General features: G+C 35.0%; 1 protein-coding gene across 1 annotated transcript; it reads right to left on the bottom strand.

Annotated features, from left to right (window-relative positions):
• Window positions 1-39,542: 39,542 nt before the first annotated feature.
• Window positions 39,543-40,495, bottom strand: LOC131051084 (uncharacterized). The gene has a single exon (XM_057985454.2). It carries the CDS (start codon window positions 40,172-40,174, stop codon window positions 39,818-39,820), a length of 357 nt encoding a protein of 118 aa, XP_057841437.2. The 5' UTR covers window positions 40,175-40,495; the 3' UTR covers window positions 39,543-39,817.
• Between the last annotated feature and the right edge of the window lie 31,594 nt (window positions 40,496-72,089).

Below are 72,089 nucleotides of genomic sequence, written 5' to 3'. Positions count from 1 at the left end.
CTTTTTTTTTCAACCTGCGAGGTGTCAATTGAAAACAATGATGGACTCACTACCGATTCCCTATCAGATTCCTCTTTCTTCTCCTCTGATGATTTAACCTTTATAGCTTCCTCACTTGCACCGGTGGCTTCGCCACTTGGTGCAGTCTCTGTAATTGTCAGTTCCTCCCTAGTAACTATAACCTCATCATGTACATTTGTATCCGAAGGACTATTGTTCTCAACATTAGTATCTTGTACATTATCATTCTTTACACTCTCTGTATTTGTCGGTATCTCAACATTTGTCTGTACATTTGTATCTATTGGGGGCTTAATTTCCACTATCTTAATGTTTTTTAAAATTGAGGGTGAAGTACCCATAATACCTTTACCCTTCCCTTCAATCGAGATGTCTGCAGTATTTGTTTTATGACCATACTTATTACATTCAGAACATTGACCGGGAGCAGAATCAGGGTTCTGATTTGCTCTATTTCTACATTGCCTAGCCATGTGACCAACTTTATTACAAACAAAGCATCTACCATTAAATTTATAAGCATTAAACTGCCTTACCGGTGCCTTATGGTTTTGATCTTCATTTGCAGTATTAGAACTCTGTCCTTGTTCAAATCCAAGTCCACTAGAATCACCATTTTGCCTTTGTATCTTCAATAACTCATCTAGTTGTGTTAAACTAATCTTGAATTTTTCTTTATACTCACTTGCAATAGTCAAATCATCTCTTAGAATTATCATTTGTTTCTCAAGCTCTTGTTCATTACTCTGGGATTGTACTAAATCAGTTCTCAACATATCATTCTCATGAACCAACCTACCACATTCTTCAAATTTGTTCTTTAGAGATACAACAAGATTTTCTTCCTTTTTCTTCTGGTCTTCAATCTCCTTAGTCATTCTCATAGTTATAGCTTGCATTTCATTTCTCACGACCATGTTCTCCTGACTCAACTTCTGACATTGTTCCTTAAGTGCATCTTTCTCTTCATCATCCCAATTTTGCAAAAGTTCCTTCCTCCTAGCTTGAACAAATGACAACCTCTCTTGTAGGACAAGAATGAATTCCTTAGCAAAATTCAATTCATCTTGTAACTTCAATTTTTTCATCCTTTGAGCATCATAATCTTCAAATGTCATCTCAAGTTGCTTTTCCAAACCCATATCCATGGATTCCAGATTCAAGATCTTTCTCAAGCTATTAAACTTCCTTCGAGGTATAATGCTCTGATACCAATTGTTGGAATCCAAGAACACTGAGGGGGGGGGGGGGGGGGGGGGTGAATCAATGTTCTACCAGAATGATCAATTTTAATCTTATTAAAGCATGCATACACCAACCAGTATACCGGTATATATAGAATTGAAATAAGTAAAGCTACCAATAAGCCAATCACATAAATGAATACCATAACACACAGAATTATACATGGAAAACCTCAAAGAGGAAAAAACACGGTGGGATTTGTAACCCACAATATCAATCCACTAGCCATATGAAGAGATATTACAAAATATAGGGGCCTGCACTTGCAGGAAGGCTTACATCCTAGAGCACACTGCGCAATCATAAAAGGAGCCTCACTGACTACATACAAATCCAGACTACAATCCAGAGAAATGATTGATCTGAAAAGATAGCATCTTCTATGTCTGAATATAATTCCGGTTAAACTCTATCTATTCTGCTCTGAAACCCTAAACCCTTACCGGAATAACCCTTACATAAATAGCCTCACATACATGATCTCTCAGATATATTTCACATCACATAACATTATCATATTCTCTTATCCATCCATGTTATGTCATATTTCAAAATGATCTAACCAACTAACCTATATACCCTTTACAATTTATCATGCCTTATGTCGGCTTACAAAGATAATTACAATATGAATATACATGTCGGCTAGATAACATGAATACATGAATATCAAAAACAATTGTCGATGCCGGATCCAAAATATGTCGGCCTCCAATACCGATAACCTGATTCTAAACCATGTCGGTTTGCATTACCGGTAACCAAAGAATTCCTTCCAACTTGTCAGTGTCGGTGCCGATATTGATACCGATGAAGTGTCTATCGGTACACAACTGAACCAAAATATGAAGCCGGAACAAATTGCCATGTTGCCATCAATGACATCATAGTGAAACCAACCAATTGAGTGTAAATTGCCAACAGAATCCTCTAGTTCCCCAACCGGTACCCGCACCAGTAGACAAACAAGAAGTACAGTTGCTAAAGGGAAACCTTCTAAAATTCAATTAAAAAGGAAGGGTAAAGAAATCAAGCCCCCTGCACCTAAAGCACCAGTAGTCACTGGTAAGAGGAAGAAGGAGCAAGAAAAGAGAGTTGTTGATGAAGAAGAAACTGAGTCAGAAGAAGAAAAGAAAGAGATGAGAGCCAGTGGAAATAAATCTAAGGTTGTTGGAGCATCTACAGTCAAATCTGTGAAACAACCGATAACTAAACTTACTCCCTTTGAACAATTATTGTTACACGTTAAGGAGTATGGTATTTCGGTTGATGTAAAGAAACTTTATGACAAGTTTGGTGAAGATGAACAAAGGCAAATTGAAGATGCAGTTTTTTTGTCAATGAATAAGTTCAATAAATCCCTGATTGAGTTGCAAGGGCAGATACCAAATTCTTTGTACAATAAGTTAGAAGCAAGATGGCAAGCTGAATTAAAACAAGACGGGAAGATTATTGAATTTGTTCTTGTAAGTTTACAAATAGAAGCCTCAAAGGAGGATTTGAAAAATATTCTTCTGAATTCAAAACCATTCTTTAGATCAAAGAAAAGGTTCACAAGATTGCTTGCTGGAGAATCCTAGTTTGTACAAGATGAAACTGAGCAAATTTTGAAGAAATTTTTGGGACTTATTCCTAAAGATGAGGAACCAAAGAGGTTGAAGGGAGAAGAACTCCTTGACAATGTGAACATTAATTATTATACCAGATGAAATTGTGTTTGTTGATACAAACACTAAACAATAACCAATCATTATCAATGATGAAGAGACAGTGTTACCAGAAGACATTTCCACCGGTAAGGGTAACGATAAGGATGAAAAGAAGGAAGATATTGGAGTAGATGCACAAGCTGATGATGTGCAAATCTCAGAGCCCCTGACAAAGAAAGAGTTTCTGAAAGATATTGATGTTGAGTAATCTACAAAGCAACCGGTAAATACAGGAGAAATACAGAAGGAAAGTGTACACATAGATGTTGACCAACTGGAGAATACAAAGGCTGAGGAAACTAAAGAGCCATCGGTAAGTATAGAAGAGAAGAAGGAAGAAGAATCAAAATAGAAAGTGACACTCTGTTCACTTACATCCAAGAGGTTTGTTGATGATGATGAGGAAGATGATACTATATCTATACAAGGACCGATTAACATGGACATGTTGAGTCCAACTGAGTTGATGGAGATTGCATCTACCATGCAATCTAAGGCACAAAATAAAATAATGAAGGCTCAGAGAAAATAAGCATAAACAATTCAGACTGGTGTTGATATTCTATCCAGTATATTACCAGAGACTGATATGGACAATCTTCCTAATCCTATTGACAAATTGGAACAACTGGTCACAACAACTAGAGATCAAATGAAAAGCTTGGAGGAATCTGCAATTAAGAATGTGGAAAAGGAATATGAGAAGAGAAGAATCAAACAATTGATGGTCATTGATAAAGACAAAGTAGGTCTTACTGTCAACATGGACCTAATCAAAGAAGCCTTACAAACCACAAGTAAAATCTTTTCCACAGTTGCAAACTTTTCATTGTTTTGTGATGATCTTGAGAAGAAAAGGCAGGGCTCAACAAGAGCTTAAAGTTTTGAGTGGAAAATTTAATCCCTAGAATGATTTTGCAATCAATTTTGGTAGATCAGTTGTTGCACTATAGCAAAAGATTGAGGTTTATGAAGTTGAATAGGTTAAAAGGACAACTTCACTGCAGGAGTTGCAGACTTTATTAGTCCCTAAGATTGAAATTTTGCAAAGAGGCTACAAGGAGACTAAAGCAATTTTGGCTACACCGGAGATGAGCACACTTGATGCCATGGAGGAGCTTGCATCTTAGATCCAAACACATACTAAGATCACAGGGACACTTTTGGAGACTTGGCACAATGATTTGACACTTTTGAAGTCTAGTTTTGGAGATGTATTTCATAAGATAACATTGTAAAACATTTTGAACTCTTATATTTGGTAATGCAAATTTTGTTATATATTGCATTTATCTTTTCATGTATTTACTTACCTTTGTCATTGTTGTCAAAGGGGGAGTAGTAGTATGAGTTTAAATTTTGTAAAGGGATGTAGTATAATTTTTGTAATAGCATGCATTTGCTAAGGAGGAGTCATGTTATGTATTTGAGTCATGAGTCATAATTTTTGTAATGTGACACTTAGACAAAAAATTTCCTAAGTGTTGCCATCAATGCCAAAGGAGGGGATTATTGGCTTGATGATGATGTTATGATATAATAGGTTGATTGATGACTTTTTTGTGTTGTCATTGATGGAAACCATGTTTTGATAGTCATATAAGTCATTTAGTCCAATCGATAAAGCCTAACCGGTAGTGGAAGTAGTTAAATAGTGAACTGATAAACAAGATAGCAAATTGGTAAACAATGACAGAGCTATGTTCAAGTGACCGGTACAGAGGATTGGTGAAGAGTTAAGTGTTGCAGTTTGGTATGCATGTTTATGACATTAATATGAGTCTATGACTATAGCATTAGCAGATTCGATGGAATGAGTGAGTTATGATGTTCTGAGTAGTCAGTCATGAAGAACATAGATTCGATAGAGCATAATTACTTAGATCGGTAAACCGGTAGATATAATGTTATGTTTTTGTTTTGTGTTATTTTTTGCCGACGTAAGGAAATCGTGATGATTAAGATTGACTAGATACAATGTACCTAGGAAATTGTTCTAAGGGTATTTGCCAACTTAGCAAAGTTGTTTATAAAAAGGTGAATATTGTGTGATGATGTATCAGATATGAGATCTATAGTGTGAATTTGATTGTGCAATGAAAGGTGAAGCTCTGTATTAATGTTTAGTCGGTGTTAGAACTAGAACTGAAGTGGATCTAATCAGGAACAAAGGTGCTATATGCAGATCAGTCACTTGTTGTTCCCTAACAGTTGCAACAAGAAAAAATCCTCTTGCAAGGTCACTCCTAACAGGGTGCGGTAGGATCGTCACAGGTCCGAAGGTTTAAATCCTTTAACAGGGTGACACATTAGCTTGTGTTTTGAAATCCCATAGCTGGGTAGCTCCTAATAGGGTTGGTTCTATTAGGCCTTATTGTAATATCTCTTAATCAGGCTAAGACACTCTTAACCGGGTGTGCTCCTAACAGAGCAGTTGTATGACCTTAACTGATCAGATCTCTATTTTGCATATAGTTGATCTTGTGGGTACTAATTCCCACCATGGTTTATCCCATTTGAGTTTCCACGTGAAAAACATTGTGTTATGGTTTGCATGTTTTATTTGGTGTTAGCTTATGTGGTTATTTTCCTTGCAAGCTTGTTAAGTTTCAAGTTGATTAAAGTGGTGATCAGATTTATACTTTTTTTACTTGCATTGATTCACCCCTCCCCCCTCTCAGTTCCTTATAAGTTTATCATCGTCATCAAAATTCACTTTTTCTCTCTCTCTTTCTTTTCATAGGTTTCCAAGTAGGTATTCCTTTTTTCCTATTTCCCAGTTTTAATTTCGATTTAATTTGCAATATTGGTTAAATGGATTATTAGTGCGATTTGGGGATGTGTTATTGAATGAATTTACTATTTTAAATCCATTATTTAATTTATGTTTTTTTTTAAGATTGAGTTTAACCAAAATCGAGTATAGGGAATTAGTATTTTAATTCCTTGATTTTTCTTAATTCTCGTTTGAAATTATTGTATGAACCCTTGTGCTTGAATCAGTTGTTTTCTTTGGAGTCATTTAATGCTCATATGTGCAAAATCATTGTTTTGGGTCTTGAATTTGTAATTTGATTCCTTTTCAACTCCCATTTTCTTCTAGAGGCTTGTTTTGGAATTATTTCTTCTTAATTATGTATTTTTGGATCTGATTGGTATTATTTTTACTAATTTATTATTCATGTGACCATTCTTCATTTGTCTTGTGAAGTGGAACAGTTGCATTAGGTTTATGACTCAGTTTCAAGACTTGACCTTGTGATTGGTCTATGTATGGAAGTCCTATTTGCAAAATTTGCTATCTATGCATGTGTATGGATCCTTTATGTTTCCATTTGGTTATTTCATGCTTCACAATATTTTTGTTGAGCCATAGCGTATAGGATATGAAGGTCCATTAAGGGAGACTGGCTCACTATGGGGATCACAGCCTTAAGTAGTTGACAGGGTAACTCATAGGTGAGTAGATTAATAAGTGATAACATTAATAAAAAAATTGGATGGGTTTTATTTGGGTTTTGCACACACTAATAAGATAATTTTATGCCCCACTCATGGTCTTGTGTGCTTGTATAGGCAAAGGGTGAGTTTGGGAAGGCCTGACCACTTGTTGAGTTGTTGAGCTAGCATGATTGCGCAATACCTTGTCCCCACGAAAGGATTGTATGGTTTCACATGAGCTGTCTATGGGGGTCGAGTTTTGGAATTAGGAGAGGACTCAAGTTTCTAGAATAACCCATGAGAGGCTATGTGATGACAATCTCACCTTATGTATCCTAGTATCCTATTAAGCCAATTGATTGTGGAAGCCTCTAGGAGTTCTTTTGGAGATTTTGGTTGATATTCTTATTTGGGAAATCTTTTATGAGTTCTTTTGAAATTTTTGTTTGTTATCTACCTCTAAGAGTTCTATAATTATGTATTTATTTTTTGGTTATCTTTGGTTATTATCTTTATCTTCTTGTCTTATGAAGTGGTGTTTATGTGTCTTGGTTGTGAGTTTATTTAGTCCTTTATCCCTAGCCTTCTTGATTTTTAATGAGGTCCTTGTGTCTATCTCCTAGCACGGGGCGTGGGCCTATGGGTTCCACATGGTTGGGTGGCATTGCTTTTCCACCCTTTGGGAATATTTTGGTGGACTTGTCCGTCTGCGGTTGTAAAATTTAATGTAACTGTATATTTGTATTAGTAACTGTAAAAGATTTTGATATTATTCCAAGTAGAAAGTATTGTAATAGATTTATTTGTATCAATGAATGTCATGCAAGTGAATGAGTTTTGTGTATTGTATATGTATTTTTATTTCTTGATGAGGGTTATCATAGGAATCTTTCTTTAGGTGTTTCAAAATGGACTTAGTATATATTTTTGTGTGATGGGTTATATGGTTAACATATGATAGTGAGTGTTGCTTAGTAGTGACGTTAGGGAACCCTTAGAGGAATGTAATGTGATGTGATTAAGTCTTACACTAAGTATTTTTTGGTTTATTATATGTTACATAATGTGTTTACTTAGTGTTGTATTGAGTTAATGATGGTTGATATGTTATGTTCCTTTAGAAAAAAGAAAATTGCTATGTGTTTGAGATATTAGTTATTGTTACTCTAGGGTTCTGTGGCGGAGCGTTACATAATGAATGATCTTGTGTATATATATGTGTGGTTGTATGAGTTGAAGTATGGATTGTGTATGAAATGATGTGAAGTGGATGTGAATGATGTGCAAGAATATTTCATGTAATAGAAGTGCAAAAATCAGTTTGTGAGAAGCTTTGATGATGATATCTTCAATATGATAGTATTTTGAGATAGTGGTTGATGTTAGATGTGTTTGCCGTGATATAGGTCACTTGAAACAACAATTTAAGGAAAATATCATGATCAAGAGATCTTGTTCATTTCAATTTATCTATTCCATATACCTGTCGGAAGACAGTGTGTTATTTTTGGTAGCTTGTGCAGTCCTTTGTATCTTGATTTGCGCTAGTGAATCTCAGTAACACAAGCCCTCTACATATTTCCTTAAGTTTGTGTGCCTTATTCTTGCAAGTCCAATCAAGTGCAATGAGCTCCTTGGCCTTCAACCTAAAATATTGTGATGATGATGATGATGATGATGGTGGTGGTGGTGGTGGTGGTGGTGATGATGATGATGATGATGATGATGATGATGATGATGATGAATGAATGAAATGTATGAGGTATGTGATTAGTATATTACCTATTTAATATTGATTTCTTGATAGAATTTTTTTTACATAATTAATTCATTATGTTTTGAATTCTAATGCCATTACATAATTAATTCATGATTCACCTTTTTAATATGGAGATGGAGATAGAGAGAGTGACTATTTATGTGACATTTTTTTAACTTTGTGTTTATTTATGGAATTTGGATTGTTTATTAGCTATGTGATGGATGTTGATTTAAAATACATATGTGATGGATTACATGTTTATGATGATACATGTGACATTTTTGGAACTTTGTGTTTATTTATAGAATGTGGATTGTTTATTGCCTATGTGATGGATGGTGATTTATGATACATATGTGATGGATTACATGTTTATGATGACACATATGTGATGCTAATTATGATTCTCAATTACATATATGATGATACATCATGTGATGCTTATGATGCTTATGATACATATGTATTTATTGTTTATCAACTTACAAATGTAGTAATGCTTATAATGCTCAATTGATGGTGTTGATTTCATGTATAGTCCTTGTGTGATGTTGTCGCCCTTGGTGGGAACAGGTCGTTGACTACAGACATCGTCAACCATTTAGTTGAGGATCCTGCATAGTCTACATAAAGTAAAGGTAAGGAATTAAAAAAATTACAATGATTTTGATGACAACATCTTTTTATTATTTAATGCTCTTTTTGTCTACAAAGTTCATGTTGTTCATGTTGTGTACTATGTAATTTTTAGCTAACATAAGATAATTGAATTACATGTGCAGGAACCTGAACCCCTTTGATGAGGATCCTGCACAGTCTCATGGATGGACAGGTATAACTAGTCAATACACCCTATTTTCCCTTCCTTGACTGCATCACAATGCATGCTTTTATTTTTTTACCTGTGTATTTCTTCCCCATACTCACATTCCTTCATCCAATTTCCTCTCTTACTAAATAAATCTACATTTTTTTAACTTATTTGGATTGATGCCTTCATTCACATTGTTCCACCTTATTAGCTTCTATTTCCATCAATGCAGGCCCATCTTTTATATCTCTCTCCATGCATATTTTATCCCGATTTAAATTCTTCTACTACCATTCCTCTGCTATCAATTTTTCATTTCCTCCTTCCTTCACACTTTGTTGTTACAAACTCTCTACCATCTGCTTTTCAATTCCAAAACCTTTGACATTTTTTGTTGGTAAAATGTGTGCCTTTAATTCCATATAGAATATGCCTCCTTTATCCTTTGACAGGTGTGCATACTCTATTTTGATTCTCTCATTCTAGCACGGGTAGGCAGAATTCTCTTGCATCAATTCCTTGATGCCTACTCCTCACATTAAGAACTAATCTTCATTATTTGTTATTCCCGATCAACTTGGCATCACCAGAATTATAGCCCCTATTGATTTAGTGAAGTAGGACATACATCTTCTTCTAGACATGGTGAATTGGGATTCTTATCTTGTAGACATATCATCCTTGTCCAAGTGGAGTCTTAAATTGCATATTTGGAGGATTATCTTGAGGAAAATCATCTCCTTTTTAATTCCACATCATTGTTGTTATCCCACCATTACCATCACTTCTATACATAGCTACTTGGGATTCATATCATCAAACATATCATCCTTGTTTGTGGAGTCTTAAATTGTAGATTTGAAGGAATATTTCAAGGGCATTCATCTTTGCTTTCATAATAGCCATATCAATATTGTCATTTCATCTTCATCACCCATGGATATTGTTCTACATTAGTCTCCACAAGTTTTTTAAATTGAAATTATCTTTTTGACATAAGGGCATTTAAGTAGTTTTCAGTGGAACACGTGATTTGCATTTGGATTGCCAAATCTTCTAGTTAATGGGAATGGATTCTCCAATCACTAGTGGATCTATTTCTTCCTAAGGTGAGAAATGTTGTTCGTAGGTACTGGATCTTGATATGTCTTTAAGTGTTTATAAATTTCACAAGAGCTACTTCTTTATGAGGGGATTTGTATCGTCATTTTCTCTCTTAAATTGGGGGACATCTATTATACTTGTGTGACATAAGTAGTTCTTGTGGGGTTACATTGAGACATTCTATCCTTCTATCTCTAGTGTACTTATTTCATTTTCTCTCTTTTAGAGACGATTTTTTTTTCCATGTAGGTTTCCTCTTTTCTTTGATCATGAGAGATTTCATTTGTTTTTACATGGGCACCTCATTAGGCTTGTAGTCGAGACTCATTGATGCATCTATTCATGTATTCATGCATCCATAATTGTATTCATCATTAGGATTTGAGATTCTCATTAATTTGATTTGTCTGAATAGCACTACACTTGCTTGATCAGATCCTTTTAAGCTCCTATCTGCCTTTACTCAAACTGCAAACTCGTCATCTAGTTTGGAAACCACACACTCAACTGTTTTCTGCCAAATCTTGCCAACTCTTAAACAAAACAACTTCATCGACCTTAAATACAAATCAATTAGGTCGGTAACACAACAAAAACCTAATTCTCTCATTGAGATCACAAACAAGTCGATACAAGTATGACCATTGGATTTCATAGCAATCTCTACACATCAATTAAGAAAACCTCAACCACTTCATTGAGCTTAGTAACTCATCACGCGCTTTGCATTAGATGCAATACATTTTTCTCATTCCCAAGACAAATAAACATGCCAAAATATTTTGAACTTGTCTTCATACAATGACCATACGTGTCAACATCATTACCGCTCAACATCAGATCATAAACCAACATAAACAATTCAACAACCTTAATCAGTTAGGGTTTAACAAAAATAACTAGTAGGGTTTAACCTTTTACACCGGTTACCGGTTCAACTCACAAACTTACATACCGGTTTACAATGTCCTTCACAAAGCTCTTCCTACCGGTTACAAGACAATATCAACAATATCAGTAATATCATTACCAGATAATTGACATCAATGACAACATAACATATCATTAATGCAATCTTCATGCAAATGCCAACAATCTCCCCCTTTAGCATTGATGGCAATATAAATATCAACACCATTGATTGTTGATGTGATTGTGAATAGGAATCCTGGTTTACATTACCAAGTATTCACATGCTCTCTCTGTCTTCAATCTGTTACTGGTTTTCCTTCCCATAATCACATAATTCTTCTCCCCCTTTGACAGCTATGCCAAATTGAAAGTAAAACATGTAATGTCAAATTTCACTATGCATCAACAACATACCGCAACTTGATGCTCTCCTTGTGGAATACATCCACTACTACAACAATCCTTGTAAAATTCTACAAGTAGTTCAGGGACTGATGCAATCAACATCATGCTCAACTAACCTCATGAAGGGGTACCACCCCTAGTTGACTTCTAAGATACTCAAATGTATTCTTAGGTAGAGGTTTGATAAAAATGTCTGCAAGCCGCTCCTTGGTAGAAACATGCTCTAAGATAACATTTTTGCTCTGCAATTTTTCCCTCAATAAATGATACTTCAATTCAATGTGCTTGGTTCGTGCGTGCAAAACAAGATTCTTGGAAATATTTCTGGCACTTGTATTATCACATAAAATCTTTATAGGTTATGAAATCTTCATCTTAAAACCTTCCAAAATGTGTCTCATCCAAATAGCCTATGTGCAATTCATATAAGTTGCAACATACTCAGCTTCAGCAATAGATTGTGAAGTACAACTTTGCTTTTTACTACTCCATGAAACAAGCCTTCCTCCAAGAAAAATGCTCCAACGCTTGTGCTTTTCCGGTCATCAACATTTCATGCCCAATTAACATCTGTGTATACCTTCAAATCAAAGTTTCCTCCATATGGATACCATAATCCATAGTCAAGAGTACCTTTCAGGTATCTAAAAATTCTCTTGGTTGCTATCAGATGTGTTTCCTTAGGATTCTTCTAGAATCTAGCAACTATGCCAACCGCATGGGCTATGTTCGGTCTTCTATGAACAACATAGTGCAATTTGCCAATCATTGACCTGTATTCCTTCTCATCAACATACTTAGATTCATCTTCCTTAGACAACTTGCAACCTGTAATCATTGGTGTCCCAACTAGTTTACAATCACTCATGCCAAATGTCTTCAAAACATCTTTCACATACTTAGACTGTGTAATGAAAATACCATTCTTCATTTGTTGTATCTGCAAGCCTATGAAAAATTTAATCTCCCCTACTAAAGACATTTCAAACTCATTTTTCATTTCATCTGCAAAACCATTGCTCATGACATCATTACCTCCAAATATGATATCATCAACAAATACTTCACTGACTAGTATTTCATCTCCTTCAAACTTGAGATATATGTTACTATCATCACGGATTCTCAAAAAGCCTATCTTCATCAGATGTGTATGAAGCCTTTCATACCATGCTCTAGGTGCCTTCTTTAATCCATATAAAGCCTTATGCAATCTGCATACCATGTCTTTCTCATCAGTCAAACCATAACCATCTGGCTTCTCTATGTATACTTCTTCTTCCAATATCCCTTTCAAAAATGCAAACTTAACATCCATTTGATATACCTTGAACTTCTTATGGGCTACAAATGCAAGTAAGGTTCTAACACCTTCCAGTCTTGCTACTGGTGCAAAAGTTTCACCATAATCTTCTCCTTCTTCTTGTGCATAACCCTTGCAAACCAATCTTGTCTTGTTGCGAACTACAACACCATCTTCATTCAACTTGTTCCTGTATACCCATTTAGAACCTATAACATTCTTATTTACCGGTTGGGGTACTAGGGTCCAAGTGTTTTTCTTCTCAATTTGATCCAATTCCTCCTCCATAGCTTTAACCCAATGATCATCACCAAATGCTTCTTTAGCAGTTCTTGGCTCAATGGTGGAGATCATGCAAGAATTATCTCTGATTCTTCTTTTGGTTAGTACTCCAGCATCCTTATCTCCAATAATTTGTTCAAGATTGTGATTCAGTCTCACATATCTAGGAATAACATGATCATTATCTTCAGGTTCAGCTTCTTCGTTATCATCATTTTCTTCTGAATTTATCTGTTCTAGTTGAACAAGTGCATCAGAATTTGCTTTGCCGGTTTTAGATTTCATAGTTTCTAGTTCCAAAAACAAAATGCAAGGATCTTCATCCTTTTTCTCTGAACTAGTTCCTTCTGAGACTTCAGGAAATTCATCCACTCGAACATCAACACTCTCAACAATTCTTTGTGTCCGGTTGTTAAAATATTTGTAGGCCTTACTCTTGGTGGAATAGCCAAGAAATATACCTTCATCAATTTTAGCCTCAAATTTGCTAATGTAATCACCTCTCTTAATAAAACATTTGTTTCCAAATATCTTAAAATAGCTAACATCAGGTGATCTTCCATACCAATATTCATAAGAAGTCATTTCCTTACCTCTCTTTATCAGAACCCGGTTCATTGTGTAGATAGTTGTGCTGACAGCTTCTCTCCAAAAGGTTTTCGATACACCTCCTTCTATCAACATTGTCCTAGCAGCTTCAACAACTGACCGGTTGTTTCTTTTTGTGATACCATTCTACTGTGGTATCCTTGGTGCAAAAAGTTGTCATTTGATACCATTCTCTTCACAATACCTAATGAATTCCTCATAAGTAAATTCACCGCCTTGATCTGTCCTCAGACATTTTATCTTCTTACCGCTCTCTTTCTCAGTTGAGGCCCTGAATGCCTTGAACTTACCAAAAGCTTCATTCTTGTCTTTCAGCAATGTGGCCCACATCATCCTTGAGCAATCATTAGTGAGAATCATGAAATATCTATCACCTTGAATGCTTTTCGATCTTATTGGTCCACAAAGATATGTATGAACCCAATCTAACAAGTGCTCCACTGAAAAGGATTTTCTTTTGAAAGTTGAAGAAGTCATCTTTCCTAACCGACATTCTTTGCAAAGAGCATTAACCGGTTTGTCTAACTGAGGCAAACCTCTCACTGTCTTGGACTTACTCACTTTAGTAATGTTATCAAAGTTTATATGACAAAATCTCATATGCCAAAGCCATCTATCATCTATTTTTGCAATAAAACAGTTGCTAACTTTAGAATTAAGGTGAAACAAGTTACCTTTAGTTTTTTTCCTGGTTGCAATCAATTCACCTTTGTTGTTAGAGATTTTGCACATACCATTTTTAAACTCCAGTGGGTATCCTTTGTCATTGATTTGTGCCACACTCAAAAGATTGTGCTTTAGTCCTTCAACCCAGTAGACATCATCTGCACTGCTCTTCCCATTAAGAGAAATAACTACTTTACCTTTAACCATGCAGGGTGAATCATTTCCAAATCTAACAACATCGCCATCAAATTCCTTCAAGGAAAGAAATTTTCTCTGATCACAGATCATATGATGTGAACAACCACTATCAATGATCCAATCATTAGAGTTATCCATCCTGGATACTAATGCCTTTTGGTCTGATATCTCTTCCTTAATAGCTACAAATACAATATCTTCACTAGCATCACTATCAGATTCTTCATCAGTGATACCACTATCAATAGCAATAAGGCAATCTCTATTGCCTTTTCCCTTATACTTCTTGAATTTATCTCTCTTGTGTTCATTTTCACCATTAGGACAATTAGCCACTATGTGACCAATCTTGTTGCATGCAAAACATTTTAAAGGTAATTTACCTCTATAATTACCAATACATCTAGGCAACCATTTTGCAAACAATGCTTCAAGCTCCACTAAATTGTCTTCATCATCAGCATCTCTGTTGGATCTAGATTCATAACCATGACTAGTATTTCTACTTTTTCTCACATATGGGTTAGAAATAGAAGCTCTAAATACAGACTTAGATTTCTGTACACTACCATCATAACCGTTTAATTCAAAAGCAGTAAGCTTGCCAATGATGGAGTCAAGAATTACCTTAGTTTTGTCAATGGACTTCAGCTCCTGAATAGATGCAACTCGGATAGCGTAGACCGGTAGCAAGGTTCTCAGTACCTTACTGATCACTGTGGCATCCTCCACTTTCCCTCCTGCACTCTTAATTTCACCGACTATCTCTTTTATCCTTTGACCATACTACTGGATATTCTCACTTTTAGTCATCCTCATGTCATCAAACTTTCCTCTTAGACTCTCCTCTTTAGAAATATTGACATGTTCATCGCCGCTATAAATCTCTTCAAGTTTTTTCCATACCTCATACGTAGTTTCAAGACCATGAACATCTACATATTCAACATCAAACAAGGAACTAATAATAGCCTTCAATGCTTGGTGATTTTCTTGTTGTTATTTCTTCTGATCATCAGTCAGAATCCCAATGGGTGCAATATACTTAGTATCTACATGATCCCAATGCTAACTTCTCAGACTCTTGATGTAAATTTTCATTTTGTCGCTCCATATCCTATAGTTTTCTCTGTTGAACTTCGGACCTTCCTTCTTCATCATGATCTAGCAGATCTTTTCCTCAAGTTGTTAGGCTTAGACCTTAGAGGACCTGAGACGCTCTGATACCAATTGATGGTATGATGAAATAATAAGTATCTGATAGATTACTGAGAGGGGGGGTGAATCAATAAATTGAAAAACTGATACAAACTTTCCCAATCTTAATCTCAATCACACAAAGTAAACTTATCAAATGAAATACCACTGTAGATACTCATAATAAAACCCGGTTGACTGTTACAGCAACTTAACAGTAAACAACATTAAACTTGTAAACATCCAAATGCTTTATCATATGTCAACATATTCCATTTCTCAAAGCTTTCGGTTATCATACCTTATCAGAATAGTTAAGTAGTTAATCAAATCAACCATAAGATCATAACCACAAAAACATCCACCACATGACACAAGTATTTTTGACTTGGAAACCCAAATAGGTAGAAACCATGGTGAGATGGGACTCACAAGAATATATTTGAACTCTTCTGAAGTTTGCTTTGTTAGGAGCCAAGCCTGTTAAAGCTTTTACAAAAGTCATGTTAAGAACTGATCATGTTAGGAATCGCCCGGTTAAGGGATTGACTACAAATGCCTTGTAAGAAAAAAATACCCTGTAAGGAGTAACCTTAGTAGAGAATTTGAAAATCCAATCTAATGGATCACCTTGTTAGAGGATTTAATAAGTAACCAAGCTTGTTAGAGCTTACCCAGTTAGGGGATTTCAATTTTGATGTAATTGTTAGAAAACAACAAGAGTTTGTTTGATCTGTCTGAATAGCACTACACTTGCTTGATCAATCCTTTTAAGCTCCTATCTGCCTTTACTCAAATTGCAGACTCATTATCCGATTTGGCAACCACACACTCAACTGATTTCTGCCAACTCTTACCAACTCTTAGCCAAAACAACTTCATCGACCTTAAATACAAATCAATTAGGTCGATAACACAACAAAAACCTAATTCTCTCATCAAGATTACAAACAATTTGGTACAAGTATGACCGTTGGATTTCATAGCAATCTCTACACATCAATTAAGAAAACCTCAATCTCTCCTTGATTACCACTTCATTGAGCTCAGTAACTCATCACGCACTTTGCATTAGATGCAATACATTTTTCTCATTCTTAAGACAAACAAACGTGCCAAAACATTTTGAACTTGTATTCATACAATGACCATACATGTCACCATCATTACCGCTCAACATCAGATCATAAACCAACATAACCAATTCAACAACCTTAATCGGTTAGGGTTTAAAAAAAACAACTGGTAGGGTTTACCGGTTACATTACATAGATAGGGTTTAACCTTTTACACCAGTTACCGGTTCAACTCACAAACTTACATACCAGTTTACAATGTCCTTCACAAAGCTCTTCCTACCGGTTACAAGACAATATCAACAAATACAGAAATATCATTACCAGATAATTGACATCAATGACAACATAACATATCATTAATGCAATCTTCATGCAAATGCCAACAATGTACTACTTAATTCCCATTGATGATTTTGTTTTGATCCTCTCCTAACTCATCTTCATGTAAAAAGAAACATAGAAAAAATTTCAAGGTTAACTTGGCCTCCTGTCTATAATATATTCATATAAAAGTATCTCTTATAAAATATGTAGATTTGGGACATGTTTGAATATATCAGATCATCATTAATATTGCATATGATATAGCCTCTTCTAATCATAGATTTAGCATAGAACAAATCAAGTAGCCACCTCTTAAAAATACAATTCTTCATAGGCAAGCATGAATGATCATAGTGTAATTACTATCTTTCCCTATCTATATTTCATTTTTCTACTCTAAGATTTCCAATTTATAGTCCAACTATAGTGCCCCTCCCATTTGTTGTCTTGAGGTGTTGGGCCTTGACTTTGTTTTTTGAATATGCATCACAAGATGCATAGGATATGCTTGTGCTCATTTCTTGTGTTTCAATTCATCAAATGAGTATTATTTATGTAGTAATTAAATGTGGTCTTTATTAATTGATGTTCAATTTTAGTGATTTATGTATATGCATGTATGGATGTTTATTTTTTGCTTTATGATGTTGTACCCCATTGGGTGATTACGTTGTGCTTCAACTATATTTATAATGAACAAGTACCCTTGACATATGTTGAGTGTTTACAAGTACAAGGTTATATCTTCGCCTAGTTACACATGTCTAAATTGTCTCCCCTAGAGTGGTTATACAAGAGATGTCACATTGGGTTGTCCCTTGTTACCCAAACATTTTTGCACTCGATCTAAGTGCAATTAATGATGTATTTGACTAGTATTGACTTAGATCTAAGGTAGAACTGATTCTAGAATCCATATTTCATGAAATGCTAGCATATGCATGATTGGAATGATTTCTTAAATTTTGTGTTTTTCATAAAAATTTAATGAATTGGATGATTTAATCATACTTAGATTGAAATCGGACTAAGGTAAAATATTTAAATGATTTCTAAATTTTAGAAAATTTCTTGTATACCTAATGTGTTATTTCTATGAAAATAGGGGAAAATATAATTAAGTATTTTTGAAAAATTTGCCTTGGGGTTAGGAATGTTTATGCTCAATTTAATCGTATCAATAAATAAATGTAAATGTTTGTGTTGAATGTTTATTTTTGTTTAATTGAAAAATTTGAGAAAAATAATAAAATGAAAAATAAAATAAAAACGGAAAAATATGAAAATGGAAATTAAAATAAAAAAAGGTATTAGGTCATCTTTATTAATTCATTATTTTTGAAAGAAGTGGGTTTTCTTTCCAAACTATCTTGCAAGTAAAACTAAATTTTGTAAATGGGAGGACATTTGTGGATGAAATTGCACGAGATCTAAGGCATTGGGATAGGAATGTGGAAGGTAATGTGCATGGGAAAGGATTTCTTCTCTCTTTTGGCATGTTGAAAGCTTGGTGTGATTATTTGTTTTGACAAAGGGTGAGGTAAGTCCTTCAATTCCTCTCATTTATTTATTGTTTTTGAATTTGAATAGTTTGTGCATTGTTAGCGAAGTATCCAATGTTCACAATGCATTTAAAATTTTGAAATTAAAGTAGGTTGTATTTGTTATTTTTTTATTATTATTTAAATTATAAAATGCATCTTCATTATGCCATTTTTTTCAAAATGCTTGGAATTGAATCTTTATTTCATGAAATGGTTGTTGTGCATATTTTGAGCCAAATAACACTTCTCATTTATTTTTTTTACTTTTTAAAAACATAAAAGTTTAAGCTATTTAATGGTGTTCTTTTAAAAATTTATTGTTTTTGGCTTAGAAAATAAATTAGAAATTTTGCATTCTTAATTTGATTTTCGATGAATTGGATTGGGAGATTTGAAGTCTCCTTCATGATTTTTCATTTTAAGCAATCTAAGTTTATGTTGAATTTTTTGTTGAGTCAAATTGTTGCATTGATTTTCATGTCACATTCAGAAAATTTACGATTGTGATGAGCCTAAGACATAAGTGCTAAAGAGAAGTATGGGAGTGGCTCCCAACGTTTTCCTGACCCAAAGTGGATTACTGGCAATATCATTGAGGATTTTATTAATCAAGTAATAACTAATGAAATATGAGAGTTAAAATGAATTAAGAAAATGGATGCATCTTCATGCTTGGAGTGCTCATATAGCCTCAAGATGATTATGGAAGACATGCCCACTCGGGTCGCACTAGATCTTGTACAATTGAGTATCTTCATATTATGTAGATGAGGACTTGGTTCCTCTAAGCGCTATCAGTGTGATGACACTCCCTACCTCTCTAGGATCTAGTCTTTTCAGCCTTGAGTTCTTTTGTTGTTCCCTCCATTGGTGAGTGTTCCCAATGTGAGTGCTTTTAGTTATTTTATTAGTGATCACACCCAATGATGACTTTTTTTATTCAATTGATAAATGTGTCAAACAGGGGTACCTTGTTATCACATTGGTGATCATGCCCAATGAGGTTTTGTAATTTGATGCATCTTGTTATGATGATTGGATTTACTTTATATGTGTGGTGTGTGTATTCTTTGTCCTAATGTGTTTGGTGTGAGTGTGTGTTTGTGGCCTATGATGACTATCTCTTAGTAGAGTGTGAATGGATCTTTTGATTCCACAAGGTTGGGTAGTGTAAAAACCATTGTTGGGAATTTAAGGATCATGATTAGACTCAAAGACAACTTTAAGCGATAAGCGATTCATCATGATTATTTTATTTTGTATATATGATTTAATTGAAGTTGAAAGGACATTTGAGTCCTCTTGTAATTTTAATATACATCATTGGATCTCCCAGGTAGGTAAAAATTGTATTGTGCCACCCAAGTAGTACCATTGTTGTATTTTGTTATGTACCTTAAAGTCGAAGTCGAGCACACATATAATAGATTGTATGTTTTTTTATTAAGGGAAAAGTAGGTTTTGAGGGGACCCGAAACCCCGAACAACGGGTTTTAAGGGGACCTGAACCCTCTTGGATGAACCTACATCCAAAACCTAGCAAAAAACAGTTGATCAATATATATACAAAGATTCCATATAGCCAACCTCCAGTGAAACTCCATCCAAAGGACAACAAAAAATATTACATATCAGGTTGGACCTAAGCAAAGAGACAAGACTCTAAGGGTTTTGACTGGCTCCCACAACCACAGAAAAGGGTTTTAAATAGGCTCCCATAACCTGCAAGACACTGAGGGTTTTGACAGGCACCCACAACCATACAAGAGGGTTTTAACTAGGCTCCCACAACCTGATATTAGGCTCCCAAACCCAACACACCTTAACCAAAAACAAGAACTAGAAGAAACCAAGGTGTGGCCTTTAAAACTGGCAGCAAACATCCAGTTAGTCAAAAAAATAACTAACGGAGGGGGGTTTTTACTGGCTCCCTCAACCAGGAGGAACAAAAACATGGCTAAAAACTGAAAGCTCTCCACAATCACCACATCAATAGGGATCTGAGGAGGAAGAACAATACATAACACATACTCAGCCATCAAAATCTTGAGGTCCTTAAAAATGGGTTTTGACAGGTTCCCATAACCTGAAAACCCCGGAAGCGTAAGTTGAATGAGATACCTGAACCGAATCAGCTCCAAGTAGGTGAGCACCTCACATCTCTCTACCTCTATAGGAGAAAAGGGCCAAAAGCACAAAAGCATGGAGAGAGCTTCGAAGAACCAACCAACTCCCAATGAGTTCAATCTAATAGCAACCAGCCATCAACTCTTCCCCTCTATAGAAGAATGACCCACCTCAATAAGGCAGGCTGAGAGGAGCTGAGAGATGCAACCCAAACAGAAAGTGATCCTCTTGAGAAGAATAAGAACAAAAAGTCACCTCCACCCTTCAAGAGGACCACTGGCATATCTTGAAACCACGAACAAGAAAACCCCCTTAACAGAGAGTCTCCCCAGAAACAAAACAGACAGCTTGAACTGAAGATAGACAAATAAGGCATAGTCAACTAGGAAATAGCCTCCACCACAGATCCAAGGAGCAGGGGGAGAAGGAATGGGGTTAGAAGGAAGAGCCCTAAAAAAGAACGAGTAGAGAACAAAATCCAGGAAAAAATATCTTCCAAAACTAGATAACCCCAAGCCCACAAGAACCCACCAGGTCTCTAGAAGAAGAGAGAAAAGCCTTCCATCACAGATACCACCTGGATCCCAAATCCTCCCCCAACTCCAAGCCAGACCCCCTACACCAAAAAGAGAGAGAATAGAGAGGATATCTCCTCTCATACATCTCCCACAGCATACCCCAAGCCACCTGCAGAATAGCTCCAGCCTGACACCATAGGGAGCTCCAACCACAACACCAAATCTGCCAGGGAAGAACAATAGATACGAGACAGATCCAAACCCCACAAGGGTCAGGGAAGGAAAATAAGTGTGGAGGGAAAAGCCACTTCCAATAATGGGTCTGGACGCCGAAGATAACGATCTGCACACCAAAAAGACCAGGGACAACAAAGAGCATAGCCATCCCGAGAGATCCCAAACCTCACAGAAGCTATGTGAGCCTCCACACTTCCACCAAACAAACAGAGCCACCCCCACAATGAATGCCCATCCACAATGAAACACTGCAAAAACCAAGGAGAGAAAGACCCAAAAGAAAGGGCATCAAAAGCAGGCCAAAATAGGAGTCAAATCCCCTCCATCCGCCTCGCTATCATCTTCTTTCTAATGCTTTCATGTTTTAGTTTAAAAATGAGATTAGGAATATTTTTTGGGGTTTTATAATGAATCCTAGGTTAGATAGCATTTAATATTTGTTATGATCCTTGTGCCATTCATCTCCCAAGTTTGAGATTGTGTGTCATTGAGAATTGGCACATCTTGGAGACTATTTTGGGGTCCCTTGTGTTGTCTTGTGGCGAATAAAAATATTCACATTTTCCTTTCCTATATTTCTTAGGGAGGTATGAGAGAGCATTAGGGAGGTCACAATACCCCTGCATTCCTTGTCCTATTCATGTCTTAGGTGGTGTATGCCTAAGAGATAAAATTATTGATTTTGTCTTGAGTTATTTTATTGCTTTATGAGTCTATCATTTGTCAAGTGTAGTATTAGGTAGTTCCAAGTGTTTGGCATGTCCTTAAAACCAAACCCTAGCTTGGGTTTTCTCACTGGTCAACACTCTAGTGCTAGGAATGGAGTCCAACGCTAGAGTGAGATTCTAGTACTAGAATAGGACACCTAAGTTTGGGGTGCTAGTGTCCTCTATAGGTGTTGGTGCTCCTTTTTGTCATATCATCATCTGATCATGTCTTTTGATCATTTCTCAAGGAAACCTTGTATACAAAACTTGTCCCCCTTAACCTCAAGTCTCTTCACAGATTGTTGTTTCATCAATGAGTGTCATACATCAAGATTTATGGCATCTCCTTGCCTTGGGAATCATGTCGTTTCTTGGAAGTGACTTGTTATTTTAGTTGGTTGAGGATTTGTACCTCTTAGTTAGGAAGCACCTTGTGTAGGTTGGAAGTTGTATTAGAAGTTTTCTAAGGTATTTGTTGAGTGGATTAGAAGTGAATGTACCCTCATGTTATGCCGTTGAACCTATAGTGTGTATTGTGTTATGAGTAGTCAATGTATTGCTACCTTAACTATTAAAATAAGTTACATAATTATTATTTTAATCTTATACGTATGTATTTACATCATCCTAGGAGTCATATTTAAGTATCTAAGTTGGCCTAGGGGTATCCAAGGAAAAATATGGTATATATAGGAGGTATATATTAGTTATTATCATGATGTTGAGTATTGGATTCTTAATAAAGACTATTGGAGGTATCTCCCTCAAAGTGGATTAGGAGGTTGCCCCCTCAAAGTGGCATATTATTATCAAGTATTTGCAACATATTTCATATTATATTATTCTTGTGCAAATTATTTAATTACACCTCATCCTACTCCTTGTTTTGAAAATTGACATCTTGTCATCTAGTCGAAGGGTGTTAGCTAGGCATTCCATAATTAGTGTTAGTTTCTCAGTATGTTAGAGTTGTTACATATGTCTAGGTGTGGATTGGAGGTTGATGATTCTATTATCCTATCTTGGAGTTTTTTTGCAAGAAAATACGGTTGTGGGTTAGTGATTGATCATCATGCATATGCCATTCCCTTTCGTGTAGGTTCATCATGGTGGATTTGTCTTATGCTTGTTAAGTCTTCCGTTGGTGTCACCTTGCTTGTGCAATGGTGAGGTTTTTCTTATTTTTATTACCTATATTATTGTGCCTCATATGACACATGTGTGCACGACGTAGTGCAAGTGTGACATTTCGTTGTTAAATCTTTAATGTTGGTGTCTTTGTTTAAAAAAGGGTTATTTCACTAGCTTTTACTCCTACTATGTCAAACGGGGCATTACACCAATAGTACATAATATATATTTCACAACATCAAGGTCTCTCTTTTTTATAGTAGTTATGTAGTAGGAGTTCTTATTCCTATTTAAAAATCTCTTAATTTGATGGTGCATGTATAGAAACAAGATAGAGGCATGAAGTTCTCGTGATAACATCAAACTACTTCTCAAACTAGTCACATGTTTAGTAGTTTCCTCTTTGACAACTCATCTTATCTCATGCAATACTCCTTGAATACATGGGAATAAGAGTAGGAAAATTGTACCTATCCCTTTCCTATCCATTTCCAACAAAATTTATACTAAAAAACCCAAAAAAGTTTGCCTAAAAAACAACATTTTCATTCCTATCCCTTATCTAAGTTATACCTATAACTAACATCTTGTCCTTATTCAAATTGGGTGTTTTCATTGGGAACCCCACCTAATTTGATTGGTTATCTTGTGACCATTTATACACAACCCCACATAATTAACCATACTTGTAATGTATCTCAAGGTTTAGGACAATAGAGGTGTTTACTCATGCAATGAACCTTCTCATTTTTTTATGATAGTTGTGAGATTTTGCCAAGATCAAGAGCTCAATGAAAAGTACAAAATAGAGAGACAAAATATAGGATAAGAATAAATTGTATTCTCATCAATAGATAAATGATCAATTGTTCAATAGTTGTTACATACAATGAATATGAGCCTGCTTATATAGGCAAGGCTATATGGATATGTGAGCACACAAACATGACACATGGCTCAATAAGAAACAAGGGTAGGTAGGAAATAGGTGTGGCAGGTAGGAGAAACAGTAAAATATTCCACATGAGGTTGATCACCCACCGAAGGTGGAATGTAACGACAAGATAAGACCACAAAAGGTGGAAATTCTCCTACACACACTATCCCAATGTGGCACAAACACCCAAGTGTCTCATACCCAAACTACTATGAAATGCATTATCCTAAGTAAACTTAAGTACGGTGTAATAATATCCAACATGAATAATTAATTACACCAACACCCCCCCTTAAGTGCAACTTAGGGGAATGCACTCAAGTCTACAATGCAACTAAGCAATGCAAGATGGGTCCCAGCTACGAGGCCATATTAGGTACCCTTGTACAAATGCAAATTCATGCAAACCAATGCAATGAAATATCTCATAAAGCGATGAAAGAGAGAAAAACCCAATGGGAAAAAACCCTCCCCCAAAAGAGAGATGAAAACTATACAAGAGAACTCTCATAGAAGTGTGTGAAGAAGAAAACCCCATGTGAGGAAAAAGCCCCCCCCATATGAGAGAAGAAGAGAAGCTAGGTATCCCCCCCTCAATGTAGAATCTGCACCAATGGTAGAAGCTCGAGAATGAATGAAGAAGTTGCTCTATGAACGTTGAACAACATTCCTCCCCTTGGGAAGAAACAAAACCAAAGGTGTATCCATAAAGTCTCCCCAATCATGAAGGGAAGATGTAGGAAAAAAACTCATGATGAATGAAGTCTCTGAAAACTGCTCAAGTGTCTCCATGTCGATGATGAAAGATACCCCCTCCAAAGGTGGTGAACTGCTCCACACTGCTGAAAAAGGCACTCCAAGATCTAGTGGAGAAGAATGTAGAACAATATCCAAAGACTCACATGTCTCCTCTAAGCATAAAGAGACCTCCTCCAACTATTGTACATAAGAATCCACAATCATGTCAACCTTGAAAGAATGATCATGTAGAGAATGAACAAGAGGGTCAAAGTGTTCCCTCGTAACAATTGAAGAAGGATCATCTTCATCAAAGAGAAGATGAATATCATCAATGATGTCTCCCAAATCTGCAATGTAGGATTCCACAAACAAACCTGCAATGTTTGTCAAGTACTCATCCCATGAAACTGAAGCTGGAAGACAAGATATATCTTGTTGTGTTGAATAAGAAGGCAAAATTGTCGCACTATCTGCATCATCAGGTGCCATAGGTGATGTGATATCAATAGGAGGAGATGAAATGCAAGGCTGGAGAACGGGGTCACATGTGAGAATCCCCAAGTTCAAGTACCCAAAGTTCTCCTCAGAATTTGAATCATCATATGTAGAATCATCATGTGAAGAATCATCATATGTAAAATCATCCTCATCAACAAAATATGAAAAGGAATATAACCGAGATGCATGATCAACCACCCCAGTCGCAATGATAGCTCTAGTCTCCAAGTCTCTAATGAAAACTAACTCAGGTGTGAACTCCACAATTCTCTTAGTTTCCCCATGTGTGATTTGATAGATGGAAAGGAGATTATTTGTCAAATGGGGTACACACAACACATCATTGAAGGAGTTATCCCCAATGGTGATAGTTCATTTCCCAATCACATCCATGTATGTATGATTGCCCATCAAAATTTGTAGCATGGTGCAAGGCTCAAATGTAGAAAACATAGACTACAAAGATGCCATATGATGAGAAGCCCGTTAATCTAGAAGAAATCTCCCTGAATCATGACTTGTAGTAGCAATAAGAGCTTTTCCTTTTCTTGTCCCAAAATAGCGAGTCTTCCCACTTGTAGAAGCCATGAATGCTTGCCCTTTCCCTTTTGAATGTGAGGAAGTGGAAGTTGATGAATCCTCCTTCTTGTAGGCATTAGGCAAATCAATGTTGTGCTTTTTGAGGATGTGTGTGAGCTCATCAATCTTCTTAGAATGGAAACAACGCTCCTCATGACCAACCTTTTCACAATAGGCACAAGTAGGTCTCTCCCTATTTGGTGAATTGTCCTTCTTAGAAAGGGATGAATCTCCTTGTTGTGGAGAAGGTGGTTCTTTGTCCTTAGGCTTTGATTGCCATTTCTTCTTGTTTCAGTTGTCTTATCCTTGAGTTCCTTTGTTCCCTTGATTTGCCACTAATGCTTGAGACTTAGAAGTCTTAAGAATTCCCATGCTTATCAACTTAGTTTGTTCCATCATCAACATTTTGGCAAAAGCATCAAATGTAGGCATTGTGTAGCTTGAACCCATTGTCATCCTATGGGTTTGGAAACTAGAAACAAATGTTGCATATTCTTGTGGAAGCTTGCCCATCAAATTGAAGATCAATTGAGTGTCCTTCTTATCAATGCCACAATCTTTGAGTTATGCCCTCAACTCTTTTGCCTTAGTGACATAATCTTGTATAGTATCAAAGTTCTTGGGATCTAACATGGTGAGATCACTATCAATCTGATATCCCCTAATCTCATCAACTTTACCATACAAGTCTTGAAACTTTTGCCAAGCATCCTTAATTAAGGTACATTTCTTAATATGAAAGATGAGACCCTTTGATACATACTTTCTTAAGGTACCAATTGCCATGATATTTTTAGTGAACCAATCCAAGTGAGCAATAGGATCAACGGGAGCAACAATATTGTCATCAATGCAATGAGTTAGTCTTTTTTCCATAAGTTTACTCCATGCATCAATTTTCCAAGTAACATAATTATGAGGAGGTAAGAGAGGAAACTTAGGAGAACCCATAGCAGAAAAATGGAAAGAACACAAGAGACACCCCCCCTCCCCAACACCCCCTAAAAAAATAAAAATAAAAATGATGATTTTGGCACTTTATATGTAGTGCATGTATAATAGGCCACTTGCAAACAATGAAAAGTGGACTTCTCATTTTGTTTTACAACTGCCTCAATAGGTTGAGAGCTACAATGCAAAAGACGAGAAAGATAGATCTATGCAATACAAGTGCCAAATTGGCCAAAAAAGACCATATGTTGAAAGTACAATTTCTACTAAAAATCACTGCAAACTGATAGTAGATTATGAAATTAGATGAAAAATTATGCACTTTAAAAAAAATGGCAACTGAAAAGGAGTTCGTATGAGCCCAAACGGAGTCCCGGAAGTTGCAAAAACGAGGATTGGACAAGTACAGTCACCAGAAAATGAGATTTCTGAAATATTTGTCCATCAAAATCATAAAATATTGTCACGACGAGAAAGTACACGAAAAATTAGCCTATTTCAAAAACAATTGCACCAAAAAATGAGCAAGATTTGGCCATTTGAAGTTGAACTGCAAAATCAAAAAGCTCAATGGGAGGGGCCTGCCAAATTTTCAAAAAAATGATGACGTCAACAATCTACGAGGTTAAATTTGACGTCTGTATGACCGTCGCCAAAAAATCGCCTCCATGCCTGTGTGGCGTTCGTACGATACAGACGTGTTGACGTGGCCCAATCACATAATGACATGTTTCATACGGAAGACAGTGTGGCAGTGTACAGAGTTGATGTGGTCGTTGACGTGTCGTACTGAGCGGATGACGTGGCTTTTTGTGTGGACACTGACTCGGTTGTTGATTGGGCCATCCAACGTGGCAGTCTATGTGGCAGGTGTGTGGGCACGTACAACCTTCTCATGTGGCTGAATCCGTTGATGCCACGTGGAATGATAGGGCGTCGACTGTGTTCTTCGGTTCGCTGAGTAGACGAGTAAGTTCCTGCCACGTGGCTCTACTAGAAGGCCCCGAACTGCTTGCTGAGAGATCACCAGCGACAGGTATAGGCGAGTCGAAGTTCAGCGCAGCGGCTGGGAGTGCAGACTGTCGGTGAGATTGTGGGTGTCCGCACAACACAACTGGGAAAAAACACAACATGGTGGGGAGCTGGAATGGAGATAGTAGCAGCGCCAACAGAAGGAAGCAGTCGGAGAACCAGGCAAGTGGCGCAACCAAAGTGAGGCTACCGGGAAGACCACGGGCGGTGGCTGGGAGAAACCAAGTGCCGAGGATGGGAAGCGTGGAGCCGATGGATGCCAACAAGGGAGAAATGTCAGTGGAGGTGACCGGAGCCGGCGGGAGGTCTGAGGTGGCAGTGGCGGTAGAGTACGAAGTTTCAATGGCAGTGTTGTGAGGCCCCCGAAAACAATCACAACAATCTGCAAAAAAATTAATTTGATAGTATGGTGTCGTGGGATGGTCTGCACTCCCCAACCCCCTTCTATGGGTGTCGTTGGTCTGAGGGGTCATTCTATTGGCATTGACCTATTGATGTTGGGAACCTGAAAGCTTCTGGTGCTTCTAATGATGTTGTGGGTTCTATGGCCCCACCAAGACCTTTGTCTGCTGGCAAACGTAGATTTGTTGGTGTTGCCAGAGCTACTACCCAACCCTCCAAGGATGTTCATCCTCTTCCTTGTGCCAAGTCCTCCCTTGTGATGGTCTATGGGCAAGAGTTTGTGGACAACATTGGGTTCTATCAACATTGTGTCCTAGCGTGAAGATTCTCTGGGTTTTGGCCCTCACTATGTACCTCCACCATTGGGTAAGTGACTCCTGGAAGCCTTTGGTTGCTCACAATATTGAGCTCTTTCCTTGTGCTAAATGCTTTTTCATTACTTCCTTTACATCTTCAAATGATAGGTATTTGGTTTTGGGAAAGTTGTGGACTTGGGAAGTTCACCCCCTCTCCATCAAGCCTTGGACAATTTCCTTTAACCCTCTTACTGAACTACTTAATGTGCGACCAATTTGTGTTCGCCTTCTAAATCTTCCACTCCATTTCTGGGAAGAATCTTGCTACAAGGCCATTGGTAACTCTATTGGTTGTTTCTTAAAGGTAGATGAGGCAACGTCATCTATGGGCCACCCCACCTTTGCTCACATCTTAGTTGACATTGACATCTCTTCGCCTCTCCTAAGGGATGTGGTTCTCGTGGTTGGAGATAGACCTTGGACATAGCTGTTGGATTTTGAGGGCATCCCATTCCACTGTCGAAAGTGCTTCTCTACAGGTCACTTAGCTTCGGACTGCTTGATTTTGCGTCATAGAGGTGTTGCTACATGGTGGAAGGATGCTACAGTTGATCACTTGATTATCTTTGCTTTTGATTTAGACTTCGTTGGCTCCTCTCAAGAGGATGAGGTGCCTCTTACTATTGTTGATGATGCAATTATTCCGACCCTTGTGGAAGTAGCCCTTGTTGTTCAGCATCACTCAACTCCTACAATTTCTTCTCATGACATAGATCCTTTGTAGCAGCCTCATGTTGTTTTGCAATAGCACTCTGTTGACACTACTGATTGTAACCCTGCGAGGTCCCTCCTGATTAATCTCTCTTAATGGTCCTAATGACTGTATCGCATGGACAGTTGTTCTCCGTAGGCGTAAGGGGAAGTCTTCCCCCCACGCCCACACCCCTTCTTATCAAGGACTAGGTACCTTTGCCCCTCCTTGATTTAGTTTTGGATTGTTGGTTTGAACAGTTTTTCTTTTTGTATATCTCTTGCTTTGTTTGTTGTGACAGCATGTTTGTATTTTGGGAAAGTGTCGTTTTGACTAGTTTCTTTTGGTATTGTGGGTCAACGCCCATGTTTTGTTGCTTTTAATATCAAAAGCAACCTTCTTCTAATTCTTATAAGCTTAAAATTAAACAAATTATACATGTTAGAGTTGTCAAAACACACAATAGAAAATTTATCTAGGTGGAATTCTCAAGAGTTCATATGTTAAGAAGAAATAACTAAAAAACATAACGTTATAATACCTAAGCATGTGTGACCAAAAATCCTCTTAATAGATTTCAAAACTGTATTTCCATGCACAACAGATCACACAAAAACTTAACATAGTCACCAATCTATCATTTACAAAGACAAATAAGTAAATTTGACTTAAAAGATAATGAAGATATATTAAAATCCACTAACTTACAACACTTTGATCAGTATTACACTATTCATAGTTTGTTAAAAATGGTCCAAATATTGCTAGCATGATATACAAATGTTTCCAGCTCATTTCTATTAATTTTAAGGCTCACAAAATTGGAAAAATGTATCTAACATGTGGTTAATGATGTTTGAAGACTCTAAAAAGTCACATCTCCATTGTAAAGATGAGATTTATAGTATATATCGAACCAACGAATGGGTATTCAATGAAGTATATTCCATTGTTGGGACCATTGCATCCAATTTCAATGCTATTTATGGAGTTGTCTATGGGAGTTATGAGATTTAATTGTTAATTAAAATAAGTGGAACTCATAAATTAGATTGAAATTTTGTTACTTGTCCATATTATAGAAGTTATTTTAGTAGAATTATTGGCTAATCCATAAATGATAGCATTATTGAACTAAGAATTTGAATAAGGTATTAAGATGTTCTAGACTTGCTAGAAGGGATACAGAGCTATAATAAGTATTATAGCATCTGTTATAAGTTTGGGACCTTTAAAGTTGGAAAGGCAATGAGGTATCTTAACCATTCTAAACTATTATTTTATAAAATAGATACACTCTATTATTGAATGTAGAGTTGACATTGTTGTTGCAAGTCTAAGGATAATTAGAGATTAGATTTGAATGTTTATATGGGAAGTCCAAGGGGTTGAGCTTAGATGGTTAAAGCATTGAGTTCTCAATGTGGAGACCCATGTTCAACTCCCATGAGGGACACCTTTGTGTAGAATTCTAAGTTGTGACTCTTGGTCTTCCATTGTTGTTTAGAAGTGGATTTCTAAGTTGTGACCCCTAGTCTTCCAATTGTTGTTTCTAGTTTGGTGCTCGAAAGGAGCTAGTATTTGTAATAAGTTTGCTCGAAAGGAGCTGAGGTTTGTGATTCTATGATACTTAATACAAAAAAAAATGTTTATATGGGAAGCCAATAGGCTAGTCCCTTTGTCCTATAAATTTATTTCATATTGCAAAATGAATTCACTGGTTTTGCTGAATTAGTTTGGTGTTGATACAAATTTATGTTTATGATTTAGGAACTAAAATTTGCATAAGTATTGAAGTGTATTGTAGGTGGTTTGGAGAAGGCCCCTCTAGATCAATAGTATTAGAGCCAAAAGTATTTGAATGAACAGGCAGATTCGCCAGAGGGAGGTAACTTGCACCATGATTGAGCTTATAGGTGTCGTGAAAATGTATGCAAGAAGAGCCCCACTTGGTTAGGGTAGAGTTGGAGCTAGAAATGGAGGAATAAATCCTCCAGACGTTACCCATATTGATGAGTTTATAACCATTAGTAGGCAAGTTGAAGCCCTACAAGAAGAAATCGGAAGAGTGTTTTCTCATAGGAGAGCACTTGAAAGTGAAGATGATGAGATTGAAGAAACTTCATAAGAAGAAAATGTTGAAGATGAAGTAGAAAGAGTAGCTCTAAATGATCCTCTTATTAAAGCATTGACAAGGATTGAGAAAAGACTGAAGGTTGAAGTCCCTTTCTTCAATGGGAACTTGAATCCAAAAGAATTAATAGACTAGATATATGATATGGAAGAATACTTCAAGTCTGAAGAAATCAAAAACTTAGACAAAGTGAGGTTTGATAAAACCAAACTAAAAGGACATGCTAAAATTTGGTGGAAAGAAGTCCAGATTGGAAGACAGAGAAGAGGAAAAAGTAAAATTTGCAAGTGAGATAAAATGGTTGAAAACTTGAGGAGACAGTTTATTCCTGTTCATAATAAGTTGGATTTATTACAAAGAATGTTGAGCCTGAAACAAGGAAATAAAACAGTGAGAGAATACATGTAAGAATTCCACAAGATTATGATTAGAATGGGCCATTTTGAAGTTGATAAGGAGAAGATAACCTGTTACATTAATGGGTCAAGACTAAGCATCTAGGAAGAATTGGTTTTAATAAGAATGTATACCATGGAGGATACGTTCCAATTTGCTCTAAAAATTGAAGAAAGATTAAACAAAAAGTTTGAGAACAAGCAACGAGGAAAGGGTAGATCATATGAAGAGAAGAATGAAGGTAATAATCAGAAAAATCAAAATGAAGAAGACCATATCAACAGAAAAAATCAGAAGCTTGATGATTGTTACAATTCCAGAGAACAAAAAATTTCAGAGGAAGAGGAAGATCGAGTAGAGCATTTTGAAGAGGAGACTTCCATGGAACCTATTTTAAGTGAGAAGAAGAGGATCATAGAGCTTATGACTACCCTCGTGAAGAAGAAAGAACAAGAAGAAGATCAAAAAAGAAGCCAAGAGCAGAAAATGTGAATGAGAAAGATGCTAAGTCATCACAATCAAAAGATGCAGAAAAGGGAGAAGCACTTGTTGCAAGAAGAGTCTAGATGAATGCAAGACAAGAATCAATTCAAAGGAAGAGTTTATTCCAAACAAGATGTAAGTGCAAAGGTAAGGTGTGCAATGTCATTATTGATGGTGGAAGTTCAGACAATCTTGTTTTAGAAGAAATGGGAAGCAAGTTCCAATTAGAAAGAAGAAGGCATTCGCATCCATATCAAATTGCCTGGTTGCAGGATGATCAAAAAGTTTTGGTGAGTGAATAATGTTTAGTTAAATTTAAGATAGGAGACTACCATGATGAGGTCTTGTGTGATATTATGTCAATGAATGTTTGTCATATGTTATTGGGAAGACCATGGCAGTTTGACAAGAAGGCAATGCATGATGTTTATGCAAACACATACACCTTGACGAAGGATGGAGTTCGACACAAATTAAAATCTTTGAGTAAAAATGATGAAAAGGTATGTAAGAACACTAGTAAATATTTGATTAATGGAGTTAAAGAACCAATCAAAGAGGGTGAAGATGAAGATTATGATTTTCTCATGCATGTTGTAGCAGTGTTGATAGTATTCCAGAAAGGTAGAATAATAGTTTTAGTGGAGAAGGAAAAAGAGGTAAAATCTATTTTTTTATGAGAACATTGTTGAATCTGATTTGTTTAAGCATGATGATATTGGTATTGGAGAGGGCATTGCAGCAAATAATCCATTGGAAAATGAAGTTATAAATGAGAAAGAAGATGAACAAGTGAAGGGTGAGCTAATGGTTGGCCTCTTGCTTGATAGAGAGATTGTTGAAGATGAAGTTTTTATAACTAATAGTTTGTTGCGAGATGGGAAAGAAGAATTCTTTGGTTGTTTTTCTTATATTGATGTGAAATTAGAGGAGGAAAAGGGTTGCAGCAAAACAGTGGCTTTGGAAGGCTTAAACAAAGAGGAACATGATGTTACCAAAGAGAGGGATGAAGAGAAAGTTTTTATAGCAGTTTCAAGGGATGAGGTAATACAAGAATTCAATTGTTTAACTAAATGGAATGAAATTGGAGTTTTTTATTCTCCAGAGTTCCCTAGTGCATTTTGGTGGAAATTGGATTATGTAACAAGAGGACAAATGAAGAATGGGAGAAACATCAAATTACAGAGGAAACTAATTAAGCATATTCTATACAATGAGGCGGAGAAGTGGATGCAGAAACACATGTTTATTTCTACCATGGGTGTTTGATGCAGAGCATCCTCCACGTGGGCGATAATATCTTTCCAAATAATAAATTGTCCTGCATAGATTCCTAAATGTTGGGTTGGGTAGTGGAGTCCTCTCATGAGGACCTAATTTTAGCTAATTTGAGCTGGGGTGAAAAGTAACATAAGGGAATTATCATTGGGCTTTAATTCATTTTCATTGTTTTGTGTGGGTGCTTCTAGAGAGGTTGCATAGCATTTAGAGCAGCAGTTTAGGAATTTGAAAGGGGCGGTATTTGGTGTCCAGGTTCCCTATTTTTTTATTATTTATTTTGGGGGGTGTAGGGTTTAGAGAGGAAGAGTTTCTAGATTTTGAAAAAAGGGTAGAGAGGCTGGAAACTATTTGGTTTTTTAGGATTCTTAAGGGTGAGAATTGGTATTGTTGTTGCAAGTCTAAGGACAGTTAGAGATTAGATTTGAATGTTGATATGGGAAGCCAATAGGCTAGTCCCTTTGTCATATAAATTTACTTCATAATGCAATAATGAATTCATTGGGTTTGCCGAATCAGTTTGGTGTTGATACAAATTTATCTTTCTAATTTAGGAACTATATTTTCAAAGTATTGAAGTGTGTTGCAAGTGGTTTGGAGAAGGGTTTTTTCAAGCCCTCTACATCAGATTAGGAGGGCAAAGTTAGTTGGAAAGATAATCTAGTATATATTTAGATACATCTATAAACTTTGTCAATATTCTCAAACCTCATTAAGTTGGTGTTAAGAAATAGAACCTCAATTATTTTTTATATTAAAAAGCAACAAAACAAGGGTTGATAATAAAACCTCAATTGTTATGGCTCTTAAGAGTTGATTGATTCACAAACCTTGTTGTCATCTGGTATAAGTGATATTAATTGTTGCATAGATGTCTCTTACCTTGGATACAACTTGGGTTTAATTTAATTACTTTGTGATAAACATTTACACTATATTAATTTCACCCATGCATGATTAACAATCAATTTGTGTCTAATATGAAAACTATGACGCACAAAAAATTAAACATAGTGTTGATGTTGGGAATTAGTGTTCACGTTGGAAACATAAAATAATTATGTGTATGGTTTGTTATATTTTGTAAAAAAGATTAGTATAATAGAAATACGAATGTGAACATATTTGAGTAAATTGTTATGGGTAGTTTCCTAAAAGATAGGAACTTAAACCCTATAAATAATGTAGATGTTTGAACGCAAGGGATGAAGAAATTGAAGCTATTATTGTGTGTAAAATCTTGTGTATGTTTCTACATTTTCGCCCAAAAGATCTGATATGGTATCAGAGCGGGCACGATTAGAGGGATTATAGATCACTATTGCTAAGGCAATGTAAATGGACTATGGAGAGGAGAATAATAGAAAAATACATAGATGAGTGTCACTTCGCTAATCAATAAATCCGTGTCATTCTCTGTCTATCATCAAGTCTTTTAGTGTTTTCTCTAGAAGAAATTGTCATACATATTTTTAAGATTGCCTTCGCTCCAGGTTCTTCACTTTGTCACGACACTTGTTCACAGTCTCAACAGACCATTTGTATTGATATTTGTGGCTTTGTTCAACCAATGACTCCAAATTGAGGCCTACAAGTTCTGTGTGTATCGCACTTGGTATATGGTATGTGAGAATGTTGGCGCCAAGTTTATAGGGACAGATTGTTATTGTTCATAAAGCGTCTTGAAATGTCTTATAATTAGTTATTATAAAGATGTTTTGTATATTAGTTTAAAGTTGGTGGTATATGGTCAAAGCAAGCCATAGTCATGTGGTATTAGTATGAGTAGGCTCTATTTTCATAGTTTTAATTGTCATACTGTCATAGTTTTAGTTTTAGTTTTATTATCAGTGATTTCAGTTATCGATGATGGGGCCATGTATTAGGTGTGGTGACATTTTTTTTCAATTGTATATTTGCTTCTAGTTGCGAATGGTGCGGTGTGGTGTGTGCTTCAGATTTTTGGTGTTCTACTTTACATAGTGTTTTGGATGTTGGAAAGGCAATTGTATAGGAAAGCAACTAGCATCAGTGATCCTCTAACTATGGAGATCCTCTGACTGCCATACTTCGTCAGAAGATGATCGGCTAGTGAATACGTTTGCTGGCAATTATAATCATGTGCAACAAAATCCAGATAGCAAGATCCAGACATTGGTATGCAGTTTTATGTGATTTGTTTTCTTTTCAGTGTTCCTGTGTGCTGTGAATAAGTGGAAATTTCACATTGTGGGGGGGACATAACATCAATGTTCCATTTCCATTTCGACCTAAATCAGCTAAAGTCAAGGGCAACTTCTAGTGGTAGTGGCAGTTTCCTATGTTGTTTGAGATTAGCTGGCAGTGGTCGACAACAGTGACTACAATTGAGAACAACATTTCGTTCTCATAGATGTAATGTGAAATTGTTCCATGTTTTGTGTTTCCCCTAATGTTGGAGAAATATGCACCAATGTAAGTCAATTCATGGATCTTGAAAGGGTTTGTGGGAGGATCCAGAAAACCACAGGAGGTGGACAGATGGTGGAAGTTTTTGTTCACATCAAGGTTTGTGGTAAACCTCTTTAAAACCATGGGAGGAGAGAGTCTCTCGTTTGAATCAAGATCACGAGTCTGAAGAGTTGGATTTACTGCAAGTGGAGTGTGAGTTCTTACCATGTTCACACTAAGGTGGGGGAATGTTGGGAATTAGTGTTCACAATGGACACACAAAACAATTATGTGTATGGTTTGTTATATTTTGTTGAAGAGGTCAGTATGATAGAGGTACGAATTAGTTGAGTTGTTAAAACAACTCAACATGTTTGGGTAAAATGTTATGGGTAGTTTCCTAAAATATAGGAAACTTAAATCCTATAAATAATGTAGATGTTTGAACACAAGGGATGAAGAAATTGAACCTATTATTCTGTGTGTAAAATCTTATGTATGTTTCTGCATTTCCCCCCAAAAGATCTGATAGTTGATAGATGTGAACTCTACAACTATTTTTCATTAAGCCTTATCTAGAAGGACATAATCATGGATCATGGATTATGGTGAATATTGAATTGTTCCGTAAAATAAATAAAATAAAAAGGTAAAGAGTATTAATATTCTTATTGAGGATATATATTCATTTGATGACTAAATGAATGTTATTTTCACCTTTCTTGAGTATCATTTGGGGTCTTAATCACGCTTTAAACAAGTTTAAAATTATAGTTGTAAGTCTTTAAAATTTTAAATAGCTTTAACATGGTCTTGTGCTCTTGTATGATTGGATTCATTTTATATTGTACTTATGATGTGCATAGTAACTAGTTACTATCATAGTTGTGATGTGTATGAGTTAGTCACCTTGTGTATATGTGATATATGCTCAAGATAGACACTACGCATGAATATGAGATTGTTAAATGATATGATCCTATGTGAAGTGTGTGTTTGTAAGTTGATAGCGTACGCTTAATAATAGTCATAGCTTAAAGGTGAGATCGTAGATCTCATATAAGATGAGAGAATAAACTCCCTCTAATTTTGATGTATGAGTTATGAAGCCTTTGATTTATCAAAGGAATACATAATCATAGTCATCACAAATGAACTTTCGAGGTTTAAGTCTTGATCTAGGGATGACCCCATCACTTGGGAGCTTACCACCTTTAAGTGTAAACATAAGTGATTGCATAGATTCTCACCATGATGGTGCTTGATTAAGTTGGTTGATATTTTAAAAAATTAGTGGCAAAGGGGTAGATTTTACATAGGTATTAGAGCACCTAGGTACAAACATTGGATCTATTAAGATCGCTTAAATTTAGACTAAAGGATATTGCCTTGCACTACTTATCATAACTAAGTTCGTATATTGAAATGAATTTAGCTTCCTTGAACTTTCTTAGTGTACTCTTAAACTTGTGGGAATGGATGACTAGTCCTTAATAAGAAAACTAGATTGGTGAAAAAGGGAAATTTGGATGTGAATCAAAAAGTTTTGGTAATTGATTATTACTATTTCTTATTAACCAATTGCTTGATTTGATTTCACTCTTTTTCATGCAGTAACTATCATGTCATATTTAAAAGTAATTTAAAATAAGTGGTGTACTTGACTACAAAGAATGGTCTTTGATGCACAACACTTTAATATATCGCAACGATAAAACGGTAAATGCATGTACTTGATGGTATAAAATTGATATCTCTTAAGAAAAATCAACCATAAATTCAAATTTTGAGGTTGGATTGAGAAAAAATGCTTACTTGAGGGCATACTTTTAGTGTGTGCCCTCTTAAATATTATAAAAATTATTCTAAGTTGGTCAAATTAGGAAAAAGGGAACAACTTGGGAGATGAGGATAAATAAGAGTTGGAAATCCTAAAGTAATAGCGTATACGTTAATGCTTTTAATAGCATTGACAAGTTGCATATAGTGTAAAATCTCTAATTCTAGACACATACAAATCTTCCCTTTTTTAGCTACAAAGAGAGTGACAAGATGCTCTTCATTTAAGGCTCAACAACTCATTTACATAAAATAGGTTATGAACTTAAAATAGGCATGAAAGCAATCGTAAAGAGAAAAAAATACTTGGCCAGCTAAGAAATCGCTCACCAAAAAATAAAACTTCAAAATCCTAAGGCTCGTAATTAGAATAGTCTCTTTTGCAAATTGCATGCCTTTAATGCCCTTATCAATCATTGGAATACCTTGGAGAAAGTGGAAGGTAGCTTGTTCAACGAACTCTCTCACCCCGAATTATATTAACCATCTAGAGAGAGAGAGAGAGAGAGAGAGAGAGAGAGATATGTCATGCATGGATGCGACATGGTAAGTATGAGCTATAATTTTAAAATGGATAACCTAAGACCTCTACTCAATGCATGCTTCATGTGTAAAGCTACTTATAATGTTGACAAGAGGTTATGAACCCAAATTTAGGTTGTTGGGCACTATCACAATGGGAAAACATCAAGAAATAACCTCATGCCTTTGGAGCATCAAATAGAATCCATCATGTTTAATTGTATGTCATTTGTTGTTCCCCCACAATTGATTGCTAACTTTTCTCTTTAATTCTTAGGAGCATACCATGTGGGCCATGCAAAAATTAATAATGAATGGAAATAGGGTACTCCTCATTGCTAATAAAAGAAACTTAGCACAAACATGGACTATGCATGTTGAGATGACATACAACGGTGGGGCTTGACACCAAAATATTTTTCTAATATAAATAAACTATGTATGCATCATTAGATGAGGCTAACAAACAATGATAAGATGGTGTGTGCTGCTCAAAACATTCTCTTAATCGATTGACCTATGCATGCCATTAAATTACAAAACTCAAAGAGACGAACACATCCACCAAACCCACAAACCACCAAATGTAAAACAAAATAAGGAAAAAGAAGAATCTATGTTACTCAATGATATGCTCATACATAGACAACATCACTGCTCCATACATAACCAACTATTAAGGCTCCATTAACTATAAGCATACCTTTAATAATAAAAAATAAAATGACATACAAATATTAGTTCTTCATCAAACTCTTATTCGCTTGTCCTATGCATGTCACAAAATTACAAAATCTCAATTGGAGAACACAATTCACCATATAGCTAAAACCCATAACAACTATGAGATGTATACACAAAATATAAAACTATTTAGTAGAAAGAAAGTGTCTAAATTAAAAAAGATAATAAAATTAATCATAAATTGCACAAATCAACTATTTATAAATCCAAAGAACTCAAAATATAAGACATAATTTATAAGATTATATATTCCATACATATTGCATGATCCAACACAAAGTTTAATACTTGGATATAAGACATAATTTATAAAATTATATATTCCATACATATTGCATGATCCAACACCAAGTTTAATACCAGATATCAAACATCTACATAAACTGAAAACATACAATACTCATATTCATATCAACTATTTGAAGCTAAACAGTATGATTAATTCCATATGATTTAACACAAGACCTTAGGATCAATCTTGCAGCCCTGTAAGTACTATAGCAGGGGGAAGGTAAGAATATGTCGGTACCTCTGTCTCCCGACGGATGCGCTCGAATTCTTCGATTGCCCGACAGAAATTTCTGCGACCTACCATTTCCTGCTTTTCCAATTCGATATTCCTCAAGACTAAGTCATTGTAATAAGAACTCGCATGGCTCGTTTTCATCTGGTCTAGAATATTGAGGCGGCTTTCAAAAAGGCCTACCAGTTCCTGCAAATGTTGTATCATAGTGCAAGTCGCCGCCTTTTGCCTATCCAGAGCAGCTAATTCGTCGCGGCATCGCTTCTCAGCGTATGCCCCTTCTCTTTCAAGCTTGGTAACCGCCATGGGGGACTGGATAGAAGCCTGGAAGGCCGAATTAAGAAGTAACAGAACAATGGCGAAACCCTAGAAACCCTACGAATGAAGGAACGGAACAATGACGAAACCCTAGAAACCCTACGAACAGTGAGCGAGGAATGAGAAGGTTTACTAGAAAAACTTGGGAACAACGCAACTCGATGGCTGTCTTTTCTATCTCCATGGACAGAAGAGGTGAAAAACCATCAAAATATCCTGGTTTTCTTCTTGCTCTCCATGCACAAAAGAGGGAAAAAACCGTCAACATACCCATTGTTTTCTTCTTAGTCTTGGTAGACACGAAGGAAAAAAACCATCACATCTATATTTCACTCTCAATCATATTTAACCTAAAATGGGAAATCAGATATGGGAACTATTTTATTTGTTTTTAACTAAAAATATTTATTAGTTGTTGCTATGAGAAGTATTGCATTCATCTAATCTAATTCTATTTTTCAAAGAAATTGGAAATTAGAATTAAAATTTATAGTTTATTATTATTTTATATTTTACATAATTATAAAAATATTATTTTTCTTTATTTCTATTGACTTGTATTGAAAATAGAGGATAGAAAAATCAATTTTTTTTGTATAGAATAACATATTTATCTCTTCTATTAATTATTATTTGAATGACATTGCTATTAAAAAATATTTAGGATAATATTTAAAATATTATTAAAAAAAAATATTTATAATGTCATCTTTAAAAATACTTAACAATTATTATATTTACTTATAATTTTTTAAAAGAAACAAAACTATAAAATATATTCTTTTAAATTAAACTTTTATCCCACAAATCTCTCTCTTACCATTATCATATTATTTTATTTCTGGTTTCATATTAAAATTTGGAAAATATATCTTTATTTCTCAATAATTTAAATATTTTATTGTTACCATTCTATTATTTATATTTATTCATCTAATTCTATTTTTCAATTAAAATTTTTGAACAAAAAGTCTATAGTTCATATTTATTTTATATTTTACATAATTATAAAAATATCATTTTTCTTTATTTCTATTGGCTTGTATTGAAACTAATGGATAGAAAATTCAATTTTCTTTGTATAAAATAACATATTTATATTTTCAATTAATTATTTGAATGACAACGCTATTAAAAAATACTTAAATACTACAAGGAGGTAAGGTATGTACATCTTATGGGGTTTTGCCCATTACCAATAAAAAATAAATACTTAAGTAATATTGAAAATATTATAAAAAGAAAAAATAAAAAATCATTTATCACAATATAATTGAAAAATACATTGTTGTCATTATGTTTTCTATAGTTCATGTATTTATTTTATCATTTTTCTTTACTTGTTGGCTCATTAGTTGGAAATTCAAATTAAAAAATAATATATAGTGTTAAATTTGATATTTATTATATTCCTTAGCAATCAATATATATTTGTCTAATTTTTAAATATTAAGTATAATATTTTAATTCGTTAGATCAATTTTTATTTTGTTTTGTTTAAACTTTACATATTAAATATATTTCTTATATTATTTTAATATAAGTTTTAAAAGATAAAAAGTATTTGATAATAAATTATAAATCATTAGAAGTATCTCATAAAATGTACAGAATTTTAATTTTTTGAATTTTTAAAATAAAAAACAATGATTTTATCAAATTAATATAAAAAATAACATTTATTTAGTTTTAATTTTTATTTTTGTTATTTAAAAACATTGTCTTTATAAAATGTAATAATTCAATTTTACTACTTTTTAAATAAAAAAACATTGCTTATATAAAATTAATAAATAAATAATATGTTTTATTTTAGTTTTGCTTTTTTTTATTGATAGAGGTTTTCTCATCCGTCTGTGATTGTAATACACCACTCAGTGTAATACTTTAAGAGTTGTATAGTCTTTCAGATAAACGTTGTAATGCCATTAAAACAATTAGCAGTAAGGATTAGTCATCAACGTAAATCAAAACCATTTTAAAGCAATATCAAAGAAGAATTTTAGCATATATGGAAAATAGGCAAATACATGAAATGCATGCACAACCCTTATGACACTAACATGCAAATTGATTCTTCCTTGTCCTCCTCTTCACAATCTCGACACTCTGATATTGACAAATGAAGATTTGGAGTGGTTGATGGAGTTGAATGTGGATTGCTCTTCACAATCGCATAACATAAGATAGATGGATATTGATGAGGATATGGAGGCGATTTATGTTCTCATAAGGACAACATAATGATGTAATAAAAGTGGTTGATTTGATGTGAGTAGGGGCTTCAATTTATAGAGTTGGGAATGGACGGTCAAGATTAAAAGTTGATCAATGGTTGAGATTGAAGGAGAGAGAAAGGTGTGCTCACACATGTGTGAGCACATCTTGGGAAGAATAACTATCATAGGGAAAAGAGGAAGGTATGCTCACATATGTGTGAGCAAACTTTGGGAAGCCCACTTGTCCTAGGGAAAAGGGGAAGGTGTGCTTGCACATGTCTGAGAAACCTTGGGTAGCTTATGAAGTCAACAAGTGGAAATGTTAGCATTATGTTATATGTTGTCATTGATGTCAAATCTTGTGGTCTAGATTAGGTCCAAGTGTTGTATGTTGAGCAACAATGTATGCATGAGATGTTGTTGGGAGTTTACAAATTTCTCAAATGTCTTCGCTTTTTAGAAGATGTGTTTCGGTGCTATTTGATGTTGTTGAGTGTTTGGAGATTTCCCGAATGTCTTGGCTTTTCGGAAGATATTTTCAGTTCTATTTTTGGGTCTGGAGTGATTCAGAAGTTGAGTTCTTTGGCTGGACATCGAGGTTGTGTAATGATAGTTGTATAATGTATGGACAATGTTTTGAGTCTAGCTTTGGCAATGTATGTAACGTGTTGATGTGTTTGATGAGAAACATTGTGATGTGGTCTACTTCTCATTCCTTCCCACCATCAGAATGTTTAGTGGAGACCTACTTTAGATCTTTGTCCTGGTTGACTTAGAGGATTATGTATTTCGAGAGACAGTATATGTAGGAGTATGATCTAGATGAGTTTGTGTGGCTTTCTATGTTGAAGATATGCGACATTGAAAGAATCAAGTTGATGTGCACATTTGTGTTGTCGATTGTTACCGGAAGCAGTTTCGACAGTGCAGAATGTGTTTCAGTGGTGGATTCTCTTTTATATTTATCTATTTGGCAGTGAGCCTCTTTCTGGGTAGTGAGCCCTTCAACAGTGAGCCTCTTTTTGGGCAGTGGTCCCTCTGGAAGTGAGCCTTTCTAGTTAGTGAGCCATCCCATAGTGACCATCTTGAAAATGAGCCATCCTTTGTAAAAATCACCTTAACTAGTGTCACCTTGACCAGTGTTTCTATATTGAGAATTAGCATTCTCTATGGTTTTTCCCTTCTTGGGTTTTCCATGTAAATTTTGGTGTTCTTTGTGTCTGATTTGTTATGTGCACATTCTTTCATGATTTATCTGCTTTGATTAATTATGCAATTTGTTTTTGGTAAATAAAACTTAAAGAATATTTTTATTGTCAATTGATTCACCCCCCCCCCCCTTCTTAGTTGCCCAGATATTCAACAACAAACACTTGTGGAAAAGGTGTAAGGGCTAGGAAAAGGGGGTTTATGACATATTTATCGAAACGGAAATGTGTAGGGTGGCTCCATGGGGAAGAGCAATTCTCACACGTGTGAGCACCCCTTGGTCAAAGATGATGTGGATGGGTGAGATGACTTGGGTAGGTGCGTAGTATTTTAAATTTGAATAAATACTAATAGAGATTAGTCTTTGGGTTAGTTAGCTTAATGAAGCGATTAAAAGGTAGGTTGGAATCACAGAATTAGCCATATTAATTATCAATTAATTTGACTAATAGGGATTAGGAATAGAATTGGAATATTCCCTAAGGCGGAGTTTCATTTATTGCATTAATTAAATGTGATTTAATTTATTTAGAGGTAATAGTAGGATAATGTGATTAATTAAATTAATCGTGTGATAAAAGGATAATTAATTAAATATTAATTTAAATAATTTTATGTGTCTACAAAAATGTATTTAAGATATACACACAAATTTACTATATATTTATTTATATTTTTTTCTTTTGATTTTATAAAGTAAAAATAAATAAATTATATGTATATGAAACATTTTATTTTATTTACTAAGTACATAAAATCTACTTATTTATACTATGTATTAACATATTTCAAAATATCTAAAAGTATACTTAATATTTTATGTAATATACTCAAATAGATAATATATACTCTATTTTTCTAAGCTTTAAAATATTTAAACCTTAAATTAATTAAATTTTTATATAAGAATTTAAAATAATTCAAATAAGTAATTTTATTGAGTTATTATTTAACTAGACATATATTTTATTTGTTCTATATGTCACCTCTCCGTACCATTACACTCTACTCTTTAATACTATTTAATATAATAGGACATAAGTTTAAACAAATAATCAACATTTCAACAATCTATTTCATATGTCAATATTAAACATTCGCCTAAAATACTCCTATCAAACAAATTTTGAAAACATAATTTTATATTTTAAATCTAAATACAATATTTATTTATCTCATCTCTACTCAATTGAAAATCCCATTGAATTTTTTTTCTCAAGAGTGACATCTTCTGAAGTTCAATCCTCCACTCTTAGTTACTCCTTATCTCTCCTCCACTCTTAGTTACTCCAAATCTCTCCCTCTCCATACATACTTATCTCTCTATATCTCTTTATCTCTATCTCTCTATATCTTTATCTCTCCCTCTTCCTCTTCCTCTTCCTCTCTATTTGTTTATCTCTTTATCTCTAATTTTATCTATCCCTTTATCTCTATCTATCTATTTTTATCTCCCTCTACCCCTCTCTAATTCTCAATCCATTTCTCTCCCCTTCCTCTTCCCCTTTGTCTTTATCTCTACTTTTATCTACTCTAAACTAACCACACTAATGGCATTGTGTATGTTGTTGTAATGAGTTTTGTTTTGTTTTTTATTGACAATTTTATTTCTTTATAAATTAGAAGTTCAATTTTTTTAAGCATTCAAGTAATGCTTATCATTTTAAAAGTAAGGATGCAAATTTTTAACAATTTCATTAGTTAAGGACTGTTTAGATGGTAATGGAATTAATTTAGGACATCCTTGAGGGACATTAATATAATACAAGTATGCGAATGAAAATGGTGGAGAGTGAAATAAATTTTATTTTTATTTTTAATGGGTCTTGAAAGTTTCAGTAACCTCACAATATTAATTTTTTTTATGAATTAAGTAAATGAAAAATTAGAAATAATTTTTTTTAAATTTGTTTGGCAAATTTAAAAGAAAAAGGATATGATGAATTTAAGTTTTCAAAAAAATATTTCTTTTTAATTGTTATTATGAATTTAATAAGTGTCACTAGTAATGAGTACTTGTATTTTCGATAGCATTTGTTGTTTATTAGATAGATGAATTACAACATATCAATTAAGGTGTAAGTTAGATTATAGTTTGAGATAATAGACTTCTAAGAAATGTCCATTATAGTCCCATAGTGGTTTAATAAAAGTATTGTTGTATGAACTTGATAGTTGTGCCTTGCTAATGATTTAGAGGTATAGTAGATACATTTTGAGATAAACAATTAGCTAAATTTAAGAATAACCACTTGATCATGTTCTCTTGATGGTCCCAATGACAGTATCGCCTGGACTATAGTTTATCGCGGGCAGAAGGGGAAGTCCTCCCTGCCCCCCCATACCCCTCCTTGTCAAGGCTCGGGTGTCCATTTCCCTCCTTGAGTTGGGTTTGAGTTGTTGTAGGTTAGACTTCTTGTTTGTTTAGGGCTTGTTCCCATGTGTTGTAGTCTTGTTTCTTCTAGCACGGGCTTTAATTTTTTATAATCTTTGACTAAGTTAAAGGGTTGGTGCCCTAATTAATTCTAGGCAGTGAGACGCTGCTTTTTAATCAAAAACATAATCATATAATGTATATGAAAATAATTCTATATATTTTTTGTAGTATAGTACACTATTATATAATAATAATAATAATAATAAGAATTATATATATGTATCTTTGCATATTTTCAAAGGATATATATACACTTTTGAGCCCCTAGCCCTAATTCTAATTTTAACTCTAACCCTTATTCTAACCCTAACCCAAATTCTAGCCTTAATCCTAATTGGAACCCTAATCGAAACATAACCCAAATTCTAACCCTAATTGATTTCTAGACTTGATTTTAATGCTAACCCTAATTGTATTTCTAATTTTAACATTATTGTAACCTCTATTATAACCCCCACCATAACTCTAACCTTAATTCTAGCACTAACATTAACTTTTACACCTTAACCTAATTCTATCCCAAATACTATGCCTAGCCATAACTATAACCATAACCTTAATTCTAACCTTGAGAATACTTACCTAGTTTTAAGTTTATTTATAGCTTAATCCAACTCCTACTTATAATTGTAACCCTAATTCTAACCTTAACATTGATTTTCTCCTTACACCAATTTCTTGATCTATTTGTAATCTTTGTTAAAGAAATTAGATGTCCATGATGAAGTCAATCAAGCTTCACAACCAAGCAATAACCAAACACATAAAAGAGAATGTTGCAACTAAGTAATGAAAACCAAATGAGATCGGAAGCTTGAATTGAATAATTAATTAATGATCACAAATGTACAATATAGCTTGGTTATATAGGCAAGTGAAATGGAGTAGGTACAACTACCCTCATGACAATATTAAATGCAAGACGCTAGATAAAAACTAACATGATGACACCTAAGATAACTAATGTGAACAATATTAAATAATCGTTTCATGTGACAAATAAAGCTATCCTAAGTAAACTTAATTAGAGTAAATAGAGTAAATCTAATTTACTCCAACACCCCACCTTAAGTGCAACTTAAGTAGCGAAATTATTATGCAAATGATGCAATATGTGGGTCCCAACAACTAGGCCATGTTAGGTATCCTTGCACAACTAATCATGCAACTAATATCTCACAAACAAACAAAAGTAGAAAACCTCATGGGACAAAACTGCTCTCCAAAAAAAGATGCAAATGCAAAAATATGTACTAGTGAAGTGATGTATGGAGGTCTCTCATCAATACCCCCAACAACCACATCCATCACTAGAATACAAAAAAATTGCCCAACCAATGAAGGGAAAGATAGAGACAACATTGGCCCCCCCATAATGAAGTGTCATCAAAACCATGAAAGTATGTATGAGGCCAAAAGAGAATCCAATAGCAATAAACAACCTTTCTCCCCTTGAGAAGAAAGAAATCCAATGGTCCATGTTGAAGAAACTCTAAATCCATGATGTGATGAGAAGGAAGAAGTCGCAACAGCAAAATCTTATAAGTAGAGTAAAATGCCTCCACAAATGTCTCAATAAGATAGGCAAAATCCTCAATCAAGTAAGAAACAAGACATGAAGGAGACTCAAGATCATCCGCAAAAAAATCTGAAAAAGAGAAGGGAAGCCCCCTCAATCATGTCTTACAAATCTAAGGTAGAGGAATGAGAGGCCAAGTCTACAAGGCTTGAGATGAAACTATCCTAGAACCCCAAATCTGAAAAAATAAATAACTCTTGATGTGTCAAAGTCTTGGAATCCATGCCAATTGTCAACTCTGATGGAGTAAGGAATGAAGGAGTCATGAGAAGATCAACAAACCCATTAGGAGGAACTCCATTAATCCCCATAGTAGATGGAGGATTCAAAGGAATATAAGAGTCGTCATCATCCTCCAGAAAGTCAAAGGTATACACCCTGTCTAGATGATCAACCCTACCCATTGCAATAGGAGCACCATTTGCATCATAAATGTAAGATGCATCTGCAATGAACTCAACTATGCTACCATCCTATGTATGTTGGTAAACTAAAAGTAGTATATTTTGTGTTATTGCAAAAACATGAAAGACATTGTGCACAACTATAGCACCCAGGTCAATATCTCCTACTGAAGCAACTAGCACATGCTAATTACTCGCAATCAAGAGCACGTGATATTGTGGATGACCTAAAGAACCTGGAATCATGTTGTTGGTTGAATTGGAAATGTATTCTAATGTGTTTGAATCAAGAATCCAACCAATGTTCCTAGGTACATGAGTGGTAATCAAGGCATAACCCTTTCCTTTGATATCTAGAGATATGTCCTCTTGTTTTGTAGAAGATGAACTTGATGAAGAAGGAATGACAATGTGATGAATCTTGAGTAATTGTCGTAATGTTGAACACACCACATGATTGAGAGGGGGTGAATAAGTTTGGACCTCAAAATACTTATTCTAATCTTTAAACTTTCAAACCACAACTATATAACTCAACAATAATAAATCATGAAAGCACTACAAACATATGAACACTAGATTTACATTGAAAACCCTAAGCAGGGAAAAAGAATGGTAAGAACCACACTCACAATATGAATATAATTTATTACAATGTTGCCTCTGAAATTCACTGCTCTTGAGAGGAATTGTAGAACTAAGGTGTACAACCTTAGGAAAAGATACAAATCACTTGCAAGACTTTGACACAGTGTCTCAAGGCAAGATACAAAAGGTTGCCAAGAAACACATTATCTTTCGACAGAGAAAGGAATAGCTAAATTAAAAAGAACAAGATCTCCTAATCATAAAACTATATTTGAACCATTGTTTCAAGCAACCAAGATCATGGAAAACACATGACTTTAAAAACTATCTCAAAACACTATCACATTTAAGATATCATCATCAAAACTCTTCACTGCTAACTTTCACACATCTCCAACATCAAATCTACTTGTAAATCATTCATGCTTGTTGCTTGTCAATTCCCACACATCCCACATCATCATTCACATATCCACACTTCTTTATTTACAAGATTAATCATAAAACCCTTAACTAGGTCGACCATAAATGGAATATGCATTATTACATAAATTCAACCACTCATACCTAAAATATACATTCTAGTCCACTTTAGAAGATAGAGGACCTAAATACATCATAAAACATCTATCTAAGTTGATTCCAACAAACCACATACATTAACACATCGTCCAAAGTCGACATGAAATGAATCACATAGATAAACATTCAAGTACGTTAACCAGTCGACCTAAAAACTAACCTTTGGTGCAAATTACATAGTGTGGATCTCCACAAGCCACAGTGAGACCCAAAAAAGAATCGTAATCATCATCCAAAGCAAACCCAAACCAAACGAATATGATGCAAGTAAGATAAGACAACTAGACCAACTTGAACACGACACATTTGAGCACATAACAACATAACATCACTTTCCAATCAACTTAACACCCAAAAACTGAACTGGAACATTGCATGAATCAAATGAACATGTCCTCTAAACCACAACATTTGAAACCATATACTTGGAAGCCACCAAATAGTTTTTGGGCCAATTCTAACAGACAACCATTATTAGAAACAAAAACAACCAACTCTACCATTTAAGCAACAAAGAACCTACAAACCTGATAGTGCAATATTATTAAAATATTTCATTCTATGTTAGTCACCTATTTTTAGTTCCTTGGTTAATGGTCATTTTTTTTTATGTAATTAGCTTTTAAGCTTAATTTAGCTTTCACGCTTAATTTAACGTTTAGCTCTTTAGTCTTTTACTTTAACTTTATGTTCTAATTATAGAACATCGTCTTGTAACCTCTATATACACGTGTGTATATCGTTCAATGTAATTGTCCGATTATTAAATCAATCATTCAATTTATTTTTCATGGTATCAGAGCATGAAAATTAAAAAAATTTGAAAGGTTTCTTAAGTGAAAATTTTTGAAAGTTTTTAAAGAGATTTTTTTAAATCTTCTTTCTTTGGCAAAAAGTTTTTTGGCAGATCGTGGGTTTCCTGAAGCTGGAAATTTCAAAGTTTTGTTTGCAAGGTATCTGCAAATCGTAGATTTTTCAGGGTCATTTTTTTTTCCCACGGGGCAATCATCATGGGTTTCTGCTCAACTCACAATTTTCGCGACTCTTTTATGTCCTTTTTCCCGACATCAAATATTTCACGATTTTCGTCTGTGTATTCCGCGATTTTCGTGGGTGGTATTTTGGCGATTTTTGAATGACTTATTTTTCGGATTTAATCGCTATTTTTTGCGCGCTTTTCACACCCTTTTGTCGTGACTGCAGCTACCCACGCCTAGGTGTTTTTCGACCTTCTATAGACATTATTCGCGTTATGGGTGACAGCGGGATTTTTTTTCTACATTTTTTGTGCTTTCCCTTTTCGCGATTTTTGACGCGACTTATTTCGCGATTCTCTGCAAAATCTTACTACGGCTAGGGTTTTCACACGATTGTGTGCCTCTGAAATTTCACATCTATTGTTTTGGCCTTCTGGGTTTCCTAGAATCCTGAGTGCCAGTACAATTTTTTTTAACTGATTTTTTTTATATTAAAAAAAATCCATATTTTTCTCTTTTTTTTTTCAAGAAAATATTCAGTTTTAAATTTGCACAAAATTTTTAATTTCTGGTTTTTTCAGCAAACCCCAAAATTCATGCCTTGGGATTCGTGCCTCAAATTCTGCTCCAGGGTTTCAATTTTTTCAGCAACTGCTTGTATTCTGATTTTTTAGTCAGATTCTTTTGTCTCTTGCTTTCACTCGGTTGACATCATTCAACCTCGATTTTTCGTGACGGCATCTTTGACCGACATCATGTTGGAACACAGTCAGAAGTTCAACAGCTGCAACTACAACACCTGGAAACATCATATGCTTACCATCTTTGAGTTTCGTTGCCTTGATCAATTTGTTTTGGGCAAGGGATCTCGTCCTACAACAGCATGTGATGATCAAGACAAACATGATGTGAAGAATTGATAGTTTGTCGTGCTTATCAAACTCTCTATCACATATGATCAACTCCCACAGGTGCCTTTAGGTAAAACAACAAAAGAGATCTGGGATCTTTTGAAGGATCTTCATGAAACGTCCGACAAGAGCCGAGCTTTCTTTCTGAAGAATAGGTTGTTTTCTATCATGATGGATGAGAAGTCATCTATCCAGGCACATCTTACGAAGATCAAGGACATCCGTGATTAGTTGGAAGCTATAGGACGAACCATGGTGGAAGAGGATATGGCAATGATCACATTGAAAAGCCTTCTTAGATCCAACGAGCGTTTCATTGATATGCTCAATAGCTCCTCTACTAGTGTTGATTTGAAGTTTCCTGGTCTTTGCAACAAGTTGCTACAGCAGGATCGATGGAAGCAACAGTTTGGAAGCAGTGCTAGTTCATCCACTGAACAGGCTTTCATAGCCCCAGCTTCACATAAGTACAAGGGTAAAGCTCCTTCCTTCCAATAGAAAGGTCAAGGTCAACCTCAGCAGTCTTCCAAAAAGAAGAGCTTACAGTGTTCCTACTGTCATATATATGACCATTTGGTGAAAGATTGTCGAAAATTGATAGCATCCCAACAATCCAAACAAGGAAGGTCCAAGCAAAAAGCCAATTCTGTCACACATCCTGATCAGAAGGAATTTGCCTTCTATGCGTTCATGGCCCAAACCTCCTCTGATGATGTTCAATCATCAGCCTGGTACATTGACTCTAGAGCCTCTCGGCATTTCACACATCATCAGGATTCATTTACAGAGTACATGCCTTTCAGTCATTCAATGATTTTTGGTGGAGGCGAAGAGTATACTGTTGTCGACAAGGGAAACGTTCAGATTTCATCTGGTGGGAAGGATTTAATATTCCTCAATATATACTTTGTACCTGGTATGAAGCTCAATCTACTGTCAATCAATCAGATTATGCAGCATTCACCACAGCTGGATGTCATCTTCGGGTTGCACAACTGCAACATTATTTACAGGGAGACTCGCACTATAGTTACAGTTGGTATTCATGGTCTTTATAGACTTGTTGATTCTACTGGTTCTTAGGAGCTCGTCGTGGCAACTAGGAGTACTTTCATCAGCACTCTTTGGCATCAGCGATATGGGCATCTCAATGTCCACTATCTCTCTCAGTTGGTTCGAGAGGATCTAGTCGTAGGATTACCTGAGATTCAAACTCAAAATCATGGAGTTTGCGGAGCATGTCAAGCTGAAAAGCAACATAGGACTCTGTTTTCAAATGGAGATGCTTGGAGAGCATCCAAGGTCTTGCAGCTCGTTCATGCGGACATCTGTGGTCCCATGAACACTCCATCAGTCACTGGATATAGGTATTTTCTATTATTTGTTGATGGTTTTAGCAGACGCATGTGGGTTTATTTTCTTAAGTAGATATCAGCGGTGTTCACCATGTTTCAGACGTTTAAGTCCTTAGTGGAAAAAGAGTCTAGCTATCATATAGTAACTCTCCGGTCCAAAAATGGAGGGCGATTTTGTTCTATAGTGTTCACCAACTTTTGTGCATCACATGGCATTAAGCATCAGCTTACCACACCTTACACCCCACAGTAGAACAGTGTTGTTGATCGCAGAAACTGTACAGTCACTGAGATGGCTCGGTCTATGTTGGAGCATAGAAATGTTCCAAAACACTTTTGGGCGAAAGCGATCTTCACTGTAGTCTACCTTCTGAACCAGTCTCCCACAAAGACCATTAAGAAGATGACTCCAGAGGAAGCTTGGTATGGCAGGAAGCCCAAAATCAGTCATTTGAAAGCTTTTGGCTCTACAGCTTATGTTTGGATTCCAGATGCCTAGCACACCAAACTGGATCCAAAGAGTCAGAAATTGATGTTCACCGGCTATAGTGACAACCACAAGGCATATCAGATGATTTATATAGACACTAATCACCTCATATTCAGTCGAGATGTATTATTTGATGAAGAAAGAGGGCCTTTTCAGCCTTCCTCTCCAGATTTGAGCATTGAGGATCAGCCTCCAAAGGCTGTAAGTATGGGTGTTTGTCTTCCCTTAGCTCCACCTAATGGGAGGGATTCAGTTGACTCTAAAGTTGTGGGGTCTCTCAGGCATGACATTGCATCACCTGACTTTCCTCGGGATCTTCTAGATCCACATCCAGAGGAGCTTGCTCCAGATATTCCAGGTAATCTTCATCTTGCAGCAGATGTTGGTACTTCTACTCTCTGACCTAAGTGGTGGGCCAAGACCATTGGTGATCTTCATGATGATGAGCTCATTGAGGGTGGATCAGTTAGAGGTAAGAGCAAGCAACACACAGTTAATTTTGCTCTTATGGCCAACATTCACAGTATTTATGAGCCTCAAACATTTACAGAGGCTAAAGGTGTACATGAATGGGAAAAGCCTATGGCAGTTGAGAAACATAGTCTTCTGAAAAACAACACTTGGGTATTGTTCGATCTTCCTCTAGGGTAGAAGCTCATTGGCTGCAAATGGGTGTTTAAAGTCAAGTATAAAGCTGATGGAAGCCTTGATAAGTACAAAGCTCGGTTGGTGGCAAAAGGGTTTTCACAAAAGGAGGGCATCGACTATAAGGAGACATTTGCTCCCACAACCAAGATGAGTACCATTAGGCTTGTCCTCGCTCTCTCGGCTCAATTTGGATGGAAAGTCCATCAAATGGACGTCAAGAGTGCCTTTCTCAATAGTGATTTGCAGGAAGAAGTCTACATGATGCAACCTCCAGGTTTGAAGGTTGTCGGTAAGGAATATTGGGTATGTAGACTAGTCAAAGCACTCTATGGCCTCAAACAGGCTCCTCGTGCATAGTACATCAAAATTGATAAGTACTTGATTGATCAAGGATTTTAGAGGAGTCTTTTAGATCACAATTTGTATGTCAAACATACTAGTGATGATATTCTATTTCTAGTAGTCTATGTTGATGATCTCATCATTACTAGCAATGCAGTACATCTGATCATGCAGGTCAAACAAAATTTGTGTCAGCATTTTGATACGACAGATTTGGGACTTCTTCATTATTGTCTCGGTGTAGAGGTTTGGCAGACTAATAGCCACATATTCATTTCTCGGTCAAAGTATGCCAAGAGCCTCCTGGATAAGTTTTGAATGCAAGATTGTAAACTTGAATCTACACCTATGGATATAGGGCTCAAATTATCAGCCAAATCAGATTCACCTATAGTGGATGAATCTTCATTCAGGCAACTAGTGGGCAGCCTCATCTATCTCACTGCCACTAGACTTGACATCAGTTATGCTGTGAGCTATATTTCTCACTTCATGTCAACCCCAAAAGTTGAACATTGGGTTGCAACGAAGCGTGTGCTTAGATATGTGAAGGGAACTCCTGATTTTGGCATTTTGTACAGCAAAAGCAAAGATCCTAGGCTTGTTGGTTTCACAAACTCAGATTGGGCAGGTTGTGTTGATGACAGAAAGTCAACTTTTGGGTATGGGTACAGGTGCAGTTACATGGACCAATGGGAAGCAACAGGCAATAGCTCTTTCCTCGACCAAAGCGGAGTATCGAGGAACTGTTAAGGCAACATGTGAGGCAATTTGGCTGCATAGGATGCTTGCAGACATGCAAATTTCTCAACCAGGACCTACTCCTTTGTTTTGTGATAATCAAGGGGTTCTAAAATTAGCCAAAAATCCAATCTTCCATGAGCAGAGAAAGCATGTGGAGGTTCATTGTCATTTCATCCGCTAGCATGTTGAAGATGGATCAGTGATACTGCAGTACATTCCTACAGAAGATCAGATTGCAGATATCCTCACCAAGTCCTTGAGCCCGGCAAAGTTTCTCAAATTTAGAGGGCAGCTTGGTGTGATAGATAGTATGACCATAAGGGAGGGTATTAGAATACAAAATTCTATGTTAGTCACCTATTTTTAGTTCCTTGGTTAATGGTCATTTACTTTTTTTTTATGTAATTAGCTTTTAAGCTTAATTTAGCTTTCACGCTTAATTTAGCGTTTAGCTCTTTAGTCTTTTACTTTAACGTTATGTTCTAATTATAGAACAGCGTCTTGTAACCTCTATATATGTGTGTGTATATCGTTCAATGTAATTATCCGATTATTGAATCATTCATTCAATTTATTTTTCAAATATACACAAAACATAAATATTTGTTAGGACCCAGAGGCAACTGACAGAGGGTGAATCAGTTGTCAATTAATTTCAACCCAAATATAATTTAATCAAACTTGATACTTAATACCGGTAAACCAAACTTAATGTCGGTTGACAAATTAGCAGTTAATATTAATACCAGTGAAACTTAATGCATAAAACAGAAAGAGAAACAACATCCACAATACATAACATAGAGATTTGTACGTGGAAACCCTGTAAGGGGAAAAACCACGGTGGGAAACCTTACCCACAATCAGATGATACTACTGCAGATAGTATGTGTATACAAATGAGGTCTGCACATGCAGAAAGGCCAACTGCCTAGAGCTCACTGCTCAATCACAAAATAAGAGTCACACTAACTACAATTGGATGGTTAAATCCAATGATAATGTACTGCTCAAAGTAACATCTCCAATGTTGGATTCAGTACCGGTTAAGCTCTAATAATCACCTTCAAACCTTCCTTGAACCTTCTCTATGATCTGCTCATATGATCTTCAATATTCGCACATACCATGTTACAAAACCTTATACCATATACCGTTATCTTCCTTCTCCTTACTTACATCATCTCACAAATGAGATCTTACATATATATCAAAGCCTAAGACCAAATGTGTAGGTCGGCTTACCAAGAATATTGCAATTAAACCAATTACAAATAAGTCAAGATGTGATGCATCATGTCGGCTCAATACATTTACAACAATATCCAATTAATTAAATCGTCTCCATAACATGCCTTGCTGATCTGGAATAGATAATGCATGCCGATCCATAACCTAGAGCAATTTGTCAGTAATAGAAAATATGTCAACCCGATTAGACTAATAACCAAAATACCAAAACCAAGTGTCCAAACCATGTCTTCGACATAACCAAGTGATGTCTAGATGATAACAAGTCATCCTTAGTGCCAGTGAACAATATAACCTGTCGATGAGTGATATATCGGTGACGGTGCATAAGTCACTGAACTTGCCGGTGAACATAATGTGCCAATTCAACATAACCAAAGATCTCCAGAAGGATAAGTGTTGACATCAATGACAAAACCAATGCAACACATCCATAATACCAACAATATTATCTCTAGAGCCACAACACATAATCTTCACATGCCAAAAGAATGCAAAGCATTCTTCCACTGAGATAGTAAAAACCGTTTCTTGCATATTGAAATTTCCATCATACCAGCCTTCTAAAAACACCTCAACATCTTCACCAAACCACACAACAATACCAAAATACTGACTTTCAGACCACCTGCAACACATAGTGACAACACTAGATAGGTTGACATCAATGACAACACGACACAATCAATTCATGTTTCCAACATGCAACTCATATTTTTTTTCTTGAAGTAATTTTGTTCATCATGTTCACCCTTCTTGCAAAAAACACATGGGGGTTTGTTCTTCTTATTGCAAGTCTCATCACTATGCCGAAATTTCTTACAAAATGAGCATTTGGGTCTTTCTTTATTGGAATTTTCCTCTTTAGAAGAGGGAGATGAAGTGTCACTTGATGTTGTCTTTGGCTTGGTTGTGTTCTTCCCCTTGCCCTTGAAGGGTTGAGCCACCAAAGCATGACTCTTGGGTAGAGCATCCATCCGAACCAACTTGGCCTAATTCCTAGTCAAACAATCACAAAACTCATAAGATTTAGGCATCTTATGATCTTCCCCAATAAAATCCATAATAGAATAAAAGGTAGAAGTGAACACTGAAAATGGACCTTGAAGCTCAAACAAGATTAAGAAAATACACTCCTTATCATCTTTGTCACATCCACACCCTTTCAATAGCAACTTGAACTAGGTGAGGAAATCTTGAATGGTGGGAAATGCATCTCGAGTGAGAGAAGTGGGATCTACTTCAAGCTATAAGACACTAAATTCATTGATATTTCCATAAAACTCTAGATTTTTATCCCACACCTCTTTAGGTGTCTTACACTCAACAATATGGAACAACAATTTATTAGACACATGAAGACCAATAAAACCTCTCACCTCATCTAGCTTGTTCTTGTAGATAAATTGATCAATCGGCTTGGTGAATTCAGGTTTCTCTTCATTCAACATTTTCCAAAGACCACAAGATTGAAGTAATTGTGCCATCTTGAGCTTCCATGTATGATAATTGTTTGGAGTAAGCAATTCAATCCTAGCATCTGCCATGATATAGAAGAACACAAAATAGATAAAATTGCAAGAGAAACACCCCATAATAAAGATTTCTATAATCCCAAATATTGAATTTGCCAAGTGAACAAGCTATTACACTTATAACAAACTTCAACAACAAAAAAAACTGAGTAAGATGGAACAAAACTCCTGGATGAACGAACTTGACTAGTGGGAGGCATTTGATGACAATTGACTAGCATTGGAAGGCATCGGTATGATGGAGATGTCAATCACCAAAGAAAACACACCTCCAAGTAATATTTACAACCTTTAAAGAAAAATTTCTCAAATATAAATCACACCACGTAAATATTGATTGCCTTGAAATAAATGTATAATGCAGCCTCCTTAATAATCACTCCATAGAGGAAAAGAACTACCACAATATACTTTATGCTTAAATGTATAATGCAGCCTCCTTAATAATCACTCCATAGAGGAAAAGAACTACCACAATATACTTTATGCAAGAGGAAAAGTATGGTGGTTTCGCTCATGGCAATAGTGCAGCCCTTAATATGTACCTCAAGGTAGCATGTGAGTTGGAACACAACAAGTACCAAAAAGTATAGTAATCGCCCACGGTATATTGTTGCTCTCAGTAATGAATCACACCAAGATTGATATCGTAGCAAATGAACAATACAGAGATGCCTCACCCCTGCAAGCACTGTGGTTATCACTGCATAAAAACTTACAATAGTCATGTACCATTGGAAAAGCGGTGCCTCTCAATATTGAACCAAAAAATGGCTTGACAACATTAATATCAAACAAAAATAATATATCATTGCCAATTATATCACTTTAACCCAATTAATTGCTCAAACCAATGATCTATCACTAAGAATGAAATCGACTCCTCATACAATATTGACATGTATGCTTCAAACTATGTAAATTGCCACCCAAATAGTACCACAACCACAAACCATGAAGGTGAAATATGAATATTGTTGGTTAGAATATTGTTGTCGACTTGAATAGGAAAATATGTGATCTTAGGAAGAATATCACTGAGATAAATATCACCACAATTGTTACAACAGATTGAATAAAGGCAATGTAGAATCTGTGAACAAGGTTGTGGGAAGATGAATATCAAATCTTGATTGATTACTTAATCCTCTAACGGATAAGGCAATTAGCTTGGATTGGCTCTGATATCATGTTGAAGAAATTAGATGCACATAGATTCACATGCAAGCACATGGACCAAAATATTACACGTCAAGTGGAAAAGATATAACTGTCAAATCACACTGTCACAACTTTACACAATCTTCATTGTGGATCATTAAGAGTACTTGCAGATGTTCAAGATAGACTCACCAAAGTACTAACAGGTATAAGAATGCAACACATTCTTATACACTGACAACAAAATAATCATACTCGACTAAGCACCAACTATGGATCCAAAAAACCAACATCAAAGCTCCGAAAACATCAAGATACATCATTATAAGTCTTATGGATCAAGGACAAACTTGAAAATAAGATTTGCAAAATGGAATAGGTATCATTTGTCTTTGGTTGGGACACTCCAAGTTTGCAAAAGATTCTCTCTTATTCTAGCTTGTATTACTCTTATGTTTGGTTGTTCAATATTTGCCAAGTTGATATTATTCTACCAAAAAAAAAGAGACATGCAATAAAGTGGTTTTAATGTTGTCTAGGTAAGAATGCAAGTGGTTTAGTTCTGCAAGAGCTAAAAATTCAAGGTATTTCCTTGGTTGTTACATGTATTCTTGGTTGTCAAATGGACTCTTAAGCCTTTAGTGGGCAATGAGCCTCAAAAAGTTCTAATTAAAAACAATATTCAATTGGCCTCTCCTAAACATGCTACATTCTAGAAAGATATGCACCTCTATGACTCCTTGTTTAGCAAATTCTCTATCACCCCCTTTGGTTCTAATGTTTTCAAAAGTATTTGGGGAACTTAAGAGATTGTAAAAAGCTTTAGTTGTTGATTGTGACTTCTTCAATTAAGAATGCAATAAAATTGTTGATCTAGATCAATGTAGAGGAACTTGACTCATAAAGAAAAGCCCTTGGCATTGTTGCAAGGTTCTTCATCTAAACCTTGAATCAAAAAAGGCACTAAAAGCTTAGGATATATTTTTGAAAATGATAAACTAAACTCTTGGTATTCTTCATGCACAAAATTTGAGCTCCCCCATACTCACTAGAGAACCTACTCTGTGCTTAGAGAAACCTATATATTCTTACAATTTTTTGTTCACAATCTTTCAGATTTTGACATGATTAATAATAACAAATGGATTGATGGTACTCTGATGCACAAGGTTGATAGTAAACTCATCTGCAACTCTCTTATGAGCTTCCCGAAGGTGATCATGCATTTCAATGTGTGTTGGAATTTAAACCTTAGCCCTCATGTTTGGTCTAAAGTCCTTTATCACCCCTGGTTCATGCTCCTTGACCGTATAAAATCTTGCATCAAACGGTTGTTTTTGTTCAAAAAATTGTCCTTGTCTCTTTCTTCTTCAAATCATAATGTTATTATATGTATTTTATGAAAGGTTCCTGACAGTATTGAGCATATTGTTTTGCGTTGTTTTTATTCTAGAAAAGTATGGTCTCTCTTCTTATCTAGGTTGGGTAAGAGGGTGATAAGTGAAAATCAATCTAAAGTCAAATCAATGGTCTTTCCAACCATAGTAAAAGCCAAATTTAAATGATGAAAAAAGGTCAAAGCTTCTTGTGAATTGAAAAAATAAGTTGGTGGTTCCAAACTATTAACCTTGTGCACAAACTAAAACATACAACATCTAATATGTATACCTAAAAAACATGAATTTGTTTGATGGAAAGAAATTGTCCAAATTGGAAAAGATGGTAAAACTAATTATGAATTGCACAAGTCAACCATGTAAAGATCTACACATTGCCAAAGAACTCAAAAATGTAGGACTGTGGCAAGAAATTTAAGTTGACTACTAAATATTCCATGCAATGTGTTTGTGTATCTAAACTAGTATAACCTTTTAAAAAACCAAAAATAATCATTCATAAAAGTGATATGATAGAAAAAATATCAAGTGAAGTTATGGTCCCGCCACCATGTTCAATCCCAAATGTCAAACATATAAATAAGCTCAAAAAACATAGAGCATTTCATATATTCATCCCAAGTAGTTAAAGCTAAGCAACATAATCAATTCCATATGATTTAACACACGATCTTAGGATCAATCTTCCACCAATGTATCTATAGAAGTAGGGTATGGATAACAACAATCATGTGAACCTGAAGTAAATCATATTATTAATTCGCTATGTTGTTTTGATCAAGTGGACTTCAATATTTAGTATGATCTTAAGTAATTTGTATATCAGATGTTAAAGTTGATCCCTCAACCCTATAGCTCGAGCAAAAATCACCTGCAAGCAAGCAAAAAGAGTTTATTGCATGCTTAGCTAAAATGTCTAAGATATGCCCTTTTCAACTCCATCAATTCAATTTCCACAACATGTGTATATACTTGAGACTAAAACATGAGTCAAATCAATAATTTTGAACGTGTAAAATTAGACTTGGTTTGAAAGTAATTACTCACTAACCTAAATGTTCCAAATGTGTAAATTTGTGCAATAAAAGTTCAAACTATCATGATTAGATATGTATATTATAATTGTAATGCCATAAACATGATTTACCTCTATCAAAACCTTCAAATTGTTTCTACCTATGTACATACCTTCTTATGAATTCAAAACTTGAGCAATATTACTCATCATGAGAGAGGACATATAAACTATAAATGACTTATTGATTGCTCTTTAAAGTTAAATTAATACCAAATCTTGGGTTCTAATTCTAACCAATGATTTTCTCTAACTAATTTCTTACACAACATCATGTTATCAATTGAAAATAGAACTAATAATAGTGATATGGAAATTGAGGAAAGTAACAAAGACACATCACACATCAGAAGTCCAATGTCGATGTGCAAAGTTGAAGATATGTTAACATAAGCTTACCTAAATATTTCCATGTACCAACTCAATGAAAATAAATACATGGATTCATCGTAAATTGAACAAGAAATCTATATAATTCAAGAAATCAAAGACAAGGTTGATAAAGCTACAAATTCCTTATATTTTTTAGACAAGACATGCCACCTGCTAAAAGATAAATTCTAGTCTAATAATATAGGCTTGATGAAAACCATAACACAAATAGTAAATAATTGTTGCACAAGACATGTCACCTATTCAAAGATAAATTTTAGTCCAATACTATATGATATATGAAGACTACAACATAAGTGATTTCGACAATATGTAAAGTAGTATATTAGATTCCTTTTTACAAAGAAAATGCACAATGTTGTCGATTGTAACAATGCATGTACTAATTTAAACAATTGTCAAACACTCAACAATGAAATAAGAATATGTGATTTGTAATATAATCGTAAACATTTGCCTACTAGCTAAATGTAGACTTCTCATTGAAAAGTAAATGAAAGCAAATTTATCAATGTAAAATAGAGGTCTTCAGCTGATACCTACTATTCAACGATTTATACATTTGTGAGCTTCTATGTTACATAGTTATATTAATCTAATGGATGTAGTATGCATTCATGTATAATAATTTTTACATCAACTCTATCAATAAACATCATGACTAAAAGCACACTAGCATTACAACCAAACCTAAATTGGATACAAAACAAACAAGGATACTAAACGGCTTATCTATATTTCTCCATCTTTGAACAACAGTAAAACTCACAACATTAGTGCATTGAAAAAGAGGAGCTAAAATGAGAAAGATGGGAACACAATACACCACCCACAAAAGACAAAAATAAAGATTGTAATTTTTATCACAATACATGAAAGCAAGTGTTGAAATCAATCATTTGATAGGCTTGATGATACCTCTATCTCTAAGTTTCATGAGTTTTATGGTACAACTAGTAATAGAAGATGAACAAGAATTGAAGGACACGTCCCTACCTATGTATAAGCTATATTAATAATATAGTTTACCATAAACATAAACATGATGCAAATTATAATTCATTGGTGAGAAAGAAAAAAGATGGTTATGTTGCTTTTAGCAAAGGATCTATTGGTGGTAGTTTTTTTCCACACAACCAAAAACACTTGAAGAAGTATTAATGTCAAATGTTGATTTTTTGAATGGTTGTAGGCAACTTCACCTAAATTAGTGGGATTGCCATTTTCATAAAATTAAGTCTTAGCAAGCCATGTAAAACCTAAAATAAATTTGTCATCTTCTAAAGATACTTCAAATATGTCTTACTCTAAAAATGAAAACACTCTTTCCACCCACAATGAAAACCAAATTCAAATGATTAAAAAAAAATGGATCATTCTAAACTATCAACTCTATGCACAAGCTAAAGCCTATAAAATCTACAATTTATACCCAAAACATGAAGCTATTTGGTAGAGACACTGTCCAAATTAGAGAAGATGATAAAATCAATCATAAATTGCACAAATCAACTATTTATAGATCCACACAATGCCAAAGGTCTCAAAATGTAAGCTATACTATTTAACATGAATATTAAATATTTCATGTAATGTATGTGCAATCCTAACTTATACATTAAAAAATATCATCCATAAAAGTGATGATGATAAGAAAAATATTGAATTAAAATATGATCCCAATACCATATGCACTACCAAATATCAAAAATATTAAAAACATATGATATTCATATATTCAAGCCAAATATTTGAAACTAAAAAAAATAATTAATTCCATATGATTTACCACTGGAGAAAGAGGAGCTAAAATGAGAAAGATGGGAACACAATGCACCACCCCAAAAGGCAAAGATAATGGCAAAATGCATAAACAAATAAATTAATAATAATTCTAAGATATTTATAATAATAGAAACTTGTACATAATAGTACAAAAGGCAAAATCAAAACATCCTTAAGACCGTGATTTATAAAATGTTTATTTTCTATGATAACATTTTTATTACTTCACTTAATCTTTTGATTCTTTTTTATTTGTTAGTCTAAATAAGAAATCAACTTTCACTCACTTTTTCTTTCTTCTTCAGATGTTAGTATTTCTTGATTTAATGTGCTTTTCAGTCTTCTCTTTGATATGGTGTTAGTTTCATGTATTGGTTGATAAAGATTGTAATTTCTATCACAATGCATGAAAAGGGGTGGTGAAATCAATCATTAATCTATTATACTAAAAACAATCTCTATGATATTATTGGTGGGCTATAAACCTATCTTAGGTCTTAATAGATTCCTTTGAAAACCTAAAAGGTGATTGAAACTATTTCCTTTAAAGGGTGTAGCATTTTCCTACCAAAATGTAGAACAAAGCAATTAAAGATAATAAAAAGCAAGTTGCAACACTATTGGATATTTTATGATACATCATGGTAAGGAAAGATGAACAAGAGTTGAAGGACACATCCTTACACATATATAAATGTTAATAATATAATTTATCATAAATAAATAGGGGGTATAAATACTTTTAAGAAAGTATCCATTGATCATAGTTTTCCCATAACCAAAAACCTTTGAAGAAACATTAATATCAAATGCTGAATTTTTCAAATTATTGAATGCAACTTCACCTGAATTAGTGAGATCTACATATACATCAAATTAGGTCTTAGCAACCCATATAAAACCTAAAATAACTTCTATCATCTTCTAAAGATTCTTCAAATATATCACTCTAAAAAATTGGAATGATAAAAAAAAATCCTAAATTACCAACCCTATGATTTACCACGAGACCTTTAGATCAATCATGCACCCCTGTAACTAAACCCTGTAACTACTCTAGCAGGAAGAAGGGAAAATGGTGGTACCTTACTTCCCCCTGGTCTCTCGATAGATGCGGTCGAATTCCTTGGACGCACGCTTGTAATTTTGGATACATACCGTTTCCTGCTTTAACAATTCCATTTTCCTCTGGGATAAGTCGTTGTAATCAGAGCTTCCACGGCTGGTTTTCATCTGCTCTGTTACTACAGCCTCGAGGGTATCAACAATTCCTTCGTGTTCATCAAAATAGCTTCGCATAGTGCGAAGCGCCTCTCTTTCCCTAACCAGTGCGGCTTCGTTGTCATAAACCTCGAGCCCATTATAAGAATCTTGGATCTTATCCAAAATGTCTCGCAAATTGCGAAATGCCTCTCTAAGCCTGCTCAAAGCGGCTTTGTAGCGGCACCGCCACTCACCATGTGCCCCTTCTCCTCCCTCGAGCTTGGGAACTGCCATGGAATGACTTTTTGGCTGAGTTGAAAGCTCTCTTTTTGACTGGGATACAAAACCCCAAGGCCGAATCGACAAGTGACAGAACACTGGCGAAACCCTCGAAACCCTAGAAACCCTTGAAACCACCATGGGACTGGAATACAAGTGACGGAACAGTGACAAAACCCTAGGAACTGCCATGGGAGGGCTTTTTTGGCTGAGTTAGACCAGTCTCTCTGACTGGGATAGAAGCCCCGAAGGCCGAATCAACAAGTGACTGAACAGTGGCGAAACCCTAGAAACCCAAAGAAGAGCGAGCGAGCGAGAAATGAAGAGGGGTAGCCGAACAAGTTACAAACGGCACGATCGGCGGTCTTCTCCTTAGGTAGCCTCCATGGACAGAAGAGGTAAAAATCCACCAAAATGCCCATTGTTTTCTTCTTACTCTCCATGGCCAGAAGAGGTAAAATCCCATCAAAATATCCATCGTTTTCTTCTTAGTCTCCATGGCCAGAAGAGGTAAAAAAACCATCAAAATATCTATTGTTTTGTTCTTAATCTCCATGTACAGAAGAGGTAAAAAGCCAGACCTAATTACTTTCCAGATTGTCATTTGCACGAATGATGGAAGCCGAAGGAATACTCAAATTTTTCCTCCTATCAATCCGTATGGAACGCCAATCGCCCTTAAACAGCACACACTAAGGTACTTTGACTGTTTATGAGGCAAATGTGGACCCGTTCATGGCGCCAACATCCGTTCCAGTTAAAACAGCTGTCGCGGTTAATTTCAAATTTAAATTTTTCCCGCGTGGGAGTTCGGTGGGTGTTTGATGCATAAAACAAGAAAGTCACACACAAGGTTTGTGAAGCAGAACTGCTACACAAGTGGTTGCTGCAACAGTGACACTGGGAGCTTTGGAACAGGGGATGGACGCTGATCAAATCATAATGGAAGCGAGAATATTATCAGATATTATACTAAAAAATGTTTGGGTAGACATGCATGTAAAATGTGGAGGCTTGGGGTGGTTGATTGTCTTGCTAAATGGGCTTCTGTCTTTATGGAGGGCTGGTCTATTGAGGATAGGGGATAACTTTCTCTGGAGTTGTCTCACATCTTCGATCACCTGCTAGATCAGAATAAGTCTTAGTAGTTTTCTCAATGCTGGACGGTTTGCCGTCTTTTGATGTACTTCTCTTCCAGTTTTGAATAAAAAATTTACCCCTCTTTATTGTCAAAATGTGGAAGCATAGAAAAGGCAGTGAACTGTGTTGATTGGATGTCTAAAATAAATGTGGTCTCAAGGAATGCTATGATTGTAGGATATGCACAAAATATGCATTAGTTGAAAAGGATTTAGAAGCTTACAAACAAATGTGCAGGTGTAAAGCTAGATCCTACAACCTTTTACAACATCCTCTCAGCCTCGGCCAAAATGAGAGCTTTGGAATAGGGTATTAACATCCATCACAAGACAAACTACGAAGGAATTTTGTTAGATGTTGTAGCTGCAACTGCCCAGGCAGACATGTATGCAAAAAATTGTAAGCGTAGAGAAGGAATGTGAACTGTTTGACAAGATGCTTCCAAGAATTGTTCTTACAAAATGCCATGATCGCAATATGTGTAAAGTGTGGAAGCATAGACAATGCACGTGAACTCATTGATAGAATGCCTCAAAGAAATATGTTCTCAATGTCTTGATTGCAGGGCATTATCAAAATGGATTTATTGAAAAGGCTTTAGAAACTTCAACCAAAAATAATTGGCAGGCGTGAAGCCAGAGTCTATGAAAAAAGACTTATAAAAGATAAAATGTCATTATAGGGGTGTATAAAATCTTCAAACATGAGACCAGCGGGAATAAATATCATTATATGAGTATATAACATCTTCAAACATAAGGTCAATGGGAATAAATAATCAAAGGGTCTAATTTATTCTAAAAATTAGGTTCATGAAGAAGATCTTTAAACCTAAACATGAATTAAGCTTTGTCTCTTAACAATGGAGCTTTGATGTGTTCCTTAAATTTTAATTTATATGCATTAATGATTAATATTTTACCTTACTCCTAAATTAAGAAACAATATGAAGGATCCCAGCCAATTATTTGACTTTGAGACATTACATTGGAATCTTAGGACACTAGTGATAAGGATTCCCTAAACATCAATATACAACTTGCATTATAAATATCAATAAAATATTTTTATAAAAATTGTTAATTCCTTCAAGGGATAATACAATTCTAAACATTTTTTTATGTATTGTACATGAAGTAGGATGCTCATTATCTATTCATGAATGAATATTAAAATACAAGAAATTGCTTTGAAGGTAAAATATAACTTAATTACATGTGAGCACGATAGATCCAAACTCAACATAAGTTCATATTATCTAGCTATTGAACTTAAGATTGTTAACTTGCAAACCAAATAGTATTAAAATTTATACAACATTTTAAAGATCATGCATTTTTAAATTCTCCATCAAATGGCCATGTGACAATCTCTAGGGCCTATTAGTATCAGTCTCAAATCTTAGTACCCTATTTGCCCATGAAAATCAAGAGTAGGGTCAATTTCTAGTAGTCTACTATGAATAATGCACATAGCATATAAATCATAACCAACTTTCAATTCAATAATTTATATAAGGGATAAGATTTCATTCAATTGTGGCAACCATAAGATCAAGGGTGTTAAAACTACAACGATAATACAATCATATCTAGTCTATTATTTCACTTGGACACACTTCCAACAAAGCATTTAGTTTCATGGGGTGATGAGAATGTGCATAGATTTAGCCAACAAGTCTACTCTAGATCAAATTCTTATCAATTATTGAATCAATTCTATGCCTTGGTTTTTTCGTACATTATAGAGGGTTGGCTATTGTAAATAGGATGTACTAGACCTACTAGTCAAATTTCTTCTACAATACCTTATCTATTGAATCAATTAGACTTATGTTTACACATATAGAGAACTACAACAACTCTAATGGGGTCAAGCACAAGTTGATAGTTGAAACACCTAAACAAGTCAATAATCATTATTCTCCACTCATATAATAACCATCATTTGGTATCTATAAATCTACTAAGATATCAATAGTCACCACAAGAGTGACCATGTATGTTCAGTCTCCATTAATGAGTGGCTTTACAACATAACGAGGCATCATGATCAATTATTTCTTAGTTCTTCTTTCTACCATGCAAGACCTAGGGTACTAATAAAAACACACCCTTTTTATTGTCTAATGTGCTTTAGCACAACACACAAAGTACAAAAACTCATGGGAATTGATCTACTAAAATCAAAATTATAAGACATTAATGATTAGAACTATTGTATTTGACCATATAACTTATTGATTATAGGATACTACCCAAGAACATACCTTAATAGTGCCTTCACTAGATGATTTAATATCTTTTTTATATTTAAATCTTCTAGGTGATCAACGCCCTTGGTGTAAAAATAGGGATATTATCAAACATGTATTCATAAAAGTAAACCCAAAAAATTAAATGAAAAAAAAAAGAATTCAAATTAGATCATACTTTGTGATTCAGATAAGACATTACATTAGACAATAACTTTTGTCATTCAAATAAGACATTTCAATAGACAATAACTTGTTTTTAGTGTCAAAATAGGAATATTGTTAACCTTTACAATAAATGTGTGGTTTTGTATTCACAAATATACTAAGTTAATTCAACATTATAATTGCAGGATATCACTATACCTTTTTTTCTTGTTTTTATATATGTGTAGATTGATATTTATATAGTTTTATATTATTTTGTTTTAAAGTTTTGTATGTATTTTTAGTATAAGATTTGATTATTCAAATGTATTTATAAATTTAAAATTTAGTTTATTAAGTAGTATATTTTATTTTCTTGTTTAGAATCAAGTTATTTCTTACTTGAATAGCTTATTCATCGTCAATAAAATTGTAAATACTTGATTCTATTTTAAAATTCTAAATTTCATATTTCAAATCTAACAATTTTGGGATGTAATCATTACTCACTTATAGGATGCCAAATTTTAATTTCATATATCAAGTGTGTGTATTTTAAAATTTCATCCTAAGACATTTTCACATTATTCAAGAATGTTTTGACAAAACATTGAAAAATTCTTCTCCTTATTTGCATATGCATCACTCAATCACATCATAAATCAATGAAAAGTTATATTTCTTCTATCAATTGTCGTCCTTTATCAAGCTAACACTTCAAGGTACATTCTAGCATAAAACATCAATTGGCTTACACTAGCAATATTAGGCACTTGATACAATGATGTTCATTTTCCTATTGTTGTAAGGGCAATATTATTCACTTCAGTGTTATGGAATTCTCTTCAGCATGCATTAGGAGCTCAATAGAACTTCAGTTCAGCATACCATCTGAAGACAAATGGGTAGATAGAGAGAGTTAATCAGGTTCTTGAGGATATGCTTCAGATGTATGTCATGGATTAGCAGTCACTATGTGAGGATTACCTATATTTGGTGGAGTTTTCTTATAATAATGGATATCATAGCTCAATTGGTATGTCTCATTTTCAAGCTTTGTATGGTCGACCTTGTCGTACACCTCTAAGTTGGGATCATTTAGAAGATAGAGCTCTTTGGGGGCCAGAGATGCTTTAGGAAATGGAGCAGCAAGTGATTCGTATTCGAGAGCATTTAGTGGTGGCACAAGATAGGCAGAAGAAGTATGTGAATGCTCACTGTGTGCATCGATAATTTTTTGTGGGAGAAAAGGTGTTTTTGAGAGTTTGTCCGCAAAAGAGTCCCATCCATTATGAAAAAGGCTCTAAGTTGGTTCCTTGCTTTGTTGGACCATTCGAGGTTTTGGAAAGGATCACTCCTGTAGCTTATCACCTTTCCTTGATGCCCAACCTGCCTCGCACCCATGATGTGTTCCATGTTTCAGTTTTGAGGCCTTATTTTCCTAATGTAACCCATGTTTTGGATTGGAATGCTTTGCAGCTAGAGAACATGCAACTTTCTTTGGAGCATGTGTGCATTCTGCAGCGTCGGTGGCTAACCCTCAGGGTTCACAATATAGAGCAGGTAAGGATCTAATGGGACCCAAATGATGAGTCTTCGGTGACGTGGGAGGATGCAGCGTGCATGAGAGATCTCTTTTCCTATTTGTTCTTAGGCTTCCAGGAGTAAGCCTAGACCTAGGAGGGGAGGATGTAGTGCCCTTCCATATCACAATCTTTTATGATTCTCTTGATACATATTGATGGCTTTATTTATATTTTTTATGCTTTTAGTTGATGTTAGACATTGCATATTGACAGTTGATACATTATGTTTTTTATGTGGATGATGATATATTTAGGACTATTATGATGATGGGATATATGTTTGGTTATCTATGCATACTCATTATATGCATGTTGTGGTCTATATCTGCTTATGATGATGTTGTGCTATGTGCTAGCCCTACTTAATGCCTATTTTGAAATATGATGAGGTTATTAATGATGATGTGTTGCCATGATAGCCTTATTGTTGTGGACATGAAAGGGACGATGTTACGCCACTCATTTATGAGCAGGGTGTGATGTCGTGATTCTCTTTCACCTGTTTGATTATTCTATGTAATATGCAATGTATATGTTGTTGTATAGACATTTGGTGTTATGCAGGATGCAGGTACTAGACATCGACTCCACCTTGCTTCACAGGTCTTAGTGTGTCTTTAAATCCCAATGGCAAGTTGATCAGAGGTGACATGAGGTCTTATCGCACTCTAGGCTTAGTGAGTGTGTTGTCAGTTCTAGTTCTTTGGTTAGAGTTGCTTTGTCAGGTGTTATGTGGTATTTTATTTATTCTTATGTTGTTATATATAGTTCATTTGTGTAATAGTAATAATGATGTGTGTGTGTCTATATATATATATATATATATATGAGCTTATAATAAATTAATGTTTATTTGGTGGAGTTATATTAGTTGAGCATTTATGCTTATTTGTACATATTATTATTTAATTATTTGTTTATTTGTTTATTTGTTTACCCATATATATATATATATATATATATATATATATATATATATATATATATATATATATATATTGTTGGTGTAAATAAATATTCATCATAGATATTATTACACTTTACTTAAGTTAACTTAGGATAATGCATCTCTTTGTAGTTTGGATTTGAGACACTTAGGGAAGTGTGCACATAGGGATATAGCTTGTAGGAGAAATTCCACCTTTTGTGGTCTTATTTTGCTGTTACACTCCACATTCGGTCCAGGTCATCCACCTCTTGTGGAATATTATATTATTTCTCCTACCTACCCCTAGTATTTCTTACCTACCCTTGTTTCTCATTGAGCCACATGTCATGATTGTGTGCTCGTATATCCATATGGCCTTGCCTATATAAGCAGGCTCATATTCATTGTATTGGTTAATCCAGTTGATCATTTGTAGATTGATGAGAATACAGTTTGTTCTTGTCATTCTTTTGTCTTTCTTTTATACTTTTCATTTTGTTCTTGATCTTGGCAAAATCTCTCTCTCTCTCTCTCTCTCTCTCTCTCTCTCTCTCTCTCTCTCTCTCTCTCTCTCTCTCTCTCTCTCTCTCTCTCTCTCTCTCTCTCTCACACACACACACACACACACACACAGATATATATATATATTGGAGCTTATAATAAATTAATGTTTATTTGGTGGAGTTATATTAGTTGAGCATTTATGCTTATTTGTGCATATGATTATTTAATTATTTATTGTTTATTTACTTACCCCTTTTTATGATTGGTCTTTGGGAGTTGTAATTGGAGGTTATTATTTAGTTTATTTTCTCTCGATTTTTGTGAGGGGGTTGTTAATATTAATATTATTATTTATTATGATTTTGTGTTGTGATGAGTTATGATTATTATCAGTATTGAAAAAATATTGGAAGAATGATATTGCCGTGAAATATTCTGGGAAGAGTTTTTGGATTTTGATTTTGGTTTTGAGAAGAGGATTGGAGTTGTTTTTCGAATCTGGAATGCTTTTGTGTATGCATTGAAGGAGTTGTTGATTTGTGGATTTTGGCATTTTCAAGCGTAATGTACTTCATCTTCTTCAAGTTTCATTGTCCATTCTTCATTTTTCCAGGTCAGTTGTTCCGAATCCTATTTTATGCATTTTGTTTTAAAGAAAGATTGTTTGTTGAGTGTCTAGAAAAATGTCTTTGGTGTATTTTGGGAATTTTGTGTTTTATCCTTTTCTATATATGTTGTTTGTATGAAAGGATTTTGTTGTCATTTCCTTTGGAGGTTGTG

The sequence above is a fragment of the Cryptomeria japonica genome, chromosome 6 (genome assembly GCF_030272615.1).
Source record: "Cryptomeria japonica chromosome 6, Sugi_1.0, whole genome shotgun sequence".
Classification (NCBI taxonomy): domain Eukaryota; kingdom Viridiplantae; phylum Streptophyta; class Pinopsida; order Cupressales; family Cupressaceae; genus Cryptomeria; species Cryptomeria japonica.
This window is presented reverse-complemented; position numbering and strand designations above follow the sequence as displayed.

Coding starts and splice junctions, on each gene's coding strand:
- LOC131051084 (XM_057985454.2), bottom strand. CDS start 40,174: ATGGCGGTTACCAAGCTTGAAAGAGAAGGGGCATACGCTGAGAAGCGA.